General features: G+C 45.6%; 1 protein-coding gene across 3 annotated transcripts; it reads right to left on the bottom strand.

Annotated features, from left to right (window-relative positions):
* Positions 1–37,019: 37,019 nt before the first annotated feature.
* KCNJ15 (potassium inwardly rectifying channel subfamily J member 15) lies at positions 37,020–43,293 on the bottom strand. 3 transcript variants are annotated; one of them, XM_054627878.2, is made up of 2 exons: positions 43,157–43,293; positions 37,020–39,163 (listed from the first exon to the last, which is right to left on the bottom strand). In XM_054627878.2, exons 1-2 carry the CDS (start codon positions 43,291–43,293, stop codon positions 38,017–38,019), a joined length of 1,284 nt encoding a protein of 427 aa, XP_054483853.1. In that variant the 3' UTR covers positions 37,020–38,016. The 3 variants fall into 3 exon arrangements, with proteins under 3 accessions (XP_054483853.1, XP_054483854.1, XP_077030801.1); XM_054627879.2 differs by having other exon boundaries at positions 43,178–43,293; XM_077174686.1 differs by lacking the exon at positions 43,157–43,293 and adding an exon at positions 39,528–39,595.
* Between the last annotated feature and the right edge of the window lie 28,140 nt (positions 43,294–71,433).

Here is a 71,433-nt window from a genome sequence, read left to right as displayed (position 1 = left end):
AGAAACCAGGGAGAAGGTATCTTCATGGGGGCACTGGCATTGTGCCAGTGTCAAACCATGACACCAGGGCATCAAAACACGGGCTGAGAACATGAGGGCAGCAACCAAAGGGGTTGGCTTAGCTCAAATTCCCTCACCCGTGGAAAAAGGGGAATTCCATAGGACAGGGGTTGCCAGGGAGGCTCCAATGGCAAGGCAAACCCAAACAGCTCATTTTCCTGTCTAACCATAGACAGTGAGATGGATCTGAGGGATGTGGGGAAGGAAACAGCAACTGGATGTCGAGAGGTTTGCAGAAAGAGAGATGAAAGTGGAAGGAACAATGACTGTGAGCCCGAGGGAACTGAGAGGTTCAGGGTGTTCCAGACTGCAAGGCAAGATGGATTCCATTGCCATCTGCATGGCAGCTGTCTTTTGTCAAGTGGGCAGTTTGCCTTATCTCTTCCACAATCACTCCTCCCTCCAGGGGACATCTGCTGATAACAGCCATGGAATGTCCCTGCATGGCTGATAAGAACTACAGCATCCCGTTGGGAGCTGTGAGCCCAGAGGGAGGAGCCAAGCATTCCTGCCTGGATATAATCTGGAGATTCTGGAACACCAGCACAGCTTCTGCACTGCATTCCCAGAGGAACAGCAGCTGCCTCTTCCACTGCATCTTCAGAGGCAGAGACTGCACCTTTCTCCAGGATCCCTGCTCCAGCAGAACCAGCCCTGACACTGCAGGAGGGCTGAGCCACAATTCCAGTGGGATGCTGTAGTTCTTATCAGCCATGCAGTGACATTGTTGTTTTAGTTTACTGCATTGTTTATTTTATCTTTTTATTTTCTTCCTGATTAAAGAACTGTTATTTCCTGCTCCCATATTTTTTGCCTGAGAGCCCCTTAATTTAAAATTTATAGCAATTCAGAGGGGTGAAGAGAGTTTACATTCTCCATTTCAGGGGAGGCTCCTGCCTTCCTTAGCAGACACCTGGCTTTCCAAACCGAGACACAGGGGAAGAAAAAGGAAGCTTAAAAATAAAATAAGGTCAGGTTTAGCTCAAAGGATGGGCTGCAGAGCAGCTGTGGTGTGCAGTTGGGTAGGAGGAGGCAGGTCAGCACATCTGGGCTGAAGCAGCAGCCCAGAGAGGAGATGTTGGAGTGGGTAAATGTTGTACTTCATTTCTCTTTCTACACTCACCACTTTAATATATTTTCAGCTAACATTTCATTACAATTTCCACAAACATTTCATGTCACGACTTCATTACAATGCAGGCTGCAGAGGGAACAGCTGTAAAATAGCCCTGCCAATGCTGGTGATTTGCACTGGGAATGTAATATCCAGCTCCAGTCGCTGACGAGAGCTGTGCAAAATGAGCTAACTGGCATTTCTTTATTCATTTTTCATTTCTTTAACCACTCACCTCAACAATTAAATGTATTGCAATGCTAAATGGGGAGTATATAATCAGTCACTGCAGACTGTATAAAAGCATCAGGCCATACATCTCTCTTGTTTTGTCATGAACTGTACAAAGTGCTGGCTTAGCACTCTGCAAATGGCTTTGTTCACTCTTGTTACTTTAATTGTACACCAAAAAAAAGGAAAGTTTCATTCATACTCTGTGTGTGTGTCTCCTGCTCTGTGCCAAATCCTATATTTTCTCCTTCTCCTACTCAGTGCAGATCCAAGAGGAAGGTTTTAGTACATCAGGCTTTGAGGTGGGAAACCAGTCACTGCTTGAATATTTTTGATGTTCCACTGTCACTACTGGAACAGCTCTTGAGCTGGTGCTCCCAGTCACTGCTGGGTTTCTATTTCTCTACTTTAGACAAAAGCTGAGGTGTTTGGTTTGTCACTCAGTCACCTATTTCTCAAAAATGTCTGGTGGGCTTTACTCAGAATAGAACCATGGAATGGTTTGGGTTGGAAGGGACCCTAAAATTCATCTTGTTCCAACCCCCTGTCATGGCAGGGACACCTCCCACTGTCCCAGGCTGCTCCAGCCCCAGTGTCCAACCTGGCCTTGGGCACTTCCAGGGATCCAGGGGTGGAATTCCATCCCAGCCCCTGCCCACCCTGCCAGGGAACAATTCCTCATTGCCAAGATCCCATCCAGCCCTGCCCTCTGGCACTGGCAGCCATTCCCTGTGTGCTGTCCCTGCATGCCCTGGAAATTGTCTCTCTCCAGCTTTCCTGGGGCTCCTGCAGGCCCTGCAAGGCCACCCTGAGCTCAGCCCAAAGCTTCTCCTGTGCAGGTGAACAATCCCAGCTGTGCCAGCCTTTCCTCCCAGCAGAGCTGCTCCATCCCTCTGCCCATCCTGGAGCCTCCTCTGGGCTCTCTGCAGCAGCTCCAGCTCCTCCCTGCGCTGGGCCCAGGCCTGGGGCAGCTCTGCAGGTGGGGAATCACCTGAGACAGGGGCACAGGGACAGTGTTATGCTACACAAAGTCATTGATTGTACCTTGCATTTCCCCCCCTGTTTTGGCACAATGTAAAAGGAGAGAAATTGGAAGAAGTAAAGCAGCTGTATTTAGTCAGAATACCTGGCAGAATGTGCTGAAGTGAATGTGAGCTGACTGATGATAAAGTTTCCAAAAGACCAAAAGCAATTTAGGGTCTCAAATCTGATAGGCTGATGAGATTTATGTTCCTGGGACATTCCAGAAATCCCTCCCTGGTGCTTTGTCATTTAAGAAATCACATTCCTTTGGAAGGGTGGGTTTGAAGCTGAGTGCAGAGCCCTGGGGTGACCCTCCCTCCAGCAAAGGCAGCCGTGGGGCTGGGGGGGAAATGCCACCATCAAAAGTCAATGAATTGGCTGAGTTGGAAGGGACCAGGATCCCTTCCAGGACCATCCAGTCCAGCTCCTGGCCCTGCACAGAACACCCCAGGAATCCCACCACGTGCCTCAGAGTATTGTCCAAATGCACCTTGAACTCAGACAGGCTCCTAATGTCCAACCTAAACTTCCCCTGGTACAGCTTGAGACCCTCTCCTCTGGTGTTGGTGGGATCTGTCAGCTCCTGATTCATCAATCCCTGTTTCTCATGGAGCAAGGCGCTCTTCTCTTCAGCAAGGACAACAACAAAAAATCAGTTTTAAAAAGCAGGGGAGTGGTGTTGTAAAGGTGGGGGGAGCCAGTGTGTGCCTGGGTGGTCATGGAGCCCAATGGCATCCAGGGATTGTGTGGCCATCAGGAGAGGGCAGGGATTGTCCCTCTGGGTTGGGCACTGCTGAGGCCACACCACAACTCCCCCCGAGCAGTTTTGGACTCCTCTCTTCCAAAAGGAGATTGAGGGGCTGCAGCATGTCCAGAGAAGGGAGTGGAGCCGGGGAAGGGTCTGGAAAACCCCCACAAGTCACACACGTGTGGAGTTTCCATGCCCCCGGTGCTCACTGGTGAAGTCCCCCCATCATTTCCTCATTCCCACACTCTGCAGGGTTTTACCAAGTGGTTTTTAAGAGGTGTTTTGGGGCCATGTTTTGCAGCACAGACCTTATTCAGCTGTGGAAAGCCAGGGCACACAGGGAATATTCCTCTGTCTGCTCTGGGGTGCCCTGACCCCCAGGGCAGCACTGACTCTGACCCTCATCCATGGAGAAAGTTTCCTAAACTCCAGAATAGACAAGAATCCAGAAAAGTGTGAAATAGATTATAGAGAGCAGTGTAGGTGCATCACTTGGTGAGAAATTGAGGTTTTGGGGTTTTTAGTATGTTGTGGATGGAAGCAAGATGGAGAGCACAGGGTGTGGTCCTGGGTTTCTTCTTCATGCTTCTTCTTCCTCCTTCTCCATGGGTTTGGGTGGCATTTTGTAATTGGGCAGAAAAGTCCCCATTGCAGCTCTTTGGGATCAGTTATTGGGTAAAAGAGAAAATAATCCAGGTGTCAGTTCTTCATTGGATAGTTCAGTCTTAAAAGACCTTGGAACAAGAGATTGTTGCCATTTTGTGCCTTCTAATGAAAAGCTGCAGAACTCACAGCAGTGAGACTGTTTTACTGATAAGAAATAATAAACACCTGGGTCTGAACATGAAACACCATCTCAAGTGCCTTCAATCCAGACCCAGAGAAACCCACAACAGGTACAGCCACATTCAGCCCCTCTCTCCTCACCTCTTTGCCCCTGCAGAGCCATGGCTGGTGAGAGTTGCCTGTGCAGGACATTTCAGGATGCTCCCATCATCTCAGGATGCTCCCATTTCAGGATCTCCCTGCAGTCTCTGTTGGAAGGTCTGGGCTGTGGTGCTGAACCTGCTCCCCCAGGGCAGCTGAAGGAGGGGCAGAGGTGCCTCAGAGTGGGACAGGAAGGGCACCAAGGGCTGGAAATGCCACGTTCAGTGCCCTGGGCTGGTTTTATGCTGCTGCTGTGGTGACTGCAGGCAGAACTTCAGCTCCTTCTGGGGATCCTGCCCTTGTCCTGTCCCCTCAGCAGCAGCTCCCTGAGGGGAGGGTGGCAGTGTGCTCACTCTCCAGAGCCAGAGCTCCCTCTCCTCGGATGTGTCAGGTCACATTTGCTGCCCAAGGCATATTCCCGTTTCTCCCAAAAGATGGCACTAGGATTCACCAAAACTGAGCTCTAAGCGCCCTGGATATTTTATATTTGTGAGAAATCCCCCCAGGACCCTGCAGGCACTGCCCATCCCTCACTCCCACAACCCTCTGGAGAATCCTTCCCTAATTGGCCTCAAGGTTATGGGCAAAAACAGCAGAGGGAAAATCAAATTATCACCTGCTTAGTGTGCAGCAGGAGGGGATGTCTTTTCCTAGGATGCAAATATTCCTCCCCCCACTCTCTCCCTTTACATCCTGTGTTTTATTTCTGAGGCAATGAGAAAAACAAATATGTAATATTGGGATTAATCTTCTTGCACGCTGACATTATCTGCAGCAGCAAAATTGACAACATTAAGGGTTTTTACTCAGAAGTTAATTATTTTATTCATATGAGCAACATAGCCCATAAAATTATGAATAGAGAATCTGCCTGGTAATTTAGACCACGTTTTAAGGGTTTTTTTAATGTGAATGTTTCTACGTAAAGATAATTATAGAAATATTTCCATGATTAAAAGGATACAGCTAATGAAAGTAACTTTTGGTGAGATTATTTTTCCTTGCAATCTCTATAACCCATTGAAAAGAGCTTTTTAACTGTCAGTGAAGCAATCATTTCTTTTCCTGAAAAACAACCCCCATACCAAGATAATGGACTTTTTGTATGCATCAACATCTCTGATGGAGCTATCACCTGAAGAGGTGGAAGTTTCCTTTTCATTAAAGAAAATGACAAGATCACAGCTTTATGATGAAAAGAATTCAAGTGTGCAGATGAAGGATTTCCAAAGACAGCAGAATCCCATGGCTGGAAGTGCTGTCTCAGTGCATTTCATAATGCATTTAATTTAATAATGAAGGGAGCACCTTGTCCAAGCAATTCACCTGCCTGGGCAGCTCAGCAGCACCCAAGGACCACTGAATCCTAAAATTGCTCTAAAATTGTGCTCATTAGCAATAACAACTGCAGCAGTGACACTTTTTGCTCTTTGGTTTTGCAAACTTGGTGTCTCCTGAAAGACGGGTGCCTTGTTTTGTGGGACCAAAGTTTTGTGGGACCAAAGTTTAGCATGCAGCCAGAAAAGTTCTTTTTTCTCCTCCGTGTGCTACCAGCACTAAAGAGTGATTGAAAACACGAGTGTGAGAGGCAGCTGAGGACTCTACTAAGCCCTGGTGTGAAAACCCTCATGGCAGGGCTGGGGAAGGTGATGTTCTGCAGTGCAGGGCTTCTCCCAAGCACCTGAGCTTGGAGGTGCCTGTCCAGCACTTTACTGTCCCTGTCCATATCCATATTTTACACATCCCACTCATGCTTTTTCTTCTTTTTTTTTTTTTTTTTAATTTTAATTTTTATTTTTATTTTTTTTCTGCTTTGCAGTCCATTTCTACTGCTGGTGTCTTTGGGGCTGTTCGCAGATTTACAAATTGCCACTCACCATTGCAGCACAACTGCTAATTAAGCAGTAAAGTCGTAGCACACACTTGGAGGAGAAGACTGCTCCTGAATAGATTCACTTGTAGCCCTCCTGGAGGGCTGGGTTCACCCAGGACATTCTGGAGGGCTGGATTCACCCATGGATATTCAGGAGGGCTGGATTCACCCATGGATGTTCTGGAGTCACTCATGGCCATCCTTAAGAGGTGGATTCATCCAGGACATTCTGGAGGGCTGGATTTACCCAGGGTATTCTGGAGGGCTGGATTCAACCATGGCCATCCTGTAGGGCAAGATTCATCCAGGACATTTTGGAGGGCAGGATTCACCCATTAACCTTCTTTAGGGCAGGATTCATCCCTTCTGGAGGACAGGATTCATCCAAATCCCTCCAGAAAGGTAGGATTAATCCATAACCCTTCCTTAGGACAGGATTACCCCCTTCTGGAGGGCAGGATTCATCCAAATCCCTCCAGAGAGGCTGGATTCACCCATAACCCTTCTTTAGTGTTGGATTCACCCAGGACATTTTGGAGGGTAAGATTCACCCATAACCCTTCTTTAGGGCAGGATCCACCCCTTCTGGAGGGCAGGATTCATCCAAATCCCTCCAGAAAGGTAGGATTTACACATAACCCTTCCTCAGGGCAGGATTCCCCCCTCCTGGAGGACAGGATTCACCCATGGCCCTTCCAGTGGGTGGGATTCATCCAAATCCCTCCAGGAGGGCTGGATTCACCCATTTAACTTCCTTAGGGCAGGATCCACCCCTTCTGGAGGGCAGGATTCATCCAGATCCCTCCAGGAAGGCTGGATTCACCCATAACCCTCCCTTAGGTCAGGATTCACCCCTTCTGGAGGGCAGGATTCATCCAGATCCCTCCAGGAAGGCTGGATTCACCCATAACCCTCCCTTAGGGCAGGATTCACCCCTTCCAGAGGGCAGGATTCATCCAGGACATTTTGGAGGGCAGGATTCACCCATTAACCTTCTTTAGGGCAGGATTCACCCCTTCCTTAGGGCAGGATTCACCCCTTCTGGAGGGCAGGATTCACCCAAATCCCTCCAGGAAGGCTGGATTCACCCATAACCCTCCCTTAGGGCAGCAGTTCGCTGCCTTTGATAAACTGAGGAGACCCCGGACAAAACAAAACCAACCCAAAAAAACCCCTCCAACCACCAAGAACAACGAAATGGTGTCCAAAGCAGCCCCGGGGGTGGCAGGAGCATCATCCTGGGATGTTCTGGAGCCCCGGGTGCTGTGAGAGGCGCTGGCACTAGATGGAGCGATGGCTCAGCGCGATCCCTCCTCCTGCACATCCCAGGCTGGTCCCGGGGCTCGGCAGTGTGAAAAACGCCAACCACTTGTTTTTAAAATTTTAAAAGTTTAATAGTAATAAAATGGTTATAAAAATAGTAATACAATCAGGGTAATGATCATTTGTACAATTTGAATTAGGATAATATGAGACAACAAATACAAAGAGTTACAGATGTCTGGGTAACTTTTCTGGGCAGCACAAGCCTGAAAAAGGACACCCATTAAAAAAGGATTAACCCTTAAAAACAACAGCCTGTTGCATATTCATACACCTCATACACGATGCATAAATTCCATTCAAACACAGGATTCTGTCTGGTCAGTGTCAGCTTCTTCCTCCGAATCCTAGCAGCACCTTTGAGATGGGAAGAAGTTCGTTTCTTCTGAATAAAAGAGAATTTATTCTTCTGAATAAATTCTTTTTCTCTGACAGATTCAGGTGTCCTGTGGCTGCTGTCTCACTGCAAATCCTTTCTTTAAAAAAAGTATCCTACATAGCATCGTTTCTATTTTAACATTTTGTTATAACCTAAAACTATATTTAACACAGTACTTAAGAGGATTAATACAGCATCACTTTCTAACACAACACATATCATATTCATGATAATATTTGCGAAAAGCCAATCATGAAGTGCATGCATTTTCACAGCAGGATGGAGCAGGTTTGTCAGGCTGCTCTGAAGGGGCTCTGGGCTCTGAAGGAGCCGTGTGGCCCCGGGTCAGGGCTCAGAGAGGTGCTCAGCCCCATCCCAGCCCAGCTCCTCCGCTCCCATTAACAGCATCACTGCCCAGAAACTGCAGGAAAAGCCACGCTAATTACCAAAATTAATCATCCCCAGAGGACAGCAGCCAACCTCCAGTGCCAAAACAGGCCCTGGTTCAGTCTGGCTCTGCTGTGGGGGCTGATTCCTGCAGCCTCCAAGTCCAGCTCGTTCTGTGTTACAGATGGATAATGAGATGATTGGCTCTGGCAATTAAGGGATAACTATTGTGTGAATACTAATAAAAGCTTTAGTGATGTATAGTTGTGTTATTGTCACGAAGTCATGGAATGCCTGGGGTTGGGAGGGTTCTCACAGATCATGGAATTCCACCCCTGCCATGGCAGGGACACCTCCCACTGTCCCAGGCTGCTCCAGCCCCAGTGTCCAACCTGGCCTTGGGCACTGCCAGGGATCCAGGGGCTCCACAGCTGCTCTGGGAATTCCATCCCAGCCCCTGTCCACCCTCCCAGAGTACAATTTTTTCCTAATATCCAATTTAAATCTGCTTCTTTCCCCCTTGTCCTGTCACCAGTTGCTTCCAGTCTTCTGGAAACCTGTCAATTTTCCCCTTGCTGCAGTAATTATTGTATCTGTTATTAATCATTGCCATCATCTGCTGGTTATTTTATTTTCTCAATAATTCACTCTATTAAATACAGGCTCTGCTCCCAACAAGGAATGACAAGGGCTAGAGGAATACAGGGATATAATTTTGCCATCCCCTGCCCTGCCAAGTGGTGCCTGATGCTGGGGCTGCTCTGGGCTTTAGGGCAGGGTGGTGACACCACAGCCCCAAACCTCTCACGCTGATGCCTCTTTTGGCCTTTTTTGCTGGTGTTTTGTGTTATAGATGGATAATGAGATGATTGGCTCTCACAATTAAGGGATAATATTGTGTGAATATGAAGAAAAGCTTTAGTGATGTATAGTTTTGTTATTGTGGTTTAGATGTCCTCTGTTCTCCCCACAGTTCCCTTTCCCCCCTGTATTGTTGCCATCAGACAGCCTGGGCTGTCCAGGACAGGTACAAAGAAGCTGCACAGGTGTCCCTGGCAGGGGCAGCTGAGAATGGAAAAGCTTGGGGGTGCTCAGGGGTGGGCATGGCAACACCTGAGCTCCAATCCAGGGACAAGAAAGCAGTTTGCACTGATAAATGGCACAGAAGAGCTGACTGACAGACCTTGGGAGGGCCAGGGCTGGCTGATGCAGCCCCCAGGGGTATAAAAGACTGAGCATCCATCCTGAAGATGAACTGGCCATGTGGTGTGCACGAGGGGCAGTTCCCAGTGCTGGGAATTTCCCCTTATGCAGTCCTTTGTTGTACTTTTGTCAAGGTCTAATAAACCTTTTTAAATTTTCAAAGTGAGAAGCTGTCTCTCACATTCTGCCACCAGCCAAGGGAGCAGAATTCCACATCTGTGGCATCCTGAATTCCACATCTGTGGCATCCTGAATTCCACATCTGTGGCCATTCCTGGGCACTGGAGCCACATCTGGCCAGGGCTGAGGTGCCACGGGGAGCTGTGGGCGGCTGCCACGCTCCATGATGTCAATGGCAGCAAATGGGACTCAGTGCTGGCTTGGCACCTCACTAACAGGAGCCTTTCATGTGGTTTTTGGGTGTAACTGAAAGCAGCTTTTGGCCCAGGGGGATGGATGTTTTCTGCCTTTGTGTGTGCCCTGTGTTTTGTCACGGTGGTGAGAAACTCGGCTTCTGGAGAGAGGAAATTAACAGGGGATCTATTTTAGCTTCAGAAAGTTTTAGGGAATTTTTTTGGGGAATTAACAGGGGATCTATTTTAGCTTCAGAAAGTTTTAGGGATTTTTTTTTGGGAATTAACAGGGGGTCTATTTTAGCTTCATAAAGTTTTAGGGAATTTTTTAGGATCTGTTTCAGCTGCTTCTTTGGAAATCTGTATCGGAAACAGCGTGGCCAGCAGGAGCAGGGAAGTGATTGTCCCACCTCGAGGGCTGGGGGATTTCAATTCAAGAAAGACATTGAGGGGCTGGGGTGGGTCCAGAGAAGGACAGAGGAGCTGGGGAAGGGTCTAGAGAGCAAATCATGTAGGGAGAGGCTGGGGGAGCTGGGAAAAGGGCTCAGCCTGGAGAAAAGGGGGCTCAGGAAAGATATTTTCACTCTCTACAGCTCTGGCAGGACAGTGCAGCCAGGTGGGAGTTGGGCTCTGCTCCCAGGGAGCAGGGACAGGACAAGGAGCACCGAGGACAGGCTCAGGGTGGGCAGCAGCAGCAATTTGCCCATGGAAAGGGAGCTCAGGCTTTGGAAAGAGCTGCCCAGGGAGCTTTGCAGTGCCCAGCCCTGCAGGTGTCCCCTGCAGGTGGCACTGAGTGCTCTGGGCTGGGGACAAGGTGCCCATGGGGCACAGCTGGCACTGCATGGGCTGGCAGGGCTGGGCCAGCCCCAGGGAATCTGGGATTCTGTGATAAGCCATGAATTGTGGTTGTTCAAAGCATGATATTTCCCTCTTCTGAAGAGATGATTTGCTTTCCATCACGTGCCTGCAGCAGGCTGGGAGCAGGACAAGAACTCCTGGCAGGATTTCCTCTGTGCCACCACAGATTGAGGCACACGGAATCCTACCAGCCTCTACCACTCCTGACTCCAGTTTTTGGGCCACTTCAGCAGTTTTGGCCACTCTCCCACAACCCCAAGAAATATTCTGAGTGCAACTTAAACCAGTCCTGGTGTTTGATGCTTATCTGCTTAAATCCTCTTCAATTATATGCATTAGTGGCCAAAACTGGGGCACCACTGGAGACCCAAATGTGCCTCCAGTTGAGGCATTGCTTTATAACTCACAAGAAAAGAAAGAAAAGATGAAAAAGAAAGAAAAGATGAAAAAGATGAAAAGAAAGAAAAAGTGATGGATTATAGGAACTGAATCCATCATAACTGTTGTTCATTAAGTGTCTCCTCCTGTGGTGCCCACAATGTAAACCTGAGCTTACCTTCCCAGAATAACAAAGTTACTTTGAGCACATGAAGGAGTTTTTAAAAGCTTGAGCTTTAAAAGCCTATGGAAAAATAAGCATAGAAAATACAGGAAAATAATAACCTTGGGGAGGGAAAGAGGGATAAGATAATAATCACAATAAAATGGTTGTGAGTGTGGTTTTACCATCAGGAATGCTGCAGTAGGAATTTGAGATTTTTTTATCATTCATCAAGAGGGACAAAGCCTAAACAATCAGGTCAGGAATATTTTTTAGGAGGAAACAAGGCAAGCTGAGTTTGCTGTGACTCCTGCATTCAGCTTGGAGGTCAGCAGGGCCCAGCTGCTTACCTTGCCTGACCTCCTTCAACAACACAAACCTCCCCATTTCATCCACTTATTCCTGCAATGAACTAAGGGAACAGGTTCATACTTCTTCATTAATATCCTGAAAAAAAAACCTACAGGAATTCTGTCACTTTCATCAGCTTTATCCCAAACGTGTTTTCCTGCCAAAGTTCAGCCACTGCTGTGCTTGTCGCTGTTTGCTTGGTTTATTTGTTTTCTGTCTATCACAAACGGTGTGTCCTGCCCTGTAAAAGTGCCCACACGTCAGTCAGGGAATAAGAAACAATCCCACATCCCTGAGGTGACTCACACACCTCGTGGATCCTGAATCACCAGTGGGGTGAGGTGAACATGTGGTGTGCAAAGCAGAGGCTGGAATGCTTTCAGCCAAAACATTCAGAAAGCGCTGCTACAAATTAGGGAACCCACAAAGAGCAGCAGCTGGGGAGTGATTATTTGTAGCCCAAAGGGCTAAGCTAACAATTCCCAAATGCTTCTGGCTGTTCATTTTGTGTGTCCCCAAACCCAGAGAAATATAGAAAAGTCAGCTTGGCTTTGTCTAGCTCTAGTCCAGAGACCCCTGTGAGCAGTCCACACTCCAAATCTGGGCTAGAATATTGTTTGTTTAGTCCTATGAGCACTAACCATAAAGGATTATTCTGTAAAACCCCATAGACCACCCCAAAAACCCCTTTGTGACAGCACAACACAACACAGGTACCCTGCAGAGCCTCTGGAAACTCCATTCATGAGTGACCTGGCCAAGGCTGTACTGGAAGCACATGAAATTATGGGAACTGAGTCACAGATCCCAGCACATACTGGATGCTTTTATAGGCCAAAAGTAAATACTCTTTAAAAAAAGACTTTTTCTTCCCCCTATATGAAGGCAATTTGGGCTGATTATTTTGTCCAGGGCTGGACCCATGACGTTTTGTTGTTGCTTGGACTGAGAGGTTCATGTGTTAAAACGCTGTTCCAGGGCTGCAGCTGATTGTGTGCAGGTTAACAGAAGAGCCTTTGTCAAGGACATTGTGCAAACACATTTCCAAAAGACATTATTGTCTGGACACATGAGCAAATATTTGCCTAAAAAGTCTAATTAACCATTGTTCAAGAACTGCCACCTGCCCCTGGGTTTTCTGGCACTCTCGTGGAAGGGACTGAGTTGTACAGCAGTGCCTTTAGCCAACATTTCCACGGGAGCCAACTCCTGACCAATAATTAGGTAAACATTCAGCTTGCTGCCTATTATTTTAAATTTCTTTTAATAATAACGGAAGTGTTACGAAGAAAAGGAGTAAAGGCAACCAGTCTTGCTTTGACAGGGCTGCAGGGAAAGGGGATATTTGGCCATGGGGTGACGGAATCCCCAAATCCCAGAATCACTGAGGCTGGAAAAGTCCTCCAAGGTCATCCAGTCCAACCTGTGCCCCATGCCCACCTTGTCCCCAGCCCAGAGCTCTGAGTGCCACCTCCAGGCCTTCCTTGGGCACCTCCAGGGGTTGGGGACACAAGGGACATGCTGGGGTAGCTGTGGGTGAGGCCATCAGCAGCACGAAGGACGAGCCCATCTGTGTTGTAAAGTTCCTTTTGTCAGCTGAAGCCATGAGGAGTGACGACAGTCACGATGCCAGGGGATGGATGGACAAAAGGGGATTGTGCAGCTGTCCTGGAAAATGTGGTGTGTGACATGCCAGGAGGTTGGAGCAGGAGCCCCTTTGAGCAATGTCCTTTTGCACCTCCAGTAAAGCTGCCCCAAACTGCAAATAAATGACTTCAGAGACAAACACTCGCCCACCTGCCTTAATCTTAGAGATATATTTATACAAAGATTTATTTTGGAAAGCTACCCTCACATTCAAAGTGGAAAAACAAATATTTTTGTTTGAGAATCTTGAAATTAAATATTTTGTTGGTTAACATTTTGTCTTCTCAGCCCTTTCTGGTTGAAGTAGTTCAATGAATTTGATAGGAATTCAACAAAATATTTGGTCAATTAAAATAAGTATTTTTCTTAGTTATACCCTTTGTTAGAAATTGTTTCAGGCACTTCCACTCATGGAAACTATGACTATCCAAAGCAATTTTTTTTTTCATATTTATATCATCTTTATTTCAGATTCCTTTTCCCAAAAATAAACTGTGTTACTGCCCAGCTGAGAGGTGCCATGGGTTTCGTGGAGGCTGTTACTGGCTAGAAACATGTGATTGTACTAGATGCACAATCTTGGTTTGCTCATAAAAAAATTTGTTGCCAGTTAATAGAAATTATTAATACTTTTCACATCTCTCAGACTTCCCAGCTGACCAGCTCCCCCAGCTCTGGCTGCTGCAATCCTGTTGCCCTCAGAGCTCAGAGGATGAGTTTCTTTGCCCACTCCTTTGTTTCTTCCTCTCATACTCCCACTACCGACTGAAATTGTCATTTTATTTTAGTACTTCAACAAAATCATCCCAATCCTGACCTGAATGTTCCAACTTGTCCTTGTCTTGTTGCAGAAAATAAGGCCCATGAAATCTCTTCTCTGTTAAGAGCTGACTGAACCACAGGAATAGAATTACAGAATGTTAAGGAAGGGAATGGAATGGATCTTAGAGATCATCCAGTCCCAACCTCCTCCTAGACCAGGTTGCTCAAGGTCTTGTCCAGCCTGCTCTGGGACATTCCAGGGCCATATAAGTGGCTGGAACTCACCCCATACTCTTCTGCATTGTCACTGTGAGCCCCCCCAAGCAATCACAGCTCTTCAGAGACATGATCCATGCATGGTATTCTGTACCTGAAGATTTGTGGCACCTCTGTGCTCATCATTTCCACTTCTGCTCAGCACTCTTGCTCCCAATCCTGCCCTGTATGTTCCAACTTGTCCTTGAATCATTGCAGAAAATAAGCCCCATGAAATCTCTTCTCTGTTAAGAGCTGACTGAACCATAGAAACAGAATTATAGAAAGTTTTGGAAGGGAATGGAATGGATCTTAGAGATCATCCAGTCCCAACCTCCCCCTAGACCAGGTTGCTCAAGGTCTTGTCCAGCCCGGTCTGGGACATTTCCAGGGCTGTATAAGTGGCTGGAACTCACCCCATACTCTTCTGCATTGTCACTGTGAGCCCCCCCAAGCAATCTCAGCACTTCAGAGACATAATCCATGCATGGTATTCTGTACCTGAGGATTTGTGGCACCTCTGTGCTCATCATCTCCCCCCTTGCTCAGCAAATATGACCAGCAGATGAGGGAGAACCCAACCTACTGAACGACAGGAGTTGAGTGGGGAAAACTCTGCTTGCCTGGGGCACCCACGCTGACCTGAGGCCCTTCACTGCTGTCACCTTCCCCCTTTGATCTGCCACTTCACTTGTGTTATGGCAACCACCAGCCCTGTTGACAAGAGGAGTAAAATAATGTCACCAAAACCACCCCAAAATAGCCCCCTCGGCACCACTGGGGACAGCGCCAGCTGTCAACTGCCCGTGGCAGGAAATGCTTCCTCCGGTGTGATTTCCTCCTGAGGGACTGCAGGCTCCCAAACAGGCCATTGTGCAGGGCAGGGATTCAATACACAAAAGGCTAAAAACTGCACAGCATCCTGTCCTTGCTGTTCCTGAAGCAGAGCCCTTCTCTCGCTCCGCGAGGTGCGGCGGGGACGAGCGCAGGTGTCACAGCAGAGTCACATCCCTAAGGATGAGTCCTGCACCAGAGAGGAGCACCTGGAAAACAGAGCAGCTCACTGGGCTGGAATGTCCCTCCCTGCCCAGAAAAAGAGGGAGAAGGGGTGTTGAATGATCTCCTTGCACAAGGGCTGCTGAGCTGAAGGGAAGAGAGATGCTGGTCATTTATGGCGATTCCTCCCAGCCTCGCCAACGTTCCAAAGATCACAGTCACCCTGTCCTTCACTGTGCAGGCTTTACTGGCATCCTGCTCTGGGTTTGGTGTGTCAAAGGCCTTGGAAATGACCCTGTGTCCTCCAGCCCTTTTGGAGAAGGGGGCAGAGGTGGTGGGCTGCCACAAATTGCTGCGGAGTCATCGGGAGCGCGAATGGCGTAAATGCCAGGAAATCTCCTCCTGCTGCTTATATTTAGTTACTGATAAGGCTGCAGCAACCCAGAGCATGCTGTGCCCTCTCCTGTGCCTTTCCTGCCCGCTGAGGAGCCAGGGGATGCTTGTGCAAAGGTTTCACTGATGAAAGAGGAAATAATTTCTTGCTGCATGCCAAGGTTATAATCGGGGAGGGGGGATTTGCGCAACTGGGAAGAACCGAGACTTTCCTTCATCTCTCCTGAGGAAATTGAGAAGCTCCATTGCCAAATGTCTGTTGGGAGAATCAAGAGGAAGCAGAGGTGTTTATCCTCGGGAGGAAGTGGGAGGGCTCAAGGGCTGCAGCAGTGACATTATCTCAGTGAGGGCCATGACTGGGGCCGTGCTGGGACTCTCATCCTGTTGCCTTGGAGGAGCAGGAAGCTTCCATCCCTGAGTCCTCTCTCCTGCTGGTGCCCATGGAGCACTGAGCCTCTGGGAGGTCAAAACCCCATGGGATCTTTTATTTTAACCTCTGCTTCAAAGCCCATGTGTTTTACTGTGAGTTTGTGTGTGTGACTTGCTTCTCAGCCATGCCCTCCACAGACCCCTCATTCAGCTTTTCCTGTTGACCAAAGGTTTGATTTCTGTCTGGATGAAAAAAAAAAAAAAAACCAAAAAAACCAAAAACAAAAACAAAAAAACCCAAAAAGAACAAAAAAAACCAGAAAAAAACAACAACCAAAAAAAGAAAAAAAACCCAAAAACACAAAACCACCAGAAATACCTCTCTGTGTATCTCACCCATTCCTACTTCAGGCCAATGGAAATGACTCTGAATTTAGCCAACAGTTCTGTTCAGGCTGTTTTACTATCCATAGTTTGGGACTCTCATCCTGTTGCCTTGGAGGAGCAGGAAGCTTCCATCCCTGAGTCCTCTCTCCTCCTGGTGCCCACGGAGCACTGAGCCTCTGGGAGGTCAAAAACCCCCTGGGATCTTTTATTTTAACCTCTGCTTCAAAGCCCGTGTGTTTTACTGTGAGTTTGTGTGTGTGACTTGCTTCTCAGCCATGCCCTCTACATTCAGCTTTTCCTGTTGACCAAAGGTTTGATTTCTCTCTGGATTAAAAAGAAAACAAACCCAACCAAACAAAAACACCAATCCAGAAATACCTCTCTGTGTATCTCACGCATTCCTATTTCAGGTCAATAGAAATGACTCTGAATTTAGTCAACAGTTCTGTTCATGCTGTTCTACTATCCATAGTTTGGGAATAATCCTATTATCCTGCTTTTATCTGCTCAGGAGCCATATGGTGGCTCCAGAATATATTTCAGAAATATATGATGTCACATAATTAGCATATGGGGCATGTGCTTTGGCATTCCTTTCCCAGAGGGAAAATGACCTGTGCAATGTTGTGTGTTGATTTAGTGCTTTCAGAGTTTTCAGGATTCACTTGGGGTTTTTTTTAAATATCCTCATTCCTCTTGGTGTGTATATTAGAGGGTGACAAGAGCTCACAGCTCCTGTGGCCAGATGATTTCATGGCAGGACCAGCTCCCAAAGTTCCATTTTCTCCCAAATGGAGGAATATTAAATTTATGGGGGAAGTTATTGGCAGCAGTGAGGTCATTCTCCACCTCAAAACTTGAGAAATGCTGGACTAAGACCTGTGGCAAGTCTGTGGTCCCCAATACTGCAAAGCAGAGCTGCCACAGCTTTCTCTTACAGCTGGTGTTCCCATGGGCTTGATGGTTATCACAGGATCAGAGAAGGGTTTGGGCTGGAAGGGACCTTAAAGCCCATCCAGTGCCACCCCTGCCATGGCAGGGACACCTTCCCCTGTCCCAGGCTGCTCCAAGCCCAATGTCCAGCTTGGCCTTGGGCACTGCCAGGGATCCAGGGGCAGCCACAGCTGCTCTCCCCACCCTGTCCCAGGCTCCACTGCCACCATAAGGAAGAATTCTCACCTTGGATCTGATCTAACCTTGCCCTTTGTCAGTTTGAAGCCATTCCCCCGGGTCCTGTCACTCCATCCTCTTGTAAATACCTGGAGCTTTGTCTGAAATGCCCACAAATCCCTCAAACTGCACCTGGAGGTGGTTCAGCCCCACATGGGGCTTGGAACAATCTGGTCTAAGGGAATGTCCTGGGTTGTCTATATGACGCTTTTATCCCCAATTGTCTTGTTCTGTTTATGCTGAATAATAACTTTTGCACTTTTAGGACTTGTTCCAGAGGGTGAAGGGGGGAGAGAAGAAGCTGCAGTTTGTTTTCAGACACTGCACTCACTCCTCCACATTCCTGCTCCTGGCCTGTGCTCTCTGCGGATGGACAGACAGCAGGACAGAGCTCTCCTTTGCTTTTAGTTAGTTTAGCTAGCTGAGGCAAAGAAGGTCCCTGGACTGTGTTTTTTTTCTTTTTTCCCTTTTCTTTGGAGCTGTTTAAACCTGCTCTGGCCTGAACACCCAGGGGAGCACCGGCAGCTCCGCCTGTGGCCACCGGGCCGGGCCGGGCCTGGCCTGCGACATTTCCAGCACCGGAGGGACTGAGCAGAGACTGAGTGAGCTCAGCTGCAGCCCAGGGAGGGGGATTTCTCAGTTTGTCATCTCTTTTAGAGCAGCAAGGGGTTTTATTGTTTAATATTGTTTAGGTTTTATTGTCTAATAAACAGGTTTTTTCCACTTTTCTCCAAGGAGGTAGTTTCTCCCAGACCGGTTGTGCGGAGGGGCCGATTGAATCTGCTTTCCTAGAGGAGCCCCTTTGGGGAGTCTCTCCCAAATTTGCTCTGAACCAGGACAGGGAAGGTGACCCAGCCCATGGCAGGGGATGGAATGGGATGTTCTGAAAGGCCCCTTCCAACCCAAACCATTCTGGGATTGTGATTCTACCCTGGATCAGAAATGTGTGCACACAAGGTGCTTTGCCCTCTGTCAGCTCTGCCAGCTCCTACAGAGCCTTTCTAGGAGAACTGAACAGGCTTTTAAAGCATCTGCCCATTTACACATAAAACCAAATTACATAATTGTAGCTCCTCTCAGAGTCCAGGGAGCACATCCACAGAGCAGCACGGCTTGGCCTTTAAACAGGAGCACTTTCACTGAATTGAACGATGCTGGAGTGGCAAAATCTGTTGTAAATAATTTATTTCACTTGTGTAACCACAAGATAGGAGGGCAGGAAGGAAAGGGCACCTGCAATTGCAGCCAGCCAGATTGGAAATGGATCTGAGCAGGGATCAGAATAAAAATGAAAAAAGTTGTTCTTTGTGTATGCAAAATAGCTGAAAAGGGTTGTAAACACCATCCAAAATAAACAACAAATCTCAGTTTTTCTTCCAGAGGCAGCTCCTGGTGAGGAGAGGGGCACTGGGGAGGCTGTGGGGCTGCCACAGCTGGGAGCAGCACAGCCCCAGAGTGCCCTGGAGGGTGACAGGGTGGCAAGGACAGTGCTTTGGCTCATGAGAACCATCCAGAAGAGGCATATTTTCCAGAAGAGTGGCAAATGAACAGCCTCTCTGGCCCAGGGAGATATAAACCCTGTTTGAACACCTCTTTTATTCTGGTCCCCATCACTCCCTGTGCTGGGAAGTAAGAGGCATCTTACAGGTCCCTCCAGGTTCCCCAGGGCCCCCCAGGTCCCTCCAGGTCCCCTCTGATTTCAGTCCCAGCTCATCACCAGCAGGCAGAGTTTTCAGAGACAACAACTTTTCCTTAAATCAAGTCCACTTCCAAGGAAAGAAACAGCAGAAACCCAAATTCTGGTCCTTTCCTAAGGCCTGGCCCTTCCCTGCTGCTGGGGAGTCCATCCCATCCTCTTGGCAAGAGCAAACCCATCTCTTGCTCGGGCTTGCCCATCCTCACCTCCCACCTCAAAGGAGTTTTGGTTCTGTATTTTTTTGTTCCCCAGCTCCATTGATGTCTAATTTTAAAGGCCTTGGAGGGAAGGCCTCTGAACCCAACAGCACTGCTGATGATAGAACCTGAAATCACCTCATCCAGAAAACTGGAAGGTTACTTCCCTCTTTTTCTTTTCTGTCACAGACACATTTTATGAAAAATCATTTTGCCAGGATTTTTCTCCTGAGAAGCTGAGAGGCCTCAGAAACAGAATGTAAACAATGATTATCTGCTGCTGTGGAATGCAACAGGTGCATCTGGGATTGGTCTCATGTGGTTGTTTTTAATTCATGGCCAATCACAGTCCAGCTGTCTTGGACTGTCTGGTGAGTCACAAGATTTTATTATCATTCCATTCCATTCCTTTTTAGCCTTCTGATGAAACCTTTTCTTCTATTCTTTTAGTATAGTTTTAATATATAATTTTCTTTTAATATAATATATATCATAAAATAATAAATCAGCTTTCTGAAACATGGAGTCAAGATTTTCATCTCTTCCCTTGTCCTGGGACCCCTGTGAACACCACCACAGTTTTCCCCAGAATAATTTAAATTAAAACATGCAATACCTATCCCAGGACCCAGATACAGTTTATACAGTTACTCCAAATAACCTTCATAAAGTCATTATGTTCATTGCCTAATAATATATATATAGCTGGGAGTCATAAAGTTTATTTACATTAGATAATATTCCAGGTATGTGGAAAGCAGCTCAGTGCTGATAATCAAACAAATACCTTAAAATTCAGGAAGTTGATAGGCACACCGATTTTTATTTTATTTAATGATGTTCCTGCCAGTTCTGGGATATTTCTCTGTACTTTATTGACTTCCAAGAGCAGTGTACTTTGTTCCTTTGTTCCCTTCATGCTACAGTAAGCAAAGCCCTTCATGTTTCCTTTCCTCTTGGGCCAAAAGGAGCCACCTGAGGCTGGCCATGGACTCAGAGGGAGCCCTTGGGAGGCTGGGGGTGACTGAGCTCACGTCACATCAGCACTGGCTGTGCTGTCCCATGGGGCTCAGAACAAGTCCTGAAGTCACCCTCAGGTCTCAGGTGATGTGGCAGGGGCTGTGCTGCCCTTCAGCACCCAGGGACACCCAAAAGGGACCCTGGACTTGTCCCAGCAGGGATCCTGAGCACCCCTGCACTGGGGCTATGCCTTGTGCAGGCTGCCCCAGAGCAGAGGCTGGGCAGAGCTAAAGAATAAAGCAGGGATTTATTCAAAGCATCTCCTCCATGGATGCACCTTGGGCAGCACAAGAGCCCAGCCAGGGCTGCACCCAAGATGAACCAAAATGGCCCCAAAATGCACGGCCGGGCACGGGGTCTCTCCCTGGGATCAGTTCTGCTCCATTTGCATCTTGCAGTTCATTGTCCCATTCCAGCTTTAGCCCCTGCAGTCCCACCCTGCTTGTTTTTCTCTCTCCAGCCCACGGGGTTTGTGCTCTGGGCCTGAGATTTGGATCATTTGTCCTTGGTGCCCTGTCACAGTCATATTTTCTGAAAAATCTCTTTGCCCAGGATTTCTCTCCTGGGAAGCTGCGAAGCTTCAAAGAAAAAGGAAAACAATAATTATCTGATTTGCTTCTCCAGTGTTTTGCTGCTTTGGAATGTTGTTGGAGATTGTTTATCCAACAAGTGAATTGTTTTTACTAATTGGCCAATCACAGCCAGCTGTGTTGGACTCTGGAGAGAGAATCACGAGTTTTCATTATTATCTTTTAGCCTTCTGTCTGTATCCTTTCTGTATTCTTTAGTATAGCATTCTTTAATATAATATAGTATTATAGAAAAATAAATTAGCCTTCTAAGAACATGGAGTCAGATTCAGCATTCCTCCCAACAATGGGGGACCCAAAAAATACCACAGTCCCCAGCTGGAGCAGGAATTGTTTTGTCTCCTTGCTCTGTGCAGAGAGCTCACCATCCCATAATATAAAGCCCAGACCCCCACATTAAAGCAGCACAGAATCTGAAAAATAGAAAAACTCAGACCTGAGGCATGAGGGGGGCAGACCATGGCCTGACATGGCTCATGTGGTGTTGGGTCACCTCAGGTTGCTGATCTCATTTCTTGGGCTTTGGGTTGATAGGAAGGATTTGCAAATAAGGCAAACCTACCTGGAAATAGGCACCAATAGTTCTGAGCTCTGCCACAGACTTCCTGAGACAGCGTGGGAAAGCCACTCCACCTTCTGGTGCTGGGATGGGGAGGGAGAGGGAATCTCTCATTTCTTCCTCCCTTTGTTCATCTCATCCTTTAAGACTTAATGGTTGCCTCTCAGTGTAGGAGTATCTGAGTTTGGCCACAATCCGTAGGTTTTTCTTTAAAATAGACAATGAATAGTAATAAAAGTAGCCATGAAATTGCTATCACCAGATAGGGCTCAAAAGCCATGAAATAAATGGCATGCAGCTGAATTTTGTTAGTTCTCCAGGTTTTGTGGAGCTCTTATGGCAGGTAAGTGTGGCAAGTTCTTGTAATGGCACTAAAAGTTTCACTAATATTTGGGGTTTTTTTGAAAACTTCATGTTCCAGCATCAGGTGGTCATAGCTGACTCTCACTTCCCACTGAAAACCAAGTTTTTTTGCTTTTAATGGTTCAGAGAAAAGCTTTGGAATATTATTCTGGGAGGAAGGGAGAGAGGTGGAGAGTGAGAGGGAAAGAGGAGAAAGGCAGAGCAAGAGAGAGGAAAAGAGAAAGAAAGAAAGAGAGAGAGAGAAAGAAGAAGAGAAAGAGAGAAAGAAAGAAAGAAAGAGAGAGAGAGAAAGAAGAAGAGAAAGAGAGAAAGAAAGAGAGAAAGAAAGAAAGAGAGAAAGAAAGAAAGAAAGAAAGAAAGAAAGAAAGAAAGAAAGAAAGAAAGAAAGAAAGAAAGAAAGAAAGAAAGAAAGAAAGAAAGAAAGAAAGAAAGAAAGAAAGAAAGAAAGAAAGAAAGAAAGAAAGAAAGAAAGAAAATTGTTTTTGTTTTGTTTAAGGTCTCATGATGTTTATGCCAGCCCTAAGAACTTCAGTGGGCTGATTTGTGGTTTCTGAATGGATATCTTTGGCAGCACAGGAATCTTACTTAAGACTCTAAACAACTATGTTCTGAGTCTCCAAATAAAATGGTTGTGCTTTAACAACAGTGGAAAAGTGAAAGGTTTGGCTTCTTTCCCTTTTGGATTAACAATGGCATGAATGGAAAACTGGTGCTGTGTGCTGCACTGATAAAAAGAGCAAACAGATTTGTTTCTGGCAGTGTTGGAGAACATCAGCCAGGAGGACCTGAGGCAGATTTCATCTCACCCTGCTGGCCTGGGGACAGGTTGTGTTGTTCTTGCCAAAAAGAGTTTCTTCTCTAAGTAGAAACTAAGAGATTTCGTTAGAGAGATGCCACCCTCATTAGTTTTGAAGACCTCCTCTTCTTTTAGAGTGTGTAGCAGTGGGAGATCACTGTCCCCTAGCTAGGCTGGGACAAATCCCAGCCCAGGGCATAGTTTAGGTATCACAAAGAGGGAAAAAGTCACAGTAACTGTTAAATAACCAGGGATTTGCTCCCCACAAGCAAACCACTCAGTGGATCCTGCTCAGCATATTTAGAAAATCAGAAGCCTCACACAAACTGTTTTTAGGGCTCAAAGCAAGCTCTTCTGGTCATCCCATGGGAACCAGTGGATGTTGAGGGGATGCTCCATGTCCTGCCCTGCTTCCCATGTGCCCCAAATCTGATGAGGGCAGCTCTTTCACTAAGATCCCCCATCAGGCAAATCCTGAGGAGTTTTCCACTCCTCAATTATGACCATGAACTCCAGTCCCAGGTCAGCTTTGAGCCACAAACCAAATCTAAACTCAATCTGGATGCAGACCCAGCCCCTTCCCCTGCTCGGAGAACGCAGGAATTCTACAGGCAAATTTTGGAATTTTCCATGGTCTGTGAGAGTCTCTGTGGAGCAGCAGTGTGGGCAGAGCAGGCACAGAATGAGGGGGCTCTGGAGGGCCAGAGCAATAGTTTTGCTTTTTGGGCAATACCTTGGAATTCCACGAGGCTGCTCTCCAGGGAAAAGATGGGAAATCAGTGCTGGAATCTGTGTCCATGACATTCCCTAAGGGCAGGGTTCAGCAAATGAGGCAGAGCTGGAAGGGAGCACCAGAGGGGCTGTGCTGCTGAGACCCCTGAAGGTTCTAATTTCTTCAGGTTTGAAACCTTTAAGGAGGATAAAGAAAAGGGAATGTCAGCAATTTCTGCCTGATGTTTCCATCTTTTGGATTGTCTGCCTCCTGGGGAGTTTGTGAGCATTTTTTAAGTGGAGCAAAGTGTCCCCAGTGTGTGAAAACTCAGCCCTGCTCAGAGCTCACACTAAAGGCTTCCCCCAGCTACTGGAGCTCAGCATATCCCTGTGGCTGAGCCCTTCCAGGTGGGCTGAGTGGCCAGGAATGCCTCTTTTACCATGAATTCTCAGCTTTTTAAAATTTTTAATTTTTTTTTAATTTGTAACCTAAATGCTCCTTGGAGTGTTGTTTTTTTTTTTTCTGAACATATTTTGCAAAACTGTCAGACTTCACCTGTGCAAGCACATACAGAACCCAGTGGTGGGGTTGGTTTGGGAAGCCCTGGGTGACTTTGCCCAGACATATATTCCAATTAAACAGCACAAATGTTCAAATTCCTTGGCTGCTTTCTGGAGTCCCAGGTCTTTACCTGCCCTCAGATCTGGATCAGACCAGAACTGCTTGGGAGTGATTTTCCTTTATCAGCTCCTTTACAGGTAATTTACCAGCAGTCCAAGCTGCATATTTACTCTGAAGAGCAGAAACTCCATCTTTCAGATAAGATTACTCTCCTCCAAGTAAATTTTGGGCAAAACACAAAGAAGGGATGAAAACTGCAGACAAAATGGAAAGGAAATGGCTGATCAGGCTGTTAGAGAGTTAGTTCAGTTTGAAGTACCTTTGGAACTGGTCAGAAAGGAGATAAGAGGGGAAAGCAGTTCATGGCTTTGCAGGACCAAGGGCAATGCTCTGCACTGGCCTGTGATCCTTTCAAAGTGCCCACCTGCCAAGACTGGTAGATTCAGACACTGAAAGTTAATTTGGAAAGAGCCTGGAGAGATAAATGTGCCTGTTCACTGTGGCATCCAAAGTCACCCCAACTCCTGAACTGAAAAATCAAAGCTGTAAAACCCTTTACTCTGTGGAGGGGATGCTGCTCTGCAGAGAGGCAGACACCAGTCTTGCCCACTGTTCCCACAGAGCAATTTTGGAGGGGCAAACCTTTGTAACAAGTTTTTTTGTTGTTAGAAGAGTGCAGAACCTGGGAGAGAGACAAAGGGGTGACGAGCTGCATCAGCTGCAAACCTGGGTGCTGCTCTCCATGTGGTGCTCGGCTCCCCTGGTGACAGACACGTTATAAATACCTCAAGACAGACCCATTTCAGAGGGGTGTCTGCAGCTGTGGGGAAGCTGCAGATTGGAAATTCCAACTGACTTGTCAGAGGCATGAAAAATATTTCCCAAAGCCGCTCTGCGCTCAGGGGGCTTTTCTTGAGCAGAGGCTCCACTGGTCTCATCACTCTGCTGTTAGAAAGGCTTCTGAGGGCTGCATTCAGCCCAAAAACTAATTAGTGCTGGAGTCAAAGCCAGGGTGATGTGAGGCTTGCCCTTGGAGAAAAATATTTACACTGGTGGAGAACTGATCGTGGTTAAAGAGGCCTTTGGTGCTGTCTTGGGGTTGTGAAGTGGGGGGTCAGTACAAGAGCCCTCAATGAATCACAGAATGTTCTGAGGTGGAAGGGACCCCCAGGGATCACCCAGTCCCACCCCTTCCCTGCCCAGATCCCCCAAAATCCCACCCTGGGCATCCCTGGCAATGCTGTCCAAAGGAGCTGTGGCAGCCTTGGGGCCACGACCATTCCCTGGGGAGCCTGGGCAGTGCCAGCACCCTCTGGGGGAAGAACCTTTCCCTAAAATCCAACCTAAACCTCCCCAGACACAGCTCCAGCCTCTCCCTCAAGTCCTGGTCACACAGAGGAGAGATCAGTGCCTGTCCCTCCTCCTCCCCTCTTTAGGAGGTGTGGACTGTGATGAGGCTCTATTGATGCAGGGCACCCCCAGCCAGGGAATAATGTGCTCTGAATCCATGATTTCAGGAGGCTGAACAAATGCTTTATTAAGCTATACCATATTGCACTAATACTATACTAAATTACATACTAAAGAGACACAAAAGAAAAATCCATGATTGTCTGAGACAGCCAGGACACAGCTTTGACCCAATTGGCCAATCAAGCATCAGCAGAATCCAATTAACAAATCACTTTGGGTAAACAATCTCCATAACACATTCCACATGTGCCAAACAACAGGAGCAGCAAGTAGAGATAAGAATTGTTTTCTCTTCTCCTCTGAGGTTTCTCACTGCCTTTCCCAGGAGAAACCCTTGTGAAAGTTGTGCCTGCTGCTCTCTGTGGAGAGAACTGAGGCCACAAGGTACCTGAGCACTTCACCAAATGTTCTTGTAGGGCTTGAATCACCCATGGGACATCAGCCAGCAGAACAGAGCAGGCAGACACTCCTGGAAGTGTCCAAGGCCAGCTGGGGTGTTTCTCTGAGCAATCTGGTCTATTGGAAGCTGTCCCTACCCGTTTCAGGGAGTAGGAACTGTGTTGGTGTGGTTATTTCAGTCAGGCAATGCTGGGGTCCTTCTTTGAGCTTCATTTTTAGCATTAGCTTCATTACATGGTTGAGATAATAGAAAGATGGTAAAGCTAAAAATTTTTTTGTTACAGAGTACTTTAAAACCTTTCTGGCTAATAGCATGTTAAAGCTTACAGATGATTGTTTTAGCTAATTACTAAAAGCACACGTACTCTTGTTTCACACAATTCTTGCTTGTCTTTTTCCTATTAACAATACACAATACTTCATTATTAAGCTTAAAACCTTCTACTATCTTACTAAGTATGTTTTCTTGCCCTCTTAAAGCCTATCTTAGCTAAGCCTAAGACTCAAGTTATTGTTTAATGTCTTTGTTTACTATACCATTATAACTTTTTTTACTTTCAAACTTTACAGCTACAACTAGTTTTAAGTTTTCTGTTCTTTCTGTTTCTGAGGCCTGTTTTCTCAGCTTTCAAAAAAATCTTCTCACTTTTACTATTTCCCACAGGAACTAGATTGTCTTCAAGGCTCTTTCAAAGCATTTTGGGATATGAAGATTATGTCAGTACTCCTGTCCCAGCCTAAAATCAGGGAGACTGCCACCTTCAGCAGCATGATTTAAATCACACCCAGTACCACGTCTGAACCATCCCCACACATTTTTTCCCATATTTTGTGCTCCTGAAGGAGTGACCATCCCACCAAACCTGTCTGTGGCTCTCCATGTAGATCCCTACCTCGTGCATGACAGAAATGTGATTTTATCCTGAACTGTGAATCTCCCTACTCTAAAACCTTTCTGGGAAACACTGACATTACCACAAATGCAATTGTGAAGGCTTTTAACAGCCTGAAAGCATTTTCATTTTGGAGAGAGAAGGATTTATCACCCTGGAGTTCCAGCAAGCTCAGTTCCAGGCAGTGCAATACCCGGGACACCCTCAGATTGCGCAAACAAAGGGAAGAGAGGAAATGATGCTGGAGTTTGTGCCTTCCCTTCCACGAAGACATGAATGAGAAATTTCAAGGCTGAATCATTTATTTCCGATAAGCCCCTCTGTATTGATTAAACCTAATCACTCTAGCTTGGCTCCTGGTAAATTGTTACCAGCTTGCTGATGATGGTGATTATGAAAGAGAAATCAGAACACGTTTTTATTGGGGTTATCAGAGATTTCCAAGCATCACTACCTTGTTCCTTCCTTCACCACAGCTCCCTCACATGCCAAGTGCCACATTAACTATTTATGGGGTGGCTGTTGCCTAAAAGGGAAGAAATCTCAAAAAAAAAATTTTATTGCTAGGTGTCCAACCTTAACACAAAATTAGAAGTGCTCTGCTTTAAAAATTCTGTTAGAACTTTTGGGGAAGATATCTTTATTTACAGAATTTAAAAAGAACTTGTTTACAGAAGAAAAGAGGTTCAATAAGTGTTTTTAACAGGGGCTAGTTGGTGGTGTTTATATAAAACAAGAATGAAATGGTGCAATATTCCTTTGCTTCCATTTTTCTGCACTACCACAAATTCCTCCTGCCCAGACACACATTACCATAAGGTTTGCAAGTGCTCTTGGGGCCCTGATTACATTCACTGCCTGCTCTTGCCAAAATGTAAAGTAAATTATTTTCATATATATTTTATGTGTTCATAAAAAGCTATACTCTACTTGACATCTGTTATCTGGATTAAGGCTTTTTGTTCAGCTGGCCAAAAAAGAGATGGAAGTCCATGGAGCATTTGATCCACCACAATCCACAGATGATGGTCATTTGTCGGGATGCTAATATGAAAAAAAATCCAATAAAACACACAATCAGCCTTTGGACTTAAAAAAAACAACAGAAAGGGGAAGAAATACCAGGCCCTCCTCCATAATGCTCTCCCATTTATTATTTTTGCCTGTGTGGTCTTATGATCATAAATGTTGCCATTACAGTCTCCATGACTTTCTTGCATCTATCACCAAGAAAATGGAAAGCAAAATGCAGTTTTTTGGAGGTCCCCTCTGAATTCAGATGCCTGAACTGGAAATGAGCATTAAGCCAGCTCAGAATTGCTGCTACATTTACTAGGACCAGTAATGTCCAGAGTTATTTCCACCCTGCTCTTTTACAAGTCACGTGGTCCCATTTCTCCTCCACCAACACTCTGGATAAATGAAAAGCAGGCTCATAATCATACATTCGATTTTATTACCTTGCCACTGTGTGAACAGGAAGGCTTCAGAGATTAAATGGCATTTTAGATAAGGAGAGTGAGCAAACCATAACGGCTTCAACAACAGCAGCAAGAAAGAGCTGGGGTTTTTTAAAGCATTTAAATAAATGATTGTGGGCAAGAAGTATTTCATACAGTCAGAACATAATTGGGCCCATAACATGGCTGATACACTGATGGCCATGAAAATTTAATTACTTACGAGCCACTGAATGAATTATGCAGTCTCTGATCATTGCAGAATAAAGTTTATAGACCAGATTCACTGCTGGCACAAGCAATGGAGCTCCTCTGGCTTCCATCATTTGTTCCAGCAGAGAGCTTGGCTCACCATCACTCCAGCATGGATCCAGAGTCCCTTGAAGTCGATGGAAAGGGGCCTTGACTTCAAGGGACTCTGGATGATGTCTGGGGTACTTGGTGTTTTGCCAGCAGCTGAATTAGTCACAGATCCCCCTGTACACTCACATGCATTGTGGTGACACGTAGTGACCCAGGGCTGGGACTGGAAATGCATCCCTAGCAGCAAACACTCTATTTCTGTAACCCAAGCCCACGTTTGGAGCTGCTCTCCTCACATTTAGAACATTTCCACTCAGTGCCAGCCCCCCTGTTTGTTTGTAGTTTAAATCCTTGGAGAATGTTGTTCCATCACCCTCTCAAACCTCTCAGTAGCTGCCTGAAAATTGAAACTATTTTGGATGAAGCTTCATCAGAAAAGATATGGTTATAAATAAACATCTTCTTGCCCTGCTGTCTGTTTCCTAAGCCTAACTGTGAACACAATATTCCCAAGAAAGCTCTCTGGCACAAGTTCGGCAGGAGAAGGATGGTGAAGGACAAGATCACACATTCTTATGGCTGGCTGGTAGAAGGAAGTTGCTGAGCTTGCTCCTCTAAAACTAGACATCAAATTTTATCCTCAGATGTTGTCCAGCCTCAGAGAGGATCCATCTGAGCAATGCAGTGGCTGCAGCCACCAATTAACTAAAAAAATCCAAAGGAAGTTCAATAAATTGATAGTGAGGCCCTGGCAGAGGTTTCCCAGAGCAGCTGGGGCTGCCCCTGGATCCCTGGAATGCCCAAGGCCAGGTTGGACACTGGGGCTTGGAGCAGCCTGGGACAGTGGGAGGTGTCCCAGGGGGTTGGGAATTATCTGTAAGGCCCCTGGAAGGGATAAAATATAAAAGATCTCACGCCCACCGCCTCTCAGGTAGCACCAAATGTATTAAAAATCCCTGATTTGACCCAACTGTGATCTCACCAAACTAAAACTCAGCTTTGACACCTGGCATGGACACCCCCAGCTTTGATCTGCTGGGTCACCCTTGATGTTCTGCTCTTCTGTGCTGCCACAGCTTCCCAGCTGCGAAGAGGAATGGCAAAAAATCACCTGGGCTGCCTTAAAGAAGCACTAAAAACCTCCTGTTCCAAAGGGCAGCAAAAGCAAAACCAGGCAGAGTTGCTGTTATTTAGCAGCTGTGTTCAGGTATGAGATGACTCTTTGGTAATGGGATGGTGGTGTCTCAATGCAGGTTTAAAAATAGACACTTTCAGAAGAGGAAAGTCCACAGACAAACTTGTGAAATGCTAATTCAGTCACTGACCATGGATTAGCACTGAAGTCTAAGTTCAAATTCCAGCTAAAAAGCTAAATGTAGGGCTGTAAAATATAATGTTTAAACAAACCTGTACCTGACACCAACTGAACATCACCAAACAGAATCAGAGCTGGCTGAAATTCTTCTGGGTTAGCATGAAACTACTGGAAGTTTAAAGCTTTTACAGTTTTTTGTTGGTTTGGTTTTTATGTTTTTTGGTGGTTTTTTGTTGTTTTTTATTTTTTTTTTTTGTCACAATCTTGATAATGGGCTTATTATGGGAGTTGTAAAATTTCATTGCAGCTCATTCGTCTCTTGAACAAAATGAAGCTCATTTTTCCAGTGGAAACAGCCTGGTCCTGATGATCCTTCCCCCTGTGCCAGAGAAAAGGTTCAGCTGGCTTTTTGGATCAGTTTTACTGCCTCTCTGCAAAGCCAGGATGCTGCAGAGAAGGGGAACCGCGGAGCCAAGAATTTGGCCTCTGGATTTCAGTGACATTAACACCCAGAAAGAATTCCTGGGAAGGACCACTTCCATGAGGGAAGCTGGAGCTGCTCCTCACAGACTGGGGCTTGTCTGCACATGCAAATAAACACATCTGGAATAAGAGGAGCTGTAAATCCAGAGTGTGAGAGTGGTAAAATGGAGAGAGCCATGTGGCAATGGGATTATTTCTTTTTTTTATTTCTTCTGGCATTGCTCAGTGAAGCTGAGGCAGGGAAAGACACCCAGATTCCAGTCCCCCAACATTCCCAGGCACTGCCACTGTGGGCTGAGTTACTGGGAGCTGTTAAATGATTGTGCTGGAATAGCTCCATGTGAATACAAGCTCTCATTTTGCTGTAGAATTGGGGAATGGGAGAAGTCTATCAGGGAATAAACTCAACTTAGTTATTTCCTCTCACAGTGAAAGATTTGCCTGGGTTTTGTGAGGTTTGTACAAATAAAATTGCCCAAGTAAAGCAATCAGTGTTTCATTAATGGGCATTTCACAGCTGAGTAAACTTTTTTCCAATGTATCAGAAGGCTCAACCATTTCTGGGTTTCAAACCATTGGTTTGGAGTGGCTGTTCTGGTTTTCAAACACTCTGGTTGCAGGAGGAAGGATCAGCTGTCATATTCACCCAGGAATAAGTAAAAAAAAAAAAAATGGATTTAGGACAATTTTCTAGAAATAAAGCACAATTTTCCTTATACTTAGGTGCAGTTTATTTGGAGTGGAATGCAAGTCTCAGTTCTGAAGTGCTCCACACTGAGGGAAGATATTTATTTCACCCCCTCTTCCCTGTCTTTTGAAAAGCATTTTCCTTATCTTTTCAGCAATAAACTCTCATATTATACACTTAAATCTGCAGTTTTAGAGATGCTTCATGTTCATGCAGAGCTCATAGGGCTCTCATTTGCTGTTCACTGTTTTTCAGGGCACTTGGGGTGCAGAACAGCTCTGAATCCATGGGAAAGAGCAGAGGGAGAGAAGAAGAAATTTGGAATCTCATTAGGAATTACACAACCTCCACTCTGACCTTCTCCAGACACCTGATGGTGCTGCCCTGGGACCAGAGTGGTTCTGTCACACACAAATATCAGCTGGACACACTTTGGGAAGCCAGCATTCCCTAAAAGCTGTGCTCCTCTCAGGAAAGCAGCTGTTTGTCTGCAGCTTTCCGCTGGAAAACCATCCAGAATCACAGCAAGCACCTTTCAGAGGCACTTATGGTGTACAGTGTTCTTCCTGGACTTTTTCTGCCATCAGGGTAGCATTTAGGATTTTTTTTTAATGAAAAAAAACATCTGGGGTTTTTTTTCAATAACTGGCCAGATCGGTCATTTAGCATGAATCACCTAATTCATCCCAGATTTTGGACTTTGATATTTATTTTGAGATATTTCTGATTTTGGAGCACAGCAAAGGGTACATTTCTCAGAGCATTTTACCCATTTCATCCCGTAAAGAATGAATAACAATTACCTAACTTGAAGATTGTTGCTTAACCACAGTTGTTAAGTGAAATCATACTCTGCTCATGGTTCAAGCATACATCTTTGCAGCAAAGGAAAGATAAATTATAATCCTAACCAACACTGGATAATTAGATGCTTAATAGGGGCAGGAGAAGGGAAAAAGCATTGAAATTGGTCTATAGGAGTGGACAGTTTGTACTGCAAACCCCAGTATAATGAGTCCTGGAGCCATCTGACCTCTGTTAAGTCCTTTTTAATGTATAAACCTCATCATTTTAGTCTGAGGTTGGTGTGTTCCCAAAAGAGTAGATATCCAGGGAGGGTGGCCAATGAAAGTTTCATATTGCTGCACCCAGTGGACACTCTTTTCTGCATGAAAATCACAGAGCATCTCCACAGTGCAGGATCTCAGCACCAACAAATCTCCACCAGCTGGTCTGGGCTCCCTCAGAGCCTGTCAGACACCAGGATTTCAGCTGGAGCTTTGGGAGTGCCAGGAATTGCTCCATTGTGCTGCTGCTCCTGAGGATGCTGATCTTGGGCAGAGCAGAGCAGACAGGTAGAGCAGGGATGGGTTTTGTCCACAGGGAATAATTGATGGCAAGATGTCCTGTGTACTCCTATCTCCTTAAACACTTTCCTCCTCCCAGTGTAATTAGTGCCAGCATCACCTCATGGTTTGTGTGGATAAATGTTTCCAGGGAAAGGTAAAGAAGGAATGAAATCATCAATCCTGTGATCTGCTGAGGGGCACAGCCAGCACTGAGGAATTTAAGATTTCAGAGCCTAAAGAAAGCAGTGGAACCCCATGTGTGTGGCATTCACATTCTCTGAAAAATCCCTTTGCCTGGGGGTTTTCTCCTGGGAAGCTGAAAGACCTCAGAGAAAAGGAAAACAATAATTATCTCATTTGCTTCTCCTGGGTTTTGCTCCTTTGGAAGGTGTTTGGAGATTGTTTGACCACAGGCGATTGTTTCATTGGATTTTGGTGTGAGTTGTTTTGACTCATTGGCCAATTGGGGCCAAGCTGTGTCAGGACTCTGGAGAGAGTCACGAGTTTTCATTATTATCTTTTTAACATTCAGTAAGTATCCTTTCTGTATTCTATAGTATAATTAGGATAGGATAGGATAGGATAGGATAGGATAGGATAGGATAGGATAGGATAGGATAGGATAGGATAGGATAGGATAGGATTCTTTAATATAATATAGTATTATAAAGAAATAAATTAGCCTTCTGATTGGATTCTGGTGTGAGCTGTTTTGGCTCATTGGCCAATCAGTGCCAAGCTGTGTCAGGACTCTGGAAAGAGTCACGAGATTTCATTATTATCTTTTTAGCATTCAGTATCTTTTCTGTATTCTTTAGTATAGTATAGTATTCTTTAATATAATATAGTATAATAAAGTAATAAGTTAGCCTCTGAGGACGTGGAGTCAGATGCATCATGCCTTCCTTCATCGGGGCACCCTGATTTTACAACATCTGTGTGTACAAGAGCATGAATGTGTTTAAAAAGGAAAAATGTTGGGAGGAGATGCAAAAAGCCCCTGCAAGCTGTGCTGCTGGTGGAATTCCCTTCCCTCTGTGCTGACACAGGACAAAGCAGCCTTGAATGGGAATGTGTGACATCCTGGAAATGCTCCTGTACCTTTGTACAGAGGTACAGGATGTCCAGGCAGCACCTTTGGCACTGAAAGGGCCCTGTTCTGGTAATCTCATATTTGCAGAGAATTTCTGCTGGAGGCTGAGCAGCCAAGGCAGGGGAAAATTCCTTTATTCACATTATCCCAGCACCAGGTTTATTCACATAATCCCAGCACGAGGATTATTCACATTACTCACATAATCCCAGCACCAGGATTATTCACATTACTCACATAATCCCAGCACCAGGAGGGTGAGCAGGACACAGCCAAGCAGGACAAAAACAATGGATAAGCAAGAGCTGGAGCACACACTGAGCTTTTTTTAAACTCCTCCCCATCATGGGTTTGTCAGAGTCATCACAGAGTCTTACCTGTTCCCTCAGGAGCTCAGGCTGTCATCAGGCTGACACTGAACAAACACACTCTGAAGGCATCAGGAACATTTGCTCAAATACAGTTCTTGCATTCACTTTTCCCAAGGCTTTGAGTCATTTCAGCAAATCTGGGAGTGGATTTTTGGTTTTTTTGGTTTTTTTTTTAACCTGGCATCCTTTGGAAGTAGCAGATTTTCAGTCACATGGATGTGTGTAAGTGTGTTTGGGGTTTTTTTTCTCTCTGTTTTCCCATCCCCTCCCCCAGTATATTTTACACCTAATGGCTATTTTGCCTCCTAATTCCAGTCAGAAAATTAAAAAAACACGTCTTTACTGTCAAATCCTTGGCTTCCCACAGGCATTGTCATGCCTTTGGAAGATGGAGTGAAACATTAGTGAGGGATGCTGGGTTTGACTCTGGCACACTCATCTTCTGCAACGAAGCAACAGAAGTGAAACTGTGCTCATTCAATCACATACCTACAGAGAAAAAATAAATAAATTTTAAAAAATAAAAAGGGGACAATGAATTATTGAAGCCAAAGCAAATAGTTCAGAGACAGTCCATGAGGTGAAATAAGTTCTCAATTATTTGTGGGCTCCAAAGTCCAAACAATAAAGCTACTCTAAAAATGTTCTGCTCACTGATAGCTCATAAATAAAAGAAATGCAAGTATGTCATATTCCACAGTAAATTTTTAAAAAAGTAAATAACTGGATTTTTTAAAAGTCTGACTTTTAAATAGTGTCTGGAATGGAGAATTTACTTTTTACACACATTCATGCTCTTGTTCACACAGGGCAATGGGATTCCACTGCTTTCTTTAGACCCTGAAATTTGAAATTCAGAGTCAACAGTCCTTGCTCATGGGTGAGGCAGCTTTGGGATGCTCACCAAAGTTTTGCTTTTTGGCTCCACATCCTGTTCCTTCTCAGGCAAGGTAAATTCCCAGAGCTGAGGAGGTGAGGAGCAGTGAGAGGTGGTGGTTTGCTGCTGGTTCCTATCAGATCCACGTGTCCTGACATTTTCCCACTGCTGCTGATCATCCTGCTCCATTGCTGCCCTGCTGGGCTTGAAAAGGGAACTGTAAGTTACACCTGCACAAGAGCAGGAGGGAAAACATCAGCTCATTCCAGAGCAAGGCTGCTTTCTCAAGCTGAAGCCAATAAATATTATTTTTGTGCATGTATATAACTCTAGTGTGCAGTCTCTCACTGGCTAGTGAAGATTTCTCTTGATTTTGTAAAAGATTTCCAGTGTTTTCACAAAATTATCAACATTGGAAGAGACCTTGAAATCATCCAGCCCCACCAGCATCACCCCAATCCCTGTTCCTAAGGGCCACACCCAGACTCCTCCTGAGCACTCCCACTGACAGTGACTCCAAACCTCCCTGGGCAGCTCAGCCCAAGGCCTGACCACTGTTTCTCTGACTTTTTATTCAGTCTCCAACCTGAGCCTCCCATGGAGGAGTTTAAGGCCTTTTTCTCTCATTTCTTCCCTTGGGACACAGCAGCAGAGCCCGACCCCCCTCACTGCCCCTCCCGGCAGGAGTTGTAGAGAAACAACTTTATTCTTTCTTTTTCTAATGTAACAGCTCTTTCTTCTCCCTTCCCTTCCCTTCCCTTCCCTTCCCTTCCCTTCCCTTCCCTTCCCTTCCCTTCCCTTCCCTTCCCTTCCCTTCCCTTCCCTTCCCTTCCCTTCCCTTCCCTTCCCTTCCCTTCCCCTTGTAGACCCCAAATCCCAGAGAAAACCATTTTTGTGGTTCTTTTTTCTTTCTTTTCAAAGCTTTTGCTCTAAGATGCTTTTTCCTTCCAGGATAATCTGATGACTGGAACACAGTGACTGAACTTTGGGACTGGTGTACAAAGGGATCAGGTCACCATCAGATGATTCTGGAGAAGAACCAGCTCATTTGCTGTTGGTGAAGCTGTTTTATAGTCAATACACAGCTGTGGCAATCATTTTAGGAATGACCTGAGTCCTTATCTGGATAAAAAAATAATAGGGGTGCTTGTTTGATTATCAAATCATGGGTATTAGGGCTTGGCAGATGAAGAGTTAAAACACCTGTGCCCTTTCATCCCAAAGCATCTTTGAGCTGCAGGACACAAACCTCAGATCAATGAAGTGACTGCAAAAGTTCTTGGAGCGCACACAATTTATGTGTGTGAAACAAGAAATCAGGAAAAGTGATGGAAAATTTGAAATAAATGATCTATAATTTAAACACTTACATCCCCCATATGGGGCTGCAATCCTGTGTTATCACCCAGCATAAAACAACCTGGAAATTCTTTCCACAAATGCCAGACAGATCCTCCCTACAGTGGTTTGAGAGAATTTGTTCACTCTGTAGTGGGTAGAGGAACTCTGTGGATGAAGTGAAGTTTATCTTTTCAAACAGGTACCTGGATGTTGCCCAGGCTGCCCAGAGAAGCTGTGGCTGCCCCTGGATCCCTGGAAGAGGCCAAGGCCAGCTTGGATGGGGCTTGGAGCAACCTGGGACAGTGGAAGATGATCATTTCCAACCCAAACCATTCCATGATTCTGTGTATGTTTTCCCCCCACAGGAGAGCTAAAAATTCACATAAATGAGCAGTTTAAATGTCTCATGCCCCTCCTCACCACCACCACCCTGCCCCACTCACAGACACCCCACAGGCCAATGCAGTGTGTGCTCCTTCATCCCGACGTCCATCCCTGGTGCCACCTCTGTGCTCAGCCTGCTGGATTTATTTGCTTTATAGGACATTGTGTGGCAGGCTGCAGCACTGCAGTCCACCAGGCCACACAGTGCCAGGAAGCTCAGCACAGTACTGGTAAATTAAAATAAGTGCAATGATGCCAAAAGTCACAGAAACACAGAGGGCTTGGGGTTGAAAAGGACCTTAAAGATCATCTGGTTCCAACCCCCCCATCTTCTCATCATTGTCAGCCTTGGTGGCTCTCAGGCCAGACCCATTTAAAGCAGCTTTTCCTTGCCAAAGCTTTAGAGGAGCAGAATCTCTAGAACTCAGAGAGCTGCCAAAGTGAGCTCTTTCTTTCAAAGTCAGAAATAATTTCAAATTCCCATTAAAAAAGCCTCTCTAACAGAGATGCTATGTGGACACCACTGGTTTGTCACCTGTCCTCTGGCCACTGCAGTGACCTGCAGAATTCCCAGGGCTCTGTGCCAGAGCCAAATGTCTCCCTCAAGCACCCAGCTTTGCAACAGCTCTGGGGTACTTCACCTTCTCCCCCGTGCCACAAAGAGATCAGGAGCTGCTCAAATTAAATTCATTTATTAATGGAATGGTTTTAGTAGACCAAAATTGATTTGGATGAAAGGAATGCTTGTCCTTTATGGCTGCCAGAAAAAGTAAATATTGTCTACAGACATTACACAGCTTTCTTTTAACCAAAATTAAATACGGTCCGGAGCAAAGCAAGCAATCTGTAGAATTGTATTGTTATATGCTGCTGTTACAAACTATTTACATTGGATGAAAACCAGGTGTCTCAAAGCCAGCTACAACCCTAGTTGATTACTGTTGTGATCCTGTGTGTGTCCTGCCCTCATCTCCCCTTTGTGCTATCAGATATAAATCAGGAATTAGCAAGGTTAAGAAAAGTGAGTGATCCCAAAACAATCACAGAACGAGCTCTGAGCAGCAGAGACAGAGAGTGAGTGTTCCTCCCCACCACCCAGCACTGCTCTGTCACATTCCTTCCAGATTTAAGAAGGAGTTTAACCCCTCCCTGCAGCTCTTCCCACATCCAACCATCTGTCTCTTCGATCAACTTACTTTCAGTGCCAGGAATCCCCACGCAGGTGATCCCTGGTAGGAGAATTTACATTTTAAAGGTACACATTTCAAAGGAGCCCGTTTTCCTCTAGCAGTGCTGTGTGCTGCCCCTGCATGTTCACAGTAAAACCACATCAAATAAATATTTGAGGGAATCAGCACAGTGAGTCCAGTTTCACTTTCCAAACGGAAAGCGGCGTGTCTGCTTTCAGTGGTGGCATCAGGCAGAGGTTTAACACAAACCCAGTTTTGCTAAGTCACAATGGGGAACAAAGAAATCCTGCCAAATTACAAAACACTTGATTAACTACTCAGCCAAAGGGGTCGATTTACTGTACACCAAAGCTATTTGCTGAAATAGGACTGAAAAGGAAATAATCCTGAAAAGGGCTTCACTTCTGGTTTCACAGCAGACATACAGCACAGAAAGTATGTTCTTTTTTCAGTTTGCAGAAAAAGGATTATTCAGAATAGTTTGTCCATCCAATCAAACATTACTCTGCTGTAACAACATTGTTCTCAGTTCCCTCTCTCTTTGGTCCTCCTGCCTGTATTTCTCCTCCAGCTTTTGCTTTTCAGAGTCCACACTGTAAAAAGTAGAATCTGTGCTCCTCCTGATCTTCTCAAACTGACTGAAATCCGCCACGTACTTTCCATTTGGGGAGAGGGAAACCACGGGCACAAACTCGTAGCCCCAGTGGATCTCCTCGGGGACGTAGGAAGTCCTGCTCTGGCAGACAGCACTGGTGGACTCCACTGTGGCATTCAGGAGCACCACGAGCTCAAAGTCCTTCTCCTTGAGGTTTTGAGGGGTGAGGTCTCTCAGAGGGCTGCTTTCATCCAAAATGTGGTAGAAGGTTAAAGGCAGAATGAGAAATGGACTCTCCGAAGAGGAGTCGACGTTGAATTTGACACTGGCTTGGTTCAGCAGAATCCTCTCCCCTTCTTTGGTTTCGTAGGTCTGAAGAAGCTTCCCAGAGAGCTGACACTGTATCAGGAGGCTCTTCCTCATGTTTGCCACTCTGATCACCAGGCAAAGCTCCCCGTTGTGTTTGGTGATGACAGCACAGTGGCTGAATTTAATGGTCTCTGCCCTTTTCTTCGGCCTGGCGATCTTGGCCAGGAAGGTACCTGTGATGAAGATCTCAATCAGGGTGGTGATGACCAGCTGGGCCACAAGCAGGAAAATGGCATGGGGACACTCCTCGGTGATGAAACGAAATCCATAGCCAATGGTTGTCTGGGACTCCAGGGAGAAGAGGAACGCCCCAGTCAGGGAATCCACGTTCTTCACGCACGGCTCCCGCTTCGGGGAGAACTTGTTCATCTCCAGGTCGCCGTGAAGGAAGGCGATGGCGTAGTAGATCACCCCAAAGAGGAACCAGGTCATGACGAAAGTAGCAGCAAACAGGGTGAGCTTGTACCTCCACTTCATGTCGATGACCGTGGTCCACAGGTCCTGCAGGTAGAGCAGGTAGATGCCGTCGACTTTGTCGATCCTGACGTTGCTGTGGCCGCTCTTGGACATGACGCGCGGTTTGTGCGCCTTGAGCATGGCGCCGTCGATGCCGCCGTTGACCAGAGCCACGCGGGACATGTTGATCTTCGTGGGCTCCATCCTCACTGCTTCAGTCCTGGGGAGACAAGAAAACAAAGAAAACTGCTGCTTAATGAAGCCAGAGCCCACGCTGAGGAGTATTTGAAAATGTTGATGGAGAGGAGCACAAGCATCATCTAAACACGGCAGCAGTGAATAAAAACAGCTGGAATATAAAGTTACCACCGTACAGTATCTGACATCACAAATAATTTGATATTCTTTTTTTTTTTTTCCAGGAAAAAAAAAATCATTCTTTGATTCTTTGATTCTGGCGCCTGCCAAGTACGGAGAAGTAGGTTTCTTTTATGATAGCCTGCAAAAGAAATTTGTCAAAGCTGAAATTTTATATCAGTACTTTATTTCTGTAAAAGGCATTAAATATATTTTTTTTTCCTTACGTTTCTCTAGAGAAGAGGCTCTTTTTGATTAGTGAGCAGGTTTTCTTTAATGCCCTGAAGAGAGACATCTGATCAGAATTAAAGTCGCTGGGCTCAGAACGCAGATCCAGCTCACCACCTCTGTCCCTTCCTGCGACAGAGGCAGAATGAGCCAGACCAGCTTTCACTGGGAACAATTAACTTCCACAAGTGATTTACTCAGTCGGATCTGGCTCTTTGTGACGGACCTACAACCAACCTAGAGGGAAACAAAGCAGACCTGAGCACATCAAAGGCGAGGTCTGCAATATTTACACCTGGGTGCAACACTCTGAAGCTGTCTGCACTGGACAGCACTCCCACATTTTAAGCTGAGGGAAGAAAAAAAAAATTAAAAAAAAAAGAAAGTAATTCACAAAATCAGCATTCTAAACGTGGGCCCTGACCTGCACGAACCCAGCAATCATTGGAGCACCCGACTCCTGGGTTTGTTTACTGGGCACCAGGCTGGATGGAGAGGGAGAGTGCGGGCACCGGGGCTGGGCAGAGCCCCCGGGGCAAGGCAGAGCCCTGCCCGTGCCAGCTGGAGGAGGCAGGAGCAGGATCCTGCTCACAGGACCAGACAGAGATTACGTAGAGCAAGGACAGTGCATGTTATAGTCGTTCCCAACAACAAAACTTCCTGCTGACAAAAGCAACAAAGAAAAAAAACATCCCATGCATCCTTTGTGCTTTGGCAGGTCTCACAAAAAGGCATTGTTTTGTCCCATTGTTTTCCTCAAAAAGAGCCTCCGAGTCAGTGATTAGTTTTTGCCAACTGCTGGGAAAAAAAAATGAAAAGAAAAAAAAAAATAATGTCTTCCTTATAGCTACTTAAAAGAATTTTGCAGGAAGTACAAGATATATTTGTGGGACACACATGTGCCAGCCCAGGACATCAGCATAATTGCTCACTGAAGTACTTTTCCTGTTATGTCAATTAAGGAGAATTTTTGTTTGTGACTGTACTCATCACACTCTTGCAGGTTTTCTGGGAAAGGGTAATTAAACTTAGCCCTCATTAACAACTGCAGCTCATTCCAGTTTTGGTTTAATCACCAACATTTCTCTTCCACAGCCCTGAACCATTGCCATAGATACATATTTATGTAAGAAAGGAGTGCATCCACGATCCCAGTAGGAGATTCCTTATGTGACAGTCAAATCAACACACAGAGCGCAGCATGTCCGGATAATAAACAGGAAAAAACCTTCAAGTGATCTGAAAAAGAACAACGGGAGGAAATGTGGGGGCTGGGAAGGACTGTACATGCAACTGCTCCTCAGGCCAGCCCAAAGCCAGCACTGCTGCCAGGGGGAGGCAAATATGTGCAGCCTCTAAAGGGAAACCTTTCAGCAAGTGCATGTTCCTTAGGGAAGAGGCTCCATTCCCCCACACCAAGCCTCTCCCTGGACAGGACATGGATTTAAAACCTGCCCAAAAGTCTATTCCCCCACACCAAGCCTCTCCCTGGACAGGACATGGGTTTAAAACCTGCCCAAAAGTCTATTCCCCCACACCAAGCCTCTCCCTGGACAGGACATTGATTTAAAACCTGCCCAAAGTCTGTTCTGAAATCAGCACACCTCTCCCTCTCAAGCACACTTCCCCTTAGACTTCACCTGCACAGTCAGGATGAGATTCCCTGCTGTACCAGGAGGTATTTGGGATCTCTGCCCCAGGGTTGTCCCCACCCCCAGCTCAGCCCACCTGGACAGCTGCTCCTGAGAGCAATTCCCAGGGCTGACAGCTCCTCCTCCCCTGGAGGTCACAGGGATGGGAACAGCCAGGGCTCCACCATCCCTCCTTGGAGCTCTGGCTGGTGGGTTTGGGCTGGAGGGGCAGGGACAGGGCTCCCAGGCTGTCTGAAGGTCAGAGTCACCTGTGCAAGGGCAGGGATGGCCCAAGGGCACTCAGGTCTCCACACTCCCCATGGCTCTGCCATGCCCAGGAGACCCAGATCCTACCCCAGGGGTTGGTTTTTGTGTGGGATGCAGTGGGAATAACAACAGTTACAGAATCATGGAATGGTTTGGGTTGGAATGGAGCTTAAAACCACCCAGTGCCACCCCTGCCATGGCAGGGACACCTTCCACTGTGCCAGGCTGCTCCAAGCCCCAATGTCCAACCTGGCCTTGGGCACTGCCAGGGATCCAGCACAGCCTCCCTGGAAAACCTGTGCCAGGGCCTGCCCACCCTCCCAAGGAAGGAAAAGATTCCTTGCCCTCTCTCTGCTCTGCCCTGGAATAGGTTGTTCCCTGTCCCAGAGCCCCAAATGAAAAGAATCCTGAAACTGCAGCATCCTCCCACATTTCCAGACCTGCTGAAGGACAGCGCCACAGACACAGCACCAAAATGTCACAGCAGAAGAAGAGTTCCCCCCAAAAGATGGGAGGGAGGAAGGAATTTTCAAGGTACAGTCTCTTCCCTGGTCTGCACCAACAGAGCTGTAAATTTGCCATTTCAGGTTTTAAGCTAAAAAGAGAAGTTTTGGTGCAGCCCTGTCCAAGCCTGGCACGCTCCAGGCTGCTCCAGCTCCCAGCCAAGGCTGCTCCTCACTGTCCATCTCCCTGTCCCATGTGTAATATTGATCCCACATGTGGCATAGGGGGAAATTTTGGAGTCTGCTATAGGTGAATGAGGCTTTTTCAGAGCTCCCTCATCACGTTTTGTGTCCTCCCCTGATTTGTGACAAAGTTACTCAGCTTTACATCCACTTCCTGAAATGGATCCCAGCCAAATCCTGGTGCTTTTTTGGTGGCAGGGTATTTTTTGTGTTGATTTGCTTCCTAATTTATTTTTTTTCTCTCACATCACTCTTTCCTGCGTGATCCTGAATTCCTCTAGTGCTCTTTTCCTCCCCAGGGAAATTGCTCTTGGTTTCCTTTCCCTGCAGAAATACTTCCCTTCTCTGCCACAGTGACATGAGAAGAGAGGATCTGTCACGCTGCCTCCCTTATCAGTGGCAGCAGCCAGCAGCAATCACTTGGGGAAAGAAACTCTGATGAAACCATCAGGAGAAAAAAGAAAAAAAGGGCTTCAGATGAGGATTCTCTCCTGCCCCCACTTCCCCACTGCTTCCTGAGTGAAGTGACCACTATAAGATCCCAAAATAAATTATTTATGGCTGTCTCTATGTGTAAAAAACCACATTATAGCACCTGCATTGTTATTTCCCATCTGATAGAGGCACCTCACACGCTCTGCCCTGAAAATCAACCCCAGCCAAAATACTTTGGTTTGTTTGGTTTATGCTCACTCTAAATCACAAAGCACATCTACCACAGTGAGTTAATATGAGCAAACAAGCTTAAATAATAAGAGTAATATACATTTTTAAATTAAAAGAACAACTTCTGTCTGTTCCCTCACTGATTTTACACCGATAAATTACTTTTTATTGCTGTAAATCAAAGTGGAGCTGCAAATAAAACTGAGCTGAAGCAGAGTTAAGGTAACACACTTCAAGAGGGAAGAAAATTAAATTGTCTCAGGCTTGTCCAGCATTCTAAATTTGAATTACCTCCTCTCCTCACCAGCCCTTTTGGAGCAGCCAGAGGAGCCTCCAAGTCCAGCGCAGACAAAGCCAATAAAACACAGAGCTACATACCAAGCCACCAAGCATGAATACCTTGACCTTAAGGTAATTCCAGCAGCCAGGGGTGTAAGCAGCACACTGCCACTGCTTCCAGGGAGCACATTATCAGGGAGCCAGCCTGCACACACGCAAAAATGTTCCTCTTGCATGGAGCCAGCTTTGCTTGTGCAAGATCTCTCTTGGCAGACACAAGTGATTAAAAGCCTACAGGAGCATGACTTGTTCGAAGGGCCTCAGCTGTTTTCCTCTTTTTTTTTTTTTTTAATTTTTTTTTCTTTCCCCCTCAATCAGATGTGGCTTTGCCACTGGAGCAAATCCTCACGCATGCTTCGCTGCCACTCCGAGACGGGGGCAGAACTTGAGCTGTTTTTTCAAGCAGCACAAAAAAAAAAAACCATTAGCAGGCTTGGCAAGGAGAAAATGAAAAGCCAGGGGTGAGGAAAGAAAACATTGAGGAGGGCTGCATAATCTTCAGATCTTTCCTAGGTCTGATGTGGTTCAGTAGGTTACAAAAGTGCCTCCTGAATTCTCAGTGCTCTGCGTAGCATGAACGTCCTCCTCCCCCTGGGCTGTGCACCAGGTTATGCTGTACAGCTGTCAGCCAGCAAAATCCTCCTCCATGGCTCAGCTCTGGAATTCACAGGAGTGGAGGGAGGCGAGGAGAGGCTGGAGAAGGGTGCTTTGCCTCTGGCACAGCCACACAGCTGGACACTGGGCTCCAAAAGGAGCCCTTCAGTGCCAGGACCCACCGGCGAGTGGTGACAGGCAAGCTTGAACAGCTGAACTTACACATTTCTGGCTTTTACCACAAAAAAGACTGAGGCAAGAGAACCATGAATACACCCTCAAGTCAAGAAATCAGCTCCCAAAGTTTGCCTTCAGCCGCCACCTTGGAGCCACCATCAGCCCAGGGCAGCCCTGGCAGGGGTCACTCTCCCCAGTTTGGGTACCAGGAGCAGGTGAAAGCAGGGACACGTCCTGGGCCAGCACAGGGAGGGCTGAGGGGTACTCTGCTAAAGCCAGAGATGGGTTTTACATCACTCACACCAGCCATTCACAGAGCAGTGGTAAGGAAGGAAAAATCCAAATCCATCTGTCTCTACCTGCTGGGCATGGAAGATGGATTAAAGCTGGAGAAGTCCCATGGGTGTTGTTTCTGAGGGAGATTTGTCCAGGAATGTTGTTGTTTTTCCCCAGAACAGGGTGCAAGGCTTTGCAGTAATTATGGATTTTCACAGAGGAGCCTTTGGAGCTACACTGATGCAAAGAAATAGAAAAACAACCAAGAAGGCAGAATGGAGGCAAAAGATGACTCAAAGCTTATTAAATTAATGGAGAAGCTCCCAGTGACTCCCAAGGGGAGAAAAAGCACATCCTGCAAGGGTGTGAGCAGTTAACACACTGCAAGGGAGCATCCACCCTCCCAAAATCCTGCCCTCCAACCTTGCCCTGGGCTCTGGGGATGAGCAGGGGCTTGGCCATGTACATCCTTCAAGTACACAAGAGCGTTCTTTCAGGAAGAAATTAATAAACTCCACCCATCACAAAACTCTCCTCTTTGTGCTCAGATGGGAAAAAACAAAAAAAAAAAGAGAGAAAGGTTCCACAGAAACCTGTCCTAGTTTTTTTTTATTTTTTTATGAATGGCTTTTCTTCAGCAGGGCCATACAAAATACTTTAGAATGCCTCTCTGGCTGGCACATTGTTGCTCCAAAGTCTTTTCAAACACTGGGAGAGCACAGCTAAGCATTTAGAACCTGCCTGTGCTGTGATGCTCTTCCCACCCACAAACCCTTTCCTCATTCTTGCTGTGCAAACCATCCCTGGCTCTTTCTGCACAGACAAGTCTGAACAGACTCCTGGGATCTTGCCCTCTCTGTTTCTGGGAAGTTGGGTGCCAGAGCTGCTCTGCAAGGCTGAAAGGGACATTTATTGTTGCATTTTTGCTTATTGAGTTCATACCCTGCACTTCCACTTCCAGTTACATCTGGAGCTGCTGTGGGAACATCAAACATCTCAGCACAGAGAAGGAACTGATACAGGAGTGATGTCCTATCCCAGCTGAGCTTAGCAGCCACTACAAAGCCAGGAATAAACTTTCAGAGAGCTTAACACCAGCTGTTCTGTTTTGCAGTCACTGCCACTATTTCTTCACTCTCCCCTTCCAGGATGACCTTGGGGAACAGCTAAATCCTGTCATTCCTCCTCCCTGGAGGTATTTCTCTTTACCCCAAGGGTATCACTCACTCTCCTGCTTTCCCTCATTTTGTTTTGCATCCCATTCCTCTCCCCTTCCCATTTTCTGAATCAAAAGCTCCAAACCAAGAGTGCTTACCCCACCCCAAGAGAAGTGTGTAGCTGACTGCATAATTATTTTATTTTCAGCATAATTGCTTTATTTTCAGCAAAAATCTCCCTGTAGGTTCACACCACTTATTCCTGACCTCTCCATCACATCAGAAAGTCATGGAATCACAGAAGGGTTTGGGTTGGAAGGGACCTTAAAGTTCATCTCATTCCAACCCCTTGGCACAGGCAGCAACAACTCTGTTTTCAGAGGTTTCAAACTTTGCAAAGTCTCCCCTCCCCATCTTCCCAGCTCCTTGTCAGTCAGAAATGTGGGAACAAAGCCTCAGACTCAAGGAGGAGTCTCAGCTTCACCTCCAAGGACCAGATTTGGGAACACAAGTGGCAGCAGCCACTGGGTCTGAGGAGCAGGAGGGAGGTGGAGAAGGAGAGCAGGGGATGTGTTGGGAGAAGATTGAAGACAAGCCAAGGAATGCCTCATTTTTTTGGCTCTTCCTGCTTAGACACCAGATCAATTAATCCATGAGGTGTTTTGTGGCATGCCTGGACATCCAGCAGGGTGAGGGTCAGGGATGAAGACACCTGGACACATTCCAGCACCAAACAGGAGCTGGGCAGGGATTTTCTGCAGAATAGCTTTTCACTTAGTCAGCTCAGGCCTACCTAAGTCCTTCCTAAGTATTTAATTCCTTTTTTAGGAACAGGCCCTTGGCCAGCTAGCTGCTCTGGCTGCTGGGAGAGTGTTTTCACACAGCTCCTGCTGCCTTCCCCATCCCAGAGTGGGGACAGGCCACCTCTCTGGAGCACAGCTCCCAGGGAGAAGGCACCCAGAGAGGCTGGTGCTGCCTTTTTTTGGCTGATTCCAGGACTGGGCTCAAGCTGGGTGAGGTTTTTGCCCCAAAGGTGTTGTTTTCCCTTGATTTCTGCCTCTTTGGAGACTGCCTGTCACAGTTGTATTTTCTGGAAAAATCCCTTTGCCCAGGATTCTTCTCCTGGGAAGCTGAGAAGCCTCAGAGGAAAAGGAAAACAATAATTATCTGATTTGCTTCTCCTGTGTTTTGCTGCCTTGGAATGTGCTTGGAGATTGTTTATCCAACAATAAATTGGTGGATAAACAATGAATAAATTGGTGGTCATTTCATTGGTTTCATGTGAATTGTTTTGACTTGATGACCAATCAGTGCCAAGCTGTGTCAGGACTCTGGAAAGAGTCACAAGTTTTCATTGTTGGCTTTTAGCCTTCTGTATTTATCCTTTCTCTATTCTTTAGTATAGTTTATTATCGTTTTCTTTAATATAATATAATATTATAAAATAATAAATTAACCTTCTGAGAACATGGAGTCAGATTCAGCATTCTTCCCTTTGTCTGGGAACCCCACAAATACAAGAATTACCCAGCTGAAATCTGCCTGCACGAGCTCATGTGCCAGGAGTTTTATGGTTTTGTACCCAAATCAGGGGTGTCTGTGTTTCCTTCCAGTATTCTGGTCACAGGGCAGCTTCATTAGGCAACAAGATAGAAAATAATTAGTCTGAAGCCATTGACTGCTGAGGTTATGTTGGAAAAAGTTCAAGGGGAAGGGAATTCCCTCCCAGGTCAGCAGGAGAACAAAGGGATTGGACTGGACTGCTGTAAGGGAAACCCTATAGGAGCTTCCAGTTCCCAAAGGGGGCTGGAGAGGGACTTTCCACAAGGACAGGACAAGGGGGGATGGCTTTAAGCTGAAGGAGGGCTTAGAGGGTTAGATGTGAGGAAAGAATTGTTCCCTGGGAGGGTGGGGAGTGCCCAGAGCAGCTGTGGCTGCCCCTGGATCCCTGGCAGTGCCCAAGGCCAGGTTGGACACTGGGGCTGGGAGCAGCCTGGGACAGTGGGAGGTGTCCCTGCCATGGCAGGGGTGGCACTGGGTGAGTTTTAAGGTCCCTTCCAACCCAAACCATTCCATGATTCCATGAACAGCTTGCTGGGACTGTCACTCCCTGCTCACCACAGGTTGGCTGTGTCCTTGCTTCCTTTCTTGCACAGCAGATAAAGGACAGCACCTTGTTTTTCACCTCCCCAGTACTCACCCATCACTTCATCACTTTGAACAATAGGAATAATAATAATAAAGTCAAACTCAGAGCAACTGGTTTGCCAGTCTGCAGCTGGTTTGAAATTTGCTGCATCTGTTTCAGAGCTGAAGAGGGGTTAGTGGAACAGAAAACTGCTCTGCTTTCTTTTCTTGTTTGCTTGCTTTTTCCCTCCAAATTCATTTCTTGGCCTAATAAAAATCTGGTTTTGTTTAAAAACAAGCAAGCAAACAAACCCAAAAACAGACACTTCCTCTGGATTTTTAATTTCGATTGTCAGCAGGTGGTTGAAAATGAAGAGGAGGGTGCCAAGTCATGGCAGGGAGAAAAGTTAGTGCTTTGCTGGTTGTTCAAAAATTTGGATAAAACAGCTGCAGGCTGCCTTCCCCAGGGCTGCTGCTTCTCCCTGACTCTCAGCTGAGGCAGGAAAGACATTTATCAGGCAGCAGTGGGGCTTTTCACACCAGTTAGAGCAGACAATTTACAGTGGTTTGTGCCCCTCTTTACTTTTGTCACGCCAGATTCCCCGGAGCCCCAAACCCAACATCGGCCACCAGGCTCCAGCACCCCCAGAGCATCATCTCCTACCTGTATCCCACCCCCACCAGGACAGGAGCACGTCCTGGGGCTCAGCAGCTCTCTTTTTAATTAATGATTTGTGGTGCCAGTTGGTTGCTCTGTGTCCCAGTCAAGTTGGGGTTTGTTTTTAATTAGTCACTGCACACCAGGGCTCTCCCAGCTGGGTGCAGGTGTGGCCATGGGGGTGAGGCTCCCTGCAGCGTTCTGGGGCAGAGATTTTGCTCTGCTTTCTCCCCATAAATCACATTTCCAGTAAATCACAGTTCTCCTTTAGCCCACAGCACGAGCTCATTAAGAATTGCTTTAATACCCCATGAGTACCCCACAAATATTATGTGCACATACTCTGCAGAGATAAACTTGCTCAATTGTTCAAAATTTTCCTCAAATTTTCCATCTCTGTGCAGCCACTAGATCTCAACACTGAAATGTCAGGCTATGAGAAGAGTTTTCCACCAAAAAAATATTAAAATTCCTGTGCCTTTTAAATATCTAAAAACATCAATAGTATTGAAGGTAATGGTAGGGTGCAAAAGGCCATGAAGCTGGTAAGGCAAAAAAAATAATTTTCTTTAAAGTATAGTGGTGACTTTTTTTTTTATTTATTCCTAATGTGGACAAAATCAAACCTAACTGGGGAAACAGCACACCTTGACCCAGCAGGAAGGTGGATGCTGTTACTGGAGTAAAGTTTTTCCTAGAAAAGAATTCCTGGATCCTTTTCACCTGTTTGTTGTAGCTGATTTGAGCTGCCTTATGAAGGCAGAGCAATGATAAATACAGAGTAACCCACTAAATAATCCAAATTTCTATCATCTCTGCATGGCCAGGACTCAGCAGTGAATTTGGAGGGATGTTTGCCATCATACAAAGCACACTGCCAAGAAAGAAGGATGGGTTTGTCAGGGTTTCATCTTAAAACTTGTTGCAAGCTGATTTTCTCAGGAAGTTATTTGGTTATGAAGAATTGCCCTGCCTGTGTGAACAAGTTCACACTGTGGAAAATGTTTTCAAAAAGAGACTCTTCTCTCATGCTGACAAAATGCAGCCTGTAAGACAAAGTACTCACTTCTCTCATACAAACCTAAATTATTTTTACATTGGATGTTTCTCTCTCCTAGGCAAAGCACAGATGATGTTACTGGCACATATAACTGAATTATTTTTTGATAATTAATTAGTTTACAGTGAATTACACTAATTGTGGACAATATTCTCTTTGAGGGGCACAACATCTTCAAAAATGTTCATTCCTACCCCATTTTCTGTGCACTACAAAGATTTCAAATTGCATAAATCACCCATTTCCCTTGATTATCAGGGTCTGAAAAAAAGGAGGGCAAGCTCTGCTTCATCTCAAATGTTTGGAAACCTAAACAAAACTTACAAATTTTTAAATGCTGGAAAGAAAATTCAAGAGTGTCCAGTAGATTCAGGATGTGATATTTCATGGGCAAACATTTATGTGCACTTAAACAGAAGTCAGAGGTTTATTAAAATGATTTATTAAAATACTTTTATTAAAATCTAAAAGTATTTATTAAATATTAGTATTTTTTATTTTAATTTATTAAAGTACTTTTTAATTAAAATATCATTCCATGGTGTGTGAGCTCAGCTGGTTGGAGCCTGGTGCTAAAAACACCAAGGCTGGGGGTTCATTATCTTTAAAATTGGGTTTGATGGTCCTTGTGGGGCACTTCCAACCCAGAGGATTCTGTGATTCTGTCATTCCCAGTTCTGTAAAGCACAAGCAGTTACAACCCTAAAAGATTAATGTGGGAAATTTTGCTCTATCTAAAGTCAGTTGTGGATGCATCTTCTTTCACACACATCCCACTTTGGGCCATTATTACCCTGAATAAAGTCTCTAGATCTTGAAATAAAATTATTTACTCAAGTGCCCAGTCTTGGACACATCCCCAAGGCCCAGGAGCCACCACCTGGGGCTGAGCTCTCAGATCAAAGCCCTTTGCTAAAACTCCTCCCAGAGATGTGCTGGGTCACCCTGGGCTCACACACCCTGTCCCCATCTCCATCCCTGTCCCCACTCCTGTCCCAACCCTGCTGCCCCTCAAAGGGGACAGAAATGCTGCAAACCACCAAAATTCTGGGCTGATTTACAAACCAGTGCCTTTCACCTGCTTCCCTGAGGTGGTCAGGCAAGAATTAAAGATATCAGTGACACTTCCCCATTGGTGTTGAGTTACTTATCCTCAGTGCTGCCCAAAAGTTTTGTTTCAGGGCAGCTTTCTCTCTCTCTCTCTCTCTTTTTTTTTTTTTTTTAAATTTAATTTTGTTCCTGACCAATCCATGGATGTGGTTAATTTAAGGTTTAAAAGGATTTGCTCACACATACACACACACACACCCATATATGTTTTCCACTGAAGTCTGTGCTTTTTCCTAGACCCACCCAAATTCCAGTACATTGCTCACTCGTGTGCCAAGCTTCCTTACTCTCCTTGCAATGAGTGGAAAAATGCCCTTTTTTCCACTCCTGCACATTTTAGGGGGGAGGAACCATGCAGAGGAGAAGGAAGAATTTAGTTATACTTGTGTTTTCAGAGCAGAAATAGGAAAGAACCTCAGTGTTGTCCATGGGAATGTTTTTTCCCTAAGGTTTATGAGGTCCTGAGCCCCATTGCTTGCTTGGGACTCTGAACTGGAATTGTGGAGGACCAAGGAGATTTAAAAATTAATAAATGTGAAGCAAAAGTAGCTGCTGGTTGGTAAAACTCCATTCTGCTCATATGAAGTACTTCACACTCCTGAATGTGCTGGTATTTTAGATGAGGGTTGAGAGAAAATCAAAGAGTAATGGTGAGGAACATTGGGGAGTTTTGAGTAGAAGTGGCCTCAGCCATGTCCTTTAATGGGGTATTTTGGGCCAACAGCAAATTCATGGAATTCCAGAATGATTTGGGTGGGAAGGGACCTTAAAGATTGTCCATACCATGGGCAGGGACACCTTCCACTACCCCAGGTTGTTCCAAATCCCAGTGTCCAAACTAGATTTGAATTTGGGGAAGGCTGGTGGACCAAAGGTTGTAAAAACACACGAGCTCCATCCAAAGCCTTTTCCATTTCTCTGCCCTCCATGGGGATTCTCATGGGGTTAATGCTGGTCCCCCTTGATTTCTTCTTCTCAGGAAAGGCATTAATAAATCCTCTCTGACTTAAAGAGCTCCCTGTTTTCCTGGAGCTTGTTGGAACATAATTTCTGAAGCCTCTGTTCACCTGCCAAGCCAAGCTGAAATTAGCCCATGGATTTAAAGACGAGGGTTGGTTTGTATCCCTTCACTCTTAGGTGATGGAAATTAAAATAAACCAGGTTAATTGTTTATCCTTTCCATCAGCAGCATGCTAACATTGTACAGGAGCTTATTGTCACTCATATATCTGCAAAAATTGGAATAAAATTGATATTTTTTTAAGAAGAAGCTGTTTCCTGAGTTTCTTGACTGGGAGGTTACACAGCCCTGCTCTGTTGTGTCTTCCACATAAACTCCCAAGGAATCAGAGGGAAAAGAATCTTTGTTTTCCTCATTGCTCTCCCAAATTGCTTGATCCCTGCCAATTTCCATGACACAGACCCCTCAGTCTGCTGCAGAGACTGTGGCTTCTGAAAGGGAGGAAATAGCATGAAAGTACTGGTGCACATCAATGTTTTTGGATTTTCTCGCCAAACCAAAAATATCAAAACAAAATTATAAAAAAAGGGGGAAAAAAAGAAAAAAAAACCCTAAGTTTCAACTTTTCTGTCAAAAAAAAAAAAAAAAGGAAAAAAAAAGAAAACAACAAAGCATAAAAAAGGTCATTCTGGCTGTTTGGTCAAACCAAAACTGAGCCTTTCCTTTTGAGGTTTGCACAGATGTACAGATGTGACTCATTTAAATCAGGTGAGGAACAAAACATTCCTTGGAGTGACAGATTGTGACATCCTGCTTCCACAAAGCCAAAATACAATTTTTTTACTGTTCAAAATCGTGTTTGGGTTTTTTTTGTTTGTTTGTTTGTTTTTGGGTTTTTTGTTTGTTTGTTTGTTTGTTTTAAATCTAAACCTGCATTTTCAGCCCATGAAGCTTATGGTTGAAAAGTCTCAGCCAACTGTAAGGACCACGTGGGTTGGGTTGGTGACAAGTGACACTTGGAGGGACACAGCCTCTCCTGGTTGTTGGGATCTGGGAACACAATTCCCTCCTCCTTTTTCTTTTCCTCACAGTTTCTTAGGAACCTCCATAAAAGCAGTGATAATGTGCCCAAACAAGAGAAAAAAAAAATCTCACGCTGCTTTTCAAAGCCCCTGCGTTTCCTTACCCTCAAAGGAGCCTGATTTCCTGATTTATTTACACATCCCTTATCTTTATGGCTGCTCCTTTATGATCCCATGTCATCTCCAAAGCTCCTGCAATCTTTTACAGTTGGGAAGGTCCAGCTTTGATCACTGGAGCCATCAGGCTGAATAGAACATTGTTCCTGCTCTGTGGAGAATTTTTTCCGACTGCGCTCAGGACACCGCAAACTTATTTTTACAACGCTCAGCAGCTCCTCTACCTTGTTTTTCTGTGAGTTTTACAGATGCTGTGGGTTTCAGGAGGCACTTTGATGTTTTCCAAGCTGCCTGATTTATGAGAACAAAAAATACCACCGTTCCCCAATTATTTTCTGTCGCCTTGTAATAAGGTTCGATGCATCAATGGAAATTTAGTTTAGGCACAAAGAATAACTGGGGAATGAGGAAATCAACTGCATCTCCCCCAAGAGATCATTCATCCAGTGGAAAAATCAACCTTTTTGATCTCTAACCCTCTGTACTTTTCCTGTAACATTTAATAAAGCCTCCATTTTCATTGGAAAACACACTTGATGGGAAATGTGTAACTGGTAGACCTTTCTGTGTTATTTTAGTGCTGTCCATATTCTATTTTAGTGCTGTTTGAACAGAATTCATATTTTGTAGGTAAGTGCTGAAGATAAGTGGTTGCAAAAAGCAGGGCTGTGAATATCTCCAATTGCAGCAGATTTCAGAAGGGGTTAAGATCATGGCATTGCTGAAAGTCCAGGTGGCAGCTCAGTGGCAGAGCAGAAAACTCCTCCATTCCCTGTTCTGGTGACACCCTGTCAAAACCAGCCTTTCCCAAAAGTAAAAACTCTCTGTGAAAAGCTGCTCCCTTGCTCCATTAGCTGTACAGCTCAAACTTCTGGTCTGCAGGCAGCTTGGTGCCACAGCATCTCCAAAATCCACCTTTTCTTCCAGTCCAGAGTTCCAGTTTATTAATTAACATTTCCCAACACTCCTCCTGCTCACAGTCCTTCTCATCTGACCCACTCCAAAATTCTGGGATAAAAAAATCTTATTTCCTTTCTGCTATTTTGACCATTTTAATTTCTTCATCATTAATTCAAACACATCTTTCACTTCTTTATACCCCTAAAGGTCACAGTCTAACCTTTCCACAGCTGCTGCCCTGACCCCCATAGCTCTGCTTTCTTCTGCTCTTTGTTGGCATCTCATTCCTCTTTGTCCTCAAATCAATCCCTGGGTTTTTGTTTTGTTTTTTTGCTCCTTTCCTGGTTTAGACTTCTCCCATTCCACAATAGCTTCCCATGTGACATAAATAAAATTCCCACGTCCTGAAAATCCACCTGTGTGAGATACAACTTCCACAAGCTTCTCCCCATCATTGTGTTCACCTACAAAGTTCCTCCTGTGTGTCCTTCACTGTTAGATCTGAAATAATTTACAGCAGATCCAAAGTTTTCCTCTTTCCTCATCTGACTGCAAAGTGTGTTGAGGACCTGCTCTGCTGTGAGAAATAATTTGTTCTGACTGTAGGCTATGTTCAGCATGGATAATAAGTGATTTATTTCCTTGGAAGCATGCATTTTTCCAGGATAGAAACCTGGAATACCTTGACACCTGCAGTGCCTGATTACCTGAGACCAGACCTTGAACTTTTAAACAGCTGAAATTGTCTTTTCCTTGCACCTCTAAAGCAAGGCCAGAGCTTTTGAAAGCTGCCAAGTTTATTTATTCCATGAAAATCAACTGTTGCAGTGCATGTGAAGGTACCCCTCTCCTCCTGGAAGGGTGAGAATTACAAATGTTAATTACCTGGTACAGGTGTGCATTTGAGGTTGGAATATCCTAAATAAATACAGGTCAGTCTGAGTTGTACTGCTGAAGCATTTCAGGTGAAATCCCATGGGAAGTGCTGAGCTATGTGGGATCCCAGATGAGATCACACACCATGATGTGCCTGTCCATTCCACACACGGTTTAGTTGTTGTAAAAAATGCAAATTATGCACTGAAGGTTATGAACAAGTCTCTTAAATAAAAACAACCCATCTAGGAACTAAAATAGGGTGTAGGATATGTTTGCTCTGTTTTAAAGGTTCTTGGCTGTGACATTCCCTGTCACAGGTCAGCTTGGTTATCCCTGTCAACACAGAAACTGTCACAACGACCCTCAACAAAATATGGATTCCTCAAGCCTGAAGGTTTAAAAGGCTCCCTTATCCATGATCACAGAATCCCAGAATCATCAAGGTGGGAAGGTCCCTTCAGGACCATCCAGTGCCACCCCAGCCCCACCAGCATCACCCCAGTCCCTGTCCCCAAGGCCACATCCAGACTGCTCTGGGACAATTCCAGTGACTCCAAACCTCCCTGGGCAGCTCAGCCCAAGGCCTGACCACTCTGCCAGGGAAATTTTCTGTCCCAATCTCCAACCTGAGCCTGCCCTGGTGCCATTTGAGGCCATTTCCCCTCCTCCTTCCCCTTGGGACAGGGCAGCAGAGCCCGACCCTCCCTCACTGCCCCTCCTGGCAGGGACTTGTGCAGAGCCACAAGGGCCCCCTGAGCCTCCTTTTCTCCAGCCCCAGCCCCTGCCCAGCTCCCTCAGGGATTCTCCAGCCCCTGCCCAGCTCCCTCAGGGATTCTCCAGCCCCTGCCCAGCTCCGTTCCCTGCCCTGGACACGCTCCAGCCCCTCCAGGGCTCTCCTGCAGGAGCAGAACTGGGCCCAGCCCTGGAGGGGCTCTCAGGGCCAGCACAGAGGGACAATCCCTGCCCTGCTCCTGCTGCACACACAATTCCTCATCCAGCCCAGCTGCCAGGGGCCTCTTGTCCCCCTGGGCACCCCTGGGCTCGTGTCCAGCCCCTGTCCCCAGCACCCCCAATGTTTTTATCTGTGCAATTCCAAAATCCTAAAGTGGGGCTGGGCTCTTTCTCCAGCAGCACTGACACAACCAGAGCACACAGCCTCGAGCTGCACCAAGGGAAATCCAGGCTGGAGAGCAGGGAAAAGGTTTTTCCAGCAAGGGTGAGAAAGTTCTGGAATGGCTGCCTGGGGAGGTGGTGGAGTCCCCATGCCTGGGTGTGTTTAACAAAGCCTGGATGTGGCACTGGGTGCCAGGGTTCAGTTGAGCTGTTGGGGCTGGCTTGGACTCCATGATCTTGAAGGTCTCTTCCAACCCAGGGATTCTGGGAATTCTATGAAAATATGAACAACCCACATCCTACACCTCTGGCACTGCTGCTTCTTTCAAAGTTTCCCCTTTTCATGGCAGGATTTTGAATCCTCCTCTCCTTTTCACCATGGTTCACCTGCCATTTATTTAGCAAGATGAGAGCCAGTGATCAACTGATAAAGAGCAAAAAGCCAAACCAGAATTAGTTGGTGGCAAAACTTTGGGGAAATTTCACAGACAAGGTCAGAAAAATCACAAAAACATTTGTCTAGTTGCCATTTTCCTTGGGAAATTAAAAATGAAATTAAAATAATTTAACCAGGAAAATTTATTCACTTGTCAAAATGTAAACCTACCTTTTATCCTATTTATGCTGTTTTTTTAAATTTTATTTTATTTGAATTTATTTTATTTTATTTTATCTGTATCTATTTTATTATACGTTTTTGTCAGGCTGAGTAGTTCTAGAGAGGAAAAGGGGAAATTTTGAAATTTCTCTTCATCAGTTCATGCTAAGAATATATCCTTTAAAGTCATCTAGGTAGATGTATTTTTATATATATTCCTTCCCTACAGATTATGGTAATATATTGAACAGATAACCATTTTTATTATATATTTTCAGTGCAAAAGTGCTAACTTCAGATAAGTTCATGATCTGAAACCAGACTGAACCAACAGTGAAACCCTCATGTAAACAATGGTGATTAAATTAATCTGATCAGGTTGTACTATTGGCCCAGTCAAAATTTATTTTATTTTATGATTTTTGAGTCATGACAAAGAGAAGGTGGCTCTCTGAGGACAGACAAATCCAGCTAAGGATCTCCATGAGAAAAACCAACCAGAAAGGAGCCAAATATGATTTTAGATGGGCCCAACCCTTGTCCCAGAACTTCACTTTCACCAGAGTCAGCAGAACTGACTTCCAGCAGAAGGTTTGCAGAAGGCTCTGCTGGAAGATGAAATTTGCCAAACCTCTTTTTCCCCAGTGGGTGTAAAGAACTGCAGAGGTCCCAAAAATCTGCAGATTTATCCCGGAACTGCAGGATTACCCCAAAAATCCTCATCATTTCCAAGCAATATTTGTCTGGTGAAGGGTGTCAACACCTAAAGCTTCACTCCTGTCACATCTCGTTCCCTTTCTGCCGGGGCACGAGCTCTGCCTTGCTGTGAACCCCAGGGTGTGCTGGCCACAAAGACAATTCCCTACCCTGGGCACACAGGACATTCTCCTGCTCTTGGGAGGAGGCAGAGATGCTCTGGTTTGTGATGGATCCACGTGCATTTCACAGCACAGACAGGCAGAGTGAGCAGGAGATTCAGTTCATGCACAGCCAGTCCCTGGGAGCTGCTTCTCCCCTGCTGACTCCACGAACATGCACACGATTTTTGCCAAATTCTTTTCCATATTAACACCAAGCTTTTTTTCCACATTAACACCAAGCCCTTTGCTCTATTACCACCAAGTTCTTTTCCATATTAACACCAAATTCTTTATCATATTACCACCAAGCCCTTTACCACATCAAGTTATTTGCCATATTAACTCCAATTTCTTTGTCATATTAGCACCAAACTCTTTACCATATTACCACCAAGCCCTTTACCATGTTAACACCAAATTCTTTTCCACTTTAATATTAACATCAAGTTCTTGACCATATTAACACCAAGCCCCTTACCATATTAACACCAAGTTCTTTAACACCAAACTCTTTACCACATTAACACTAAGCCCTTTACCACATTAGCATCAAGTTATTTGCCATATTAACACCAAGATATTTGTCACTTTAACATCAAGTTCTTTACCACACTATCATCAAGTTCTTTACCATATTAACACCAAGCTCTTTGCCATATTAACATCAAGTTCCTTGCCATATTAACACCAAACTCTTTACCATATTACTACCAAGCCCTTTGCCATATTAACACTAAATTCTCTGCCACTTTATACCATATTAACATCAAGTTCTTTACCATATTAACATATTCTTTACCATATCAAGTTTTTTACCATATTAAACCCTATTAACACCAAACTCTTTGCCACTCTATACCATATTAACATCAAGTTCTTTACCATATTAACACCAAACTCTTTATCATATTAGCACCAAACTCTTTACCACATTAACACTAAGCCCTTTATCATAATAACACCGAGCTCTTTACCATATTAACACCAAACTCTTTGCCATATTAACTCCAAGCCCTTTGCCATACTAACAAACACATCCAGACACACTGAATGCTTAAATGATGCTCAAGCCTGTAATAACTCACTCAAGTCATTCATGACTTCTCTCACCCCAAGGGGTTAAGGACAGCTCAGCTTTCAGATATTTGGCATTTAGTAAATTCCTTTCTAGTAAATTTACAAAGTTGATTTTAACTGTTTCATGCAATAATCAATGATTTTTATAATTTTCATACAGGTAAAGACTTAGAATTTTCTAAAGGTAAAGACTTTTCCCTCTGCCAAGCAAACAAACCAAAAAGGCATCACCCCAAAACCTGCCTTGTTTTACCTTGAATCAAGGAAACGTGAATCAAAATTTATTTCAAAATGCTCTGAGGTTCAGCATGTAAAACAGTAACATTCCTATTTTTCTTAGTCCTTCCCAGCCTTGGTCTCCACCTGTTCCCAAAGAACACAGCCTGACTCTGTGGACTCTATGTCTGAGGAGAGGGAAAGAGGACAGGAGGCAAAAATAATATTCCAGACAGCTTAAATGAAATCTGGATAAATCAATAAAAAATTCAGCTGCAATTAGCAGCATTAGCTGTGGGCTAATGGCTTGTTTGCTTCATTGCATGAGGAGCCAGGATAAAAAAGAACTCTTTGCTTTCATTTGAAATTCTATAAAAAGTAACAGACTGAATTATTGTATGTACATTGGAAGACTGAAGCCCAAGTCATCTGCTGCTGTTTTTGTCTCTAGGCCATGCCTCATTTACTGGGATGAAATTCCTGGGGAAGTTTTTGGTCTGGTCTACAACTCTGCTTTATAAAAGTGATGCCAGCTTGTTCTGTACAAGCAGCACCGTGTTACACTCCAGGTTTGCTTCCTCCCTCCTGTTAGCTGGTTATTAGGGAGTGCAGAGAGCATTGTGACATTTTACAAACAGGGAAATAAAGAAGACATTTCTTTAGCAGCAAATCTTCTCCTTCCCCCTCAATTAAAAAATAAATCACAAGGAAACACAGACTTGGTAGGTAAATACACAGGCACTGTGACCAGAAAGACCCTGGAAATGCCTCTAAATACAATATAAGAGGGAACAAGGTGAGTTAAAAAGTGCTGTGGATACTGCTGGGTCACAAAGGAAAGCCAGCTTTGTTCCTCTTCACAACCAGCACCTCATGGAGAAAAGGAGATTTTATCTGTAACTCTCACTGCAGCACCATCCCAGTGTGAAAATAAAAAGGGAGGCAGTAGAAAAGGGGAATTTGCACCACAGGCTTTGATTGTGATTCTGAGGAGAAGCCAGAGCTGTCGTAAACAAGTTGTGTGAAGACACAGGCAAAAGTTGGAGGACAATGCCTGAAGTTCTCCAACTCAGACATGTTTGCATTCTTTACACCTTCCACAGAAAACTGACATTCTCTTTTCTTATACACAAAGGTAACAGGGACAGGAGAAAGTTCCAGGCAGGTTTTCCCACCATGCCAATGAAAACTGATTTCTGCACTGGAAAAAAGAGCAAGGGCTGGCTGAAAGTTCTGATTCCAACACTCTAAACAGCACTCTGGATTTCTACAGGGAAAAAATCCTGGCAGGCAAACAGTGACAAAGACAGGTTCAGCATCTGTCCCCCTCCCCAACATATAAAAATCCCAACCCCAAGCATTACAAACCCCACATTCAGTGCTTTGCATCAGTGGAAAGACCAAACCGTGACAGCTTTTGCTTAATCGCTGAGCTGCCTCTATGTCAAAATCCAGAAAAAGGCACAATTTTATAAAAACATTTTTTCTCTTACACACAGTTTCTAAATCCTTAAACTAGCAAAATATAGGAAAAAATAGGAAAAGCACCTACTCCTTAGCTTCCAGCTCCACACAGCTCCCAAAGCACTGCTAAGCATGTATGGATTTTTGACAAATACCTCTTACCTGTAAAAGAGCAATGTTCAGATTCCTTACTAGATGTTATCGTCATGACAAGTCAAACAATCTTTTTTATAGAAGGTTGGGCAGCTTTTCAATAAAGCATGTGTGCATTTAAAGAAAAAAAACCCCAAAAATCCAGCACAAAACAAACCCCTCAGAGAGTCTCCCTTCCCTTGCTGTCAGTCAAAAAACAAGTTGAAATAAGCCTGAGTTGGAATTACCTGAATAAAGAAACTGGAGAGAGGGAGGGAGGAGAGGGAGGGAGGGAGAAAGAGAGGAAAAAAAAAAAGAAAAAAAAAGAAAAAGAGTCCGAGAGGAGACTCAGTGATGTCAGCAGTGTGTGTTAAGGAAATCTACAGCTGAGCCCAGCAAACTTTATAACTGCACAGCTCTCAACACCCAGCTACGTGGTAAGCAAATACCTGCTCCAGAGGAAACTGATTTACTTCTAAAGAAGTCAGTTAATCTTTGAAGAAACTTCAGCCAAGCTGATCAAAGTCCCTGAAAGGCCTTATTTCCTAAATAAATAAGGTTATGAGTGGTTGTATAATGCTCAGAAAAGAGGAAGAAGGGTAAAAAGTCAACATTATTGATTACCCCTTTCCTGCTGGCAAAAGGGAGATTGAAACTCATCTGAAATCAATTCAGGTTATGGTTGTCACACACTGAGCTGCAGCAGCTGAAATCCCTGACCACCAAATTTTCCAATGTGTTTATCCACAACACTCCTTTCTTTAATGGCTTTTTCTGGGATTGCCTGGGTGCTTTTGTCTCCCAGTTGCACAGGGAGCACAGGCAGGGATGATTTGAGCGGGATGGAGTCAGGTACTGGAATTTGATGGGATTCCCTGGGAATGCAAACAGCAGCAGGGGAAGGGAAGATGCTGCAGGACTAGAAAGGCTCATGTGATGCCCTTGGATCTGTAATTCTGATGCCCTTATGCTGTAATTCCTGGGAATTCCAATTCCCAGCAAGCTGCTGCAGGGCAGGAGAGCTCAGCATCACCTGCAGGCACACCCCCAGTGCCTGGATAACTTCCTTCCTTTTTCCTTGGGAGAAGGAGCACATCAAACATTGGGATGAGTCCTTCACCAACCAAACCCATCCCACCCCAAATTCCCAGGGAACACACCAGCCAGAGCCAAATCCCTGCTAAAGGGGGATCTAAATGCCATTAACAGATATTAATAATGCCATGATATGTGACCAGAGGAAAGCAGGAGCTGGAATTCTGCTGTCAAGTGCAGCACTCAGGCAGTGCCAGTAGGCAGCAGCTGTTTTGCATTTAAAAGGGCAACACTTAGAGGTGACTTTTTTTTTTCCACTTTGCCATAGACTAAAGAATTTCACACGACTTGGATTGTTCCCTGAATCCATGAACCTGTTGCACTGGTGTCTCTCTATATTTACCATGAGGGAGATGGCAACAGCTATAAATATATTTATATTTATATATAAAAATGCCTGTGAAGGTCTTTTTCTGCTTTCAGATGAGCTGTTCTGTTTGCAGAGCTTCATCATGAAGCACCTATACCATGAAGGATTTCTCTTTCACTATCCAGTTAAATTTTGTTTAGCTGGGATTATACATAATTAAAAATTCCCAATTAGGCCTTTCCCCTTCTTTCTTCTGGGTAAAGTTTGACAAACTGCCCTAATCACAAATGAATAATGTGCTATTCCCACACATCCCCCAAATCAGGATTTTTGGAACATGGTGACCATGAAATCCACTGTAGTATGAGGGGCCTTTGGAAGATCACAATATGAGGATATGCTCTGAAAGATGCACAGCTGTTCAGTTTTTAAGCTTTGTGTGCATGGTTTAAAAATGTAAATACCTTTCTTTGCACAGTTTTCCACCTTAAACAAGTGCCACTTATCCCCACAAGCTCTGGGGCTGTTCCCACACTGCTGCTGAGGTGGGCCAGAAGGAGAACTTAATTTGTCAGTTCATACCCTCCAAAATGCATAAATTCACTTTTTTTTTTTTTTTTTTCCCTTCAGATTTACCAGGGCTTATAAATCTCTTTCCTTTCAGCAACCAAGGGTGAGTTCAAAAGTGTGGGCCAGAGATGGTTGAAATACTGATCCAAACTTCACCATTCAATAAAGCTGAGCAGGAAACCCCATGGTGATAAGAGGCTTGCTCAGGGCATTTTCAGATTTTATGTTGGCTCTGGATGAAGTTAAGTAAGGAAAAGAAATAATAAAACTGGATCCCTGGCAGAAAAGTTAGCCCTACTCATCAAATCTGCACCTGCAACTTGATCTAAAAATCAGTTATTTTACTGAAAAAGTGCTTTGGGTTTCTCATGTGGAACATGGTCCAGCTCAGAAGGATGTGTGCAGTGAGAGTGGGAAAAGCCACAGCCACTCTTCAAGCCTTATCTCTTTTTTTTTTCTGCTCCTGGGAATCTCCAAATTATGAGTTAAAAATCAGGATATAAAGAAACTGACATATGTTATAAAAACCAGAGAAATAGTTTTTGCCCAAAACAAGTTCAGGATGTCCTGAGCAGGCAGAGGTGTCACCTGAGAACTGCTAAACACTTATTTGTGCTTTTACACAACTAAATGTATGTATAAAGCTGAGCCTTGTCTTGGTAAACACAGATATTTGTGCTTTATGTACTCTGTGTTTTCTTCAATTATTTGAAGACAGTCCTCTAGTTTTTGAATTTTTCCCATGTGCTTTAGAGTATTCACCTCTTCATCAAACCACTCTCCTGATTCTTACTGATGAACTTCTTGATAAAAACAGAATTGAAAGGGTTAAAATTCATTACAGAGATTCCCATGAAATAAAGGTATAACCCTGGGCCTGGACGTGCTGCAGGAAATGCAATTCAGGGAATGGTAGAATGGTTTGGGTTGGAAGGGACCTTAAAAATCATCCAGTGCCACCCCTGCCATGGCAGGGACACCTCCCACTGTCCCAGGCTGCTCCAGCCCCAGTGTCCAACCTGGCCTTGGGCACTGCCAGGGATCCAGGGGTGGAATTCCATCCCAGCCCTGCCCACCCTGCCAGGGAACAATTCCTTATTGCCAAGATCCCATCTAATCCTACTCTCTGTTAGTTTGAAGCCATTCCCCCTTGTCCTGTCCCTCCAGGCCCTTGTGAATATTCTCTTTCCAGCTTTCTTGTCAGCTCCTGCAGGCCCTGCAAGGCCACCCTGAGCTCAGCCCAAAGCTTCTCCTGTGCAGGTGAACAATCCCAGCTGTGCCAGCCTTTCCTCCCAGCAGAGCTGCTCCATCCCTCTGCCCATCCTGGAGCCTCCTCTGGGCTCTCTGCAGCAGCTCCAGCTCCTCCCTGGGCTGGGTCTGTGGACAATAACAGGGACAGGAATCTTCACACTCCAAAAAACCAGGCACCACACTCTCCCCACTTACATGTGCTCTCAACATGCTCAACACACATTTTCCCACCTTTTTTCTTTTGTCACATCTTTGTGGACATCGCAGCAGTGGCCACCCTGAGGAATTCCCAGCCCATTTTCCCAGCCTGCTCCGGGTTAACGCCGTGGTTTGAGTACAAGCCCTCCACAATGTGCTCTTTGCATTGTGAGAGGTTGTGGCTGACACTGCTGCTCCTGGGGGAGGTTTGTGCACATGGAAAGCACATAATTGGAACAGGATTTTATTCTGCTTGATGAGCTTCACACAGAAAGATCTGGCTGAGGAGAGCTCAGCTCTGTTCTCAATGAAGTGAGCAGTGACCTCTGTGCAAACCCTGTTAGCACAGCTTTCCAAAATTTCATCCCAACGAGTTTGGATGAGAGAAGGCTGCAGTTGCTGAGATGTGCCTTATCTGCTCACATTAGGTGGTTGTTCTTCATCCAGCTGGCTCAGGGTTTCAGACCCCCAGCTCTAATGCTGTCCTGTGAGGGATGGAAGGACTTTGACAACTTCCAAATTTAAGTTTCTGCCCAGAATTTTTGCTTCTTGATGACAGAAATACTGACATGTTGCCACCCAAGATAGCAAAAGGATTTCCAGGTAGCAGAAAGCTCTGGAGGAAAAACAAGCTCCTGAGAAAAGTCACTCATTCCCAGGCACATTTGGCTGCCTTCTCCCTGGCTGTGGAAATGAGCATCTTCTGGGTTTGGTTCTTGCCCAGAGAAGGGGAAGATTCACAAACAGGAATTCAAATCCAAGCTGGCTTTCCACACCAGAGTGAAAATGACAACGGGCTTCAGATCCAAGAGGGATTTTAATTTCCCCTCCCCTGCCAATCTGGTCAAAATGTCCAAAGCAGCAAAAATTCACCTCAGATTCCTGGAACTGGTCCTCGTATCTTTGCTTTGTGGTACTCTGTGGTGGGTGCATGCTCAGTTTCCACATCATGAGCCAGCAGGATGCATGAACATCCCCATGGGGAAGCTCTGCTCACATCACTGGGAGCTTCCCAGCAGGCAAAGCTGCTTCCTGCAGCACTTCCAAGAGCAGACAAGTCTCCAGGTCCCTCAGGTCATAGCTGTAACATGAGGTTGGATTTGTTGCTGTAGGGTTGGATCCACACTCACGGGAAACTACGCTCTGCAATAATCCTCAGTATTGTTCTCAGCTGCAAACAGGGTGTCTGGCCAAGCAGTGACCCAGGGTTATGGTCTAGAAGAGCTGCTCCAGGGGATGATGGAGAGGCAAGGCTGGAAGAATCCAGCTGTGAGAGCCACTGGCCACAAGAAACAGAGGCAGCTTTGCCTGGTCTATCATTTTCCTCCCATCGACCCACGGTGGTCTCTCTCTTGGGTGTTCTGTGGTTTCTCCTAAAGTGTGAATTTCCCTAGTTAATAGCTGCCCTGATGACCAGGAATCCTTCTGGGAACTGCTGGAAAACCCCAGCTCCTCAGCCACTGGATCCCTCCTGTTGATGTGCATTCCTCAGTCAAAGAGAAACTTCCATCTTCAATTTCATGTATCTTCAGTAGCACCCTTTGGAGGACAGCAGTGGGATCACTAAATCTGCAAAGTCCACTCTGCATTCTCCAACCAGGGGGTCACAATCTCTAATTCTCTAATTCTCTAATTCTCTAATTCTCTAATTCTCTAATTCTCTAATTCTCTAATTCTCTAATTCTCTAATTTTCTAATTCTCTAATTCTCTAATTCTCTAATTCAAGCCCAATTCTCAGCAGTGTCCAGCAAGCAGATCAGGTTTTTTCCTTACCTTTAAAACTTGAAGGAGAGTGTCAGCAAGCAGTGTCCAGCAAGCAGATCAGGTTTTTTCCTTACCTTTAAAACTTGAAGGATATTTTAATGGAGCTTTGTTTTGGGATAGCTTGAGAAATAATGGTTTCTTTTACTTGGAAACTTCTTTTCATGAGTACCAATAAGAGCCTTGCAAAAATACCTTTTTGGAACTTTCTTTACTGAATTTCTTTGAGCTGTGACTATTTGGGACAAAAATGTGGCATTGCTGCTACTGGTTTCAGATAGCCAGACTAGATGGCCTCTCAGGAAGCAGCAGTAAAAAGGCAGAGCAAATTAAATGAGTACCTTTGTGCATTTTTAAACTTGTCTTCCTGGAAAAATAACTTCTGGCTTGAATGAAAGGAACTGCAGTGTGTACTTTTGCCAAACTTTATCCAAGAGGATTAAGAAGTGAGCCTACAGACAACTCCTGAGGTTGACAGAGCATGGAACTCTACAGAAATTGCACAAAAGGAGGGTGATAAAGGGAAAGGCACAGAGTTTCCAGTACAGGGTGTGTGTAAAAAGACTGTCCTGAAGTTTGCTATCACCAACAGAGATTGTGGCACAAGAGATATGGAAAGTGATCTTCCAAACACCAAGGGCAAACATCTCTCCAGACAGGGCTGAAAAGGCTCAACTTCAAGATCAGATTTTTGTAGAAAGCAGAGTTTTCATCATTGACCTGCAGAACTCAGCTTTGAGAGGAAGTAAATCCCAATCCATGATATGAGAGGGGAAGCAAGTGATGGCTCCATGACAGGAAGGTGGACAGGGGTGCTGGCTGCACCCATTGTCACCAGGATTGCACCACAGTTTCCATCACAACCTCCTATTTTCATGTGCCATGAGCATTGCAAAATGCTGACCTTTGGGGCTGCATTTTTCCATGCTTGCTCTCTGCCCCAAAGGTGAATTCTTTCAGAAATTCTAAGCAGAATCTTTTCAGGGACCATGGCTATTATTTTTGGCTGTTGCCAGGGCGGCTTGCCTGGGGCAGATCAAATAACAACTGGTTTGTTCCTCTGAGCTACAATAAATCCCACCATCCATCATGTGAAGGAGAAAATTAAAGGCATGAAAAACACATCAGAGCTCTCCTGATTTTAATGTTTGCAAGAACTGTTTAGGCTTGCAAATGGCAGCAGGTGAAGAAAAGAGATATTTCACTGGGAGATACTGCCCTGACCAAGAGTCTCCTTTAATGACAATTAACTCCACAGTGTTTATATCAGGAGTTGGTTTCAGGAACAACTATTGAAAAGTGGTGTTAAATACAATCTTCAAGACACCAGAAGAGGAGGCTGGGTCTGTTTTGTCCCTCTGAGGGTTTCTAACATGGGACACTTGCTTTTCTCAAGCAGTTAATTAAGAATTGAAGGGTTGCACATTCCCATCCATTGCCACAGGATGGGTTAGTCAGTGTCAAGGGCATTAAATATTCTCCATTTCTCAAAAGCAGAGCCTTAAAACATGGATATAGATGCTGAACTACAGGTACCCATGGTTGAAAATGATCTCTAGGGGCTTTACAGACCACAGTCAATGCATTAGGATGGAGATGCTGAGCAGCACTCAAAGCCACAAACAACCCCAGAACAAAACCCCACGTCTGCTGTTAGGAAATCACACCCAGGTGGCCTCATATACCCCCACACATTCTCCTGATTTTATCATCTACTGAAAATATGTCTGAAAGTTACTGTACAGACAGGAAAAGCCAGTCTCCCTACAGGCCCTAATAAAGACTAGAGCTGTCCAAAGGTCTCTGGGAGTACAAATGTATTTGTTTCAGTAGGTCTGGCCTGTGAGGGTTCTCCAGACTACAGCTTCATCTGGGGACACGTGCTGGAGCAGGGTCATCCCAGAGCACAGGGCACAGGGCTGGGTCCAGATGGCTCTGGAATGTCCCCAGGAGGAGCCCCCAGAGCCCCTCTGGGCTCTGCTCAGGGCTGGGCACTGCCCAGGGCAGAAGTTGTGCCCCCTGTGCAGGGGAATTGCTGGGCTCAGGCCCTGCCCGTGGCTCTGGGGCCATTGCTGGGCCTGGAGCAGAGCCTGGGCCTGCTCTGACCTCTGCACACAGGGACAGACACAGGGACAGACCCAGGGACAGACACAGGGACAGACATAGGGACAGACACAGGGACAGGCACAGGGACAGACAGAATTCCCAGAATTCCCAGAATCACTGGGTTGGAAGAGACCTTCAAGGCCATCGAGTCCAGCCCAGCCCCAACCCCTCAACTGAACCCTGGCACCCAGTGCCACATCCAGGCTTTGTTAAACACACCCAGGCATGGGGACTCCACCACCTCCCTGGGCAGCCATTCCAGAACTTTCTCACCCTTGCTGGAAAAACCTTTTCCCTGCTCTCCAACCTGGATTTCCCTTGGTGCAGCTCGAGGCTGTGTGCTCTGGTTGTGTCAGTGCTGCTGGAGAAAGAGCCCAGGGCCAGCTGAGCACAGGCCCCTTTCAGGAGCTGTGCAGAGTGAGGAGGGCAGCCCTGAGTCTCCTTTGCTCCAGGCTGAGCACCCCCAGCTCCCTCAGGGCTTCCTCACAGGGTTTGTGTTCCCAGCCCCTCTCCAGCCTCCTTGGCCCCTCTGCATGTGCTCAGTGTCCCCAGGTCCTTCCCAAACTGAAGGGCCAGAATGACCTCCCTGCTCCTGGGACAGACCCAGGGACAGACCCAGGGCCAGACCCAGGGCCAGGCAGGGCTGAGGCCCCTCTCTCTCCCTGGGGCTCCTCTCCAGGCTGAGCAGCCCCAGCTCCCTCAGCCTTTCCTGGGCACGGAGCTGCTCCAGGCCCTTGCTCAGCTCCAGGAGCTCCTGGCCCTGCTGTGCTGAGGAGCCAGAGCTGGACACAGCAGCCAGAGGTGCCCCCAGGGCTGGGCACAGGGGCAGCATCAGCCCTGACCCGCTGGCAATGCCCATCCCAATGACCCCAGGACACTCTGCTGGCCTAGGGACAGCTCACTGTCCCTCAGGACCCCAAATCCTTCTCCTCAGAGCTGCTTTCCAGCACTTTTCTTTCCAAATTATAGTCTTTTACACACAGTATTGTTCCAACTTCAGCCTAATTATCTACTTGTGTTGACTATGTTGTGCAGTCCACCAAAACACACTGTTCATGCTCTGTCCTGATACATTCATATTTGACATGAAATATAACACTTTAATGCCACACTTTTAACTTCAAGCACCACAAAATGCCTGGCTAAGATGAAGCTTACAGGGTTCACATAACAATCTGCTTGTTTTATAACTTCCTTTTTCTAGCTGCAGCTAATGCATCCCCATGCCAATTATTGCTAAATAATTCCTCCAGGTTTGTTTGCAACCTAAGAATGTCTGGCAGATCTACAATTGCACCTGCATGTGAACTTTAACATCAGACTTGCAGTGACTCTGTTCTGCAATACATCCAGCTTTTATAGAAACCAAAAGGATGATGGTGAAATCAGACTGGTTTTCCATTCACTAAATTTAGGAATTTTTGAATATGTGAAGCAACTGCTTAACCCCATAAATCCCCATGGCTCTGTGGTGTAAGAGTTCAAGCAGAACTTTCATCAGTGCATTAAACAGCTTCAAACTGAAAGACAGGAGGTTTAGATGGGATCTTGGCAATGAGGAATTGTTCCCTGGCAGGGTGGGCAGGGGCTGGGATGGAATTCCCAGAGCAGCTGGGGCTGCCCCTGGATCCCTGGCAGTGCCCAAGGCCAGGTTGGACACTGGGGTTGGAGCAGCCTGGGACAGTGGGAGGTGTCCCTGCCATGGCTGGGGTGGCACTGGATGATTTTTAAGGTCCCTTCCAACCCAAACCATTCTACAATTCCATGTTTTTCCCTATGTTTCTTCTGCTTCCCACAGCATATCTCAGCTGAATCACTGACAAAGGACTCACAGGGAGTGTCTGCCCTCTCCACACTTTTCCATGTATTCCCTGGCTTCTGAAACCTTGTCCACTGCAACATTCCCTGATTTGAACCACTCTGTCTCTTCCCCCTGTTCTGTGTCTTGAGTGCAGCCTGTTGACAATTGATTTCATCAGGACAATGAATTATACCTCTGGATTGCTTGGAATGAAAGGAACTCTTTTCCTCGGGGTTCATTCCACTGTTTTCTTTACTCAGCTACCTCCAACCTCCACTTGCTCCAATACACCTTTTCAGATGTTTGTGTCCCTCTGTGCTATTTATCCCTTCTTGGAGGATCTCTTCTTTTAACTCCTTCTTGGAGCAGAGATTTCTGCTGGAGGAACTGAGCCTTTTCAAACCTGTCCACAGTGTTTGCATTGCAGGGAGGAACTGTAATCTCCTAAAGCTGGCTAAGGCAGGCTTCAAAATATTTCTTCCATATTTACTTCGCCTTTGGGCTATGTGGTTCACCACTTTATTTTTTTTTTCCCTCTAATTGTTGGCATTATTGGCCCAACTGCATTTCCAGAGAAGTTAACCCTCAGGACACTGCTCTGCACTTTGCTTTCCTGATCTTCCCTCAGACCTCTCCCTGCTTGTCCAGTCTCAGAGCACTGATTTTCTCAGTGCTCTGCAAGATACTTTTACTTCTTTTGTTTCCCTTCAGCCCTGGCTTGTTTACATTTTCCTCATATTGCCTTGTTTTATTGCTCATCTAGACCATCATTAACTATGTGTACTTTTCAATAACTTCCTTCACTTGGTTTTTTATCACTTCCTTGAATATATCCCAGCAGATCTGCAGGGAGATTTCTTCATCCTTGCCAACCAGTGGCCTGAAAATCACCCAAAGCCTCCTTAGGGGACTGGCAGGAGCCTTAGCACAGCCCTGCTTGGACACAGGAGGTTTGAGGTGCTTTCACAGGTGAATCAAAGCAGGAAAAGCCTCTACTGTGACAAAAACCAAAAGATTTCCTTTGAATATCATGTTTAAGATTCTACTGAGCCAGCTGAGGTGGGGGATGACAACTCAGAGAGCCACACAGGTGAGTCTGTCTCAAAACCACCCAAAACTCCCACCTGGATGGTGGAGATAAGCTGGTTTTGGACATCAAGAGGGCAACCCCTGGTCCTGGCCACACCGTGGGCCCTGATGTGACTTTTCCTCCCTGCTGCCCAAAAAAGGCACCCCCAGTCCAGAAGAACTCACTGAGCCACACTGATCTTTTCCTCTGGAGTTTGGCCATCAGGCCCAGGCCATGGAAAGGGCTCTGGATTTCCAATAAGTTGAACCTCCAGGAATCTGGAGCTATCAAAACTGAGCGAGACAATTTCATTCCAGCTTTGGCAAGGCAGAGTTTGGACGCAGCACGTTACAAGATGTCCTGCCAGTTCTGGGTCTGGGAGCAGACTCCAAAGCAGGTGAATCCTTCCTTAACTGGAGCTCCACAGCAAGGAAAACGTTTCACAGCACTTGAGCAAAGATGAAAGCAGCTGGCTGATGGAGAGGGCTAAGAGAAGTGGTCCTCTCTGAAGAGCTGCCAGCAGTTTCTGAAATGAAGGTCAATTAAATTAAAATAATTGCGGTTTATATCTGCATGAGATTGGGCACCTGTGTGTGAATACAACCTGAATTTGTATCCCCACACTGGTACTCGATGGCAAATGTGTGCACACAGGACAGAGGCACTTTCTAGAAGGCAGCTTTCACACATTCCTTGGCAGACTGGATCACTTTCACCTCCTGTGATCCCAGACATCCCAGTGGTGTTGGAGAAGGAAAGGGTCCTTTGCTTCTCTTGGGTTTCTGGAACAGCCTCACACAGATTCCCATGTCTGTATCTCTGTTCCTGACACATTTGCCAATCAAAGTACCTCTCTATCTCCCTCACTCTTCTTATCTCAAGAGCTTTGTTATAAAGTAAAGGAAGCTGGGCTGGATGGTGTTGCCAAGCTTTGAAAAGCTTCTGTAAAACTCTACATTTTCCTATAGTGCTGCAAAGCCCATATTTACCTAATAGACTGTCCAGAGTCCAAAGGAGCTTCTACAAAATTTCTGGTAAAGAGTATTTGTTTTAAGAATTGATATGCATGCCAAAAACAATGTACTGCATTTATCAGCCTGGAACTGTTACAATCTTTTCAGCAAATAATATCCCAGTTTCTGAAAAAGCCTAAAATGTGTAGCTAATCCAATTGTGTCACCTCTCATTTCCTTCAAAGAGGGGGGGAAAAGGCAAAGCTAAGCCTGAAATTCTGGTTTGAATTAACTGCCACTTTATCTCTAAGTGACCTCTTTGTGCAAAGCTATTACTGCAAACACAGTCTCTGAATCATTCAGTCCTCTCCAATGCCTCAAACACAGAGCTACAAGGTAGTTAATGCTATCAGCACTATCATCTTGCATTTGTCTAGGGCTTCTCATCCAAAATATTGCAGCTCCTGGCAGGCTGATCCTTTCCCTTGGTGGGCTCCTCATGTGGGTGCTGCATTCAGCATTGTAAACGGGAAGGGGGCAGGAGGGGGATTTTTACACTTTAATTCCAGTGCCACTGTTAAAGAAAATAACCTTCCATAAGGTGCAAACCAGCATGCAGAGCTCTGCAGTGCCACACAGCCAT

Source organism: Agelaius phoeniceus, chromosome 2 (assembly GCF_051311805.1).
Source record: "Agelaius phoeniceus isolate bAgePho1 chromosome 2, bAgePho1.hap1, whole genome shotgun sequence".
Lineage (NCBI taxonomy): Eukaryota > Metazoa > Chordata > Aves > Passeriformes > Icteridae > Agelaius > Agelaius phoeniceus.
Note: the sequence above shows the minus strand (reverse complement) of the source record. Positions and strands in the feature narration are given on the sequence as shown.

Coding starts and splice junctions, on each gene's coding strand:
- KCNJ15 (XM_054627878.2), bottom strand. CDS start 43,293: ATGCAAGAGGAACATTTTTGCGTGTGTGCAGGCTGGCTCCCTGATAAT. Junction 39,164..43,156: donor TATTCATGCTTGGTGGCTTG/GTATGTAGCTCT, acceptor TTGTCTCCCCAG/GACTGAAGCAGTGAGGATGG.